Raw genomic sequence first — 72,089 nt, 5'->3', positions numbered from 1 at the left:
CTGGATCATGTTTGTTCCAAAAAGATCGCTCCCGAAGGTTTCATTCCATTTGGACTCCGTTTGATATTCCTTTTCTTCAAAACACTGAAATAGGCAAAAAAACAGCAATTCGGGCTGGGCCTCCGGTTAGTAGGTTAGTCCCAAAAATGATATAAAAGTGTAAAGTAAAGCCCATAAACATCCAAAACGGGTAATATAATAGCATGGAACAATCAAAAATTATAGATACGTTGGAGACGTATCAGAAAACATCAGTCGTTCCCAAAATTGTCTTGTGTAGGTACATCAAGAGGCATGTTAAGCACAACAGGCTAAACATCAACCAAAATTATCCATGACAGACAAAATAATCTCCAAAAGATAGCTTAAGTGTGCAGGTTTAAGCATGCTAGTAAAGCAAAACAAGTGGAAAGGTGTGTTAACTGCAACATGCTATCATTTAACAGCAAGCAAACATAGTCATTCAAACGGGTATTGTGCCGGTCTAAGTACACTGGTTATTGTTAAATAAAAATGGAAAGGCGTGTTAACTACAAGATGCAGCAACCAAATGTAGTCACTCATAGTGGTATTGTTGAAACTGGTACTGATGAAATTGAACTGCACAGTTCATACTTGCACATATAGAACATCACGTTGTGAATAACTGGAACAAACAAGGCAATACTAGGAACAACCAAAGATAGCATTTGAAACTGGACATATGCTAACTACAAACAACCGAACAATCAAAAAACTTTAAAAGAGGCATATGCTAGCTATAACAGGCTTAACAACAAGCAAATATATTCATTCCTGTCGGTATGTTTAAAACTGGATTGATGAAATGTACTACACAGTAAATAATTGCACATATAGAGCACCACATTGTGAACAACTAAAATAAACAAGGCATACTGCAAACAACCAAATATAGCAATTAAAACTGGACATATTCTCACTACACTACAAAAGGGACTCGACAAAACAAATCATGGGTTTCCCCTGTGAAGAGGCACGGTAAAATCAATCATGGGTTTCCTCACTTGTCACAGATGGGCTCCTTCCCATGGGAAGAGCACAAACCCTGGATGCGCTCCATGTTGTCGCAGATGGGCTCCTTCCCCTTTTAAGAGCACGACTATAGGGTGCCCTCCCTGATGTCGCAGACGGGCTCTTTCCCCTTGGAAGAGCAGATGGGCTCTTTCCCCTTGGAAGAGCCAGAGAGGGTGCCCTGCTCATGGCCGCCGTCGATGAGGTGTGACTTGGAAGCTGTGTATCCCAAGCCAGCGGCGCAGAACCTGTCCTTCAGAAATGACAAAAGGGGCTCGGTGGCGATGTAGGATGGAAAATTCTTGATAGCGAGACAGAGGAGATCAACGGTGGGGCCACGGATGAGATCGACGGTGGTTGAACCCGAGGGGTTGGGGGTGGCCCACTTAACCTATGACATAGCCCGCCTTAGGCTGTCGATATCGACGACCTCGATGTCGTAGTCGACGTCCGCGACATACCCGCATACTCTAGCCCGTTGATTGAGTTCCTGCGGCCAGTAATGGTCGTCAGCTTCCTCGGCGATGTCGGGCGAAGAGACCGCGATACACCTCTTTTGGGTGAGTCACTCCTCGAGCTCCACGGGAAGCATAGTCGGGCTTAGGCTGCAACACTATAGAGTGGGGGATGGGGATCTGTGGGAAAGGGGACATTTGGCAGGTGTCATGTAAGAAACTCAAGGCGGCCTGGGTATGGAGATCGGTGGGTAAGCCGCACAGGAAAACCGGCAGATGTTGATAATGGAGCCTTGCTGCGGTGGCGGCGGCGGCGGGGGGGACCTTGATAGGGTTTCAAGCGAGGGAGGGTGTGTGTTTGTGTGCGCGCACTCGAGGAGGTTTTGGTGTGTGTGTGTGTGTGTGTGTGGAGGGGGGAGGTTGACGATGCATATGTATGTTACACCACACTTCAAGCCCACGACGGGGATTCATGCATGCATGCATGCTTAGTATATGCACTCAAACTTAATTAGGTCTAAATCTCACCATGATAACATGAACCGAAGGAAGAATCAGCCATGGTAACCTATCTTGTTGTCGGTCAAGGTGATCATGGATGTCCACGAGGCCCACAAATATATAGGCTTGTCGCCTAAAACCACACGAGGGAATGTACCATTCGAAGACAACCACTACATGTTGGGAAACATAGCATGCAATTTCAAAATATTTCCTACGCTCACGCAAGATCTATCTAGGAGATACAACACAACGAGAGGGGGAGAGTGTGTCCACGTACCCTCGTAGACCGAAAGCGGAAGCGTTTGCTCAACACGGTTGATGTAGTCGAATGTCTTCTCGTTACCACCGATCGAGTACCAAACGTACGACACCTCCGAGTTCTGCACACGTTTAGCGTGATGACGTCCCTTGAGCTCTTGATCTAGTAGAGGGTCGAAGGAGTATATGAGTTTCGTCAGTACGACGGCATGGTGACGGTGATGGTGATGTGATCCGTGCAGGGCTTCGCCTAAGCACCGCGAGAATATGACCGGAGGCGTAAACTGTGGAGGGGGGCACCGCACACGGCTTGGAGCAATTAGTGTGTCTTATAGGGGCGCCCCCCCCGTATATAAAGGAGGGAGAGAGAGGAGGCCGGTCTAGGCGCGCCCCAAGTGGGGGGAGTCTCACTTGGACTCCCACTAGGACTTGGCCCCCCTTCCTTTTTCCGGAGGGGGGAAGGGGGAAGAAGTAGGAGAGAGAGAAGGAAAGGGGGGGCGCCTCAATCTGTACCTCTCGACCATTTGGAGACTCCTCGTCATGTTCGTGATCTCATCCGGGACTCTGAACAACCTTTGGTCACATAACTCATATAATACATATCGTCATCGAACGTTAAGCATGCGGACCCTACAGGTTCGAGAACTATGTAGACTTGACCGAGACACCTCTCCGGTCAATAACTAATAGCGGAACCCAGATGCTCATATTGGTTCCCACATATTCTATGAAGATCTTTATCGGTCGAACTGCAATGTCAACATACGTTATTCCCTTTGTCATCGGTATGTTGCCTGAGATTTGATCATCGGTATCTTCATACCTAGTTCAATCTCGTTACCGGCAAGTCTCTTTATTTGTTCCATAATGCATCATCTGACACCTAACTCATTAGTCACATTGCAAGCAAGGCTTCATATGATGTGCATTACTGAGAGGGCCCAGAGATACTTCTCCGATACTCGGAGTGACAAATCCTAATCTCGATCTATGCCAACCCAACAAACACCTTCGGAGATACCTGTAGAGCATCTTTGTAATCACCCAGTGACATTGTGACGTTTGATAGCACACAAGGTATTCCTCCGGTATCCGGGAGTTGCATAATCTCATAGTCGGAGGAATATATATTTGACATGAAGAAAGCAGTAGCAATAAAACTGAATGATCATTATGCTAAGCTAACGATGGGTCTTGTGATGTAGGGCGGATCCCTATGGGGCCGATCTTTCACGTTTGGAGTGGATCCTACAGGGAAACACGAAGAATGCGTGGAAGAACACAAGGGAAAACACGGTGAGAAATGAGAGAAACACTCAACCGACAAGTAATTGATCACACAAGGGCTAGATCACCAAAAGCATAAGGTAACACATGATCCAAAGTCAACAAGGGAAGATACAAGAGTAACCGTTCTTCTCCGTGAGGAGGTCTTGATTGTCTTCTCCGGATGGAGGCCTTGAATCCGAATGGATCTTCTCTGAAGAGGCACGGTCCCTCACGTGGAGTAGATCCGGTACGGATGAGCAATGCTCTATCTCAAACGAGCTATCACAATGCTAACCCTATCTAGGAGGTGGGGGAGACCTATTTATAGTAGTAGTGCAAATGGGGGTCAAAGTGAAGGGGTACAAGGGCATCAGCCTGTGGCTGCGGTCACCCAGGCGTCGGACGTCCGGAGCTTCGGGACGGTCCGGACGTCCGTAGGTCATCGGACTTCCGTAGTTTCAGCTCCGGTGCTGGTCAACCGGTCGTCCGGTGGCTTCGGTTTTCTGTTAATTTCCTCTTGGGTGCCCAGATGCCGGACGTCCGGAGGGCGTCGATCGTCCGTGGCCTGGGAGTCGTCGGACGTCCGGGATGGGCCGGTCGTCTGTGGCCTGTAGCTCTATCCTGCCTTCCTTCTCTCGGCTGTAGAATCTTCCAGGGGTCGGACGTCTGGGCCCGGCCGGTCGTCCGGTGCCTATAGCTTCCCAAATGGCTCTTCTTCTTGATGTCCATGCTTGGTGTCCTTGCCACCTTGGCCATTGGGTGTAGCTATCCTATGGCTCTCCTCCAAGTACCTGATCACACACAGAGTGTCCATATGAGGTAGTAGCCAAGTCTCGTGAGTAGAGAGAGGGAGTTCGGAGAGGAGCGAGTTCACCTTATCTTCAATAGCCTTTGCTCTAGCTCTTGTCATTGGTCCAAGTGGTGTTGAGGGAGATGTAGGTACGTCCATGGGGATGAGCGAGGGATGCTCCGCATCATCTCCCCCCCCCCTTGGGAAAGATCCGACCTCCGATCAAAAGCTTCATCTCCATGGTATGACGCGAGGTCCTTGACGTTGAAGATGTCACTCACATTGTACTTGCCTCATGGTAGGTCTATCTTGTAGGCATTGTCGTTGTAGCGTGATAGCACCTTGAAGGGTCCATCAGCTCGAGGGAGAAGTTTGGACTTGCGTTCATTGGGGAAGTGTTCCTTGCGAAGGTGTAGCCACACGAGATCGCCAATGTTGAAGATCGTGGGTTGCTTGTTGACGTTGAGCTTGGTCACTAGTCGTTGTACTTGGTGCTCAATGGTGTGCCTTGTATCCTCATGCATCTTCTTGATGTAGCTTGCTCGTGCACTCGCATCCATGTTGGTGCGCTCTTGTAGAGGAAGAGGTAGAATGTCCAATGGTGACAACGGGTTGAAGTCGTAGACGACCTCGAAAGGGGACTTGCTGGTAGTCGAATGTCTTGCACGGTTGTAGGCATATTCGGTGATGGGTAGACATGCTTCCCACTCCTTGATGTTCTTCTTGATCAATACACAAAGTAGAGTGGAGAGAGTCCGGTTCATCACCTCTGTTTGGCCGTCAGTTTGAGGATGGTATGCGGATGAGAACAAGAGATTGATTCCGAGCTTGGCGCATAGGGTCTTCCAAAAGTAACTCAAGAACTTAACGTCACGATCAGAGACGATTGTCTTTGGTACTCCACGGAGTCGCAAGATTTCCCTACAAAAGAGATTTGCAATGTGTGAAGCATCGTCTATCTTGTTGCAAGGAATGAAATGTGCCATCTTAGAAAATCGGTCCACAACAACAAACACGAAATCCTTTCCATTTTGAGTTCTAGGCAAACCAAGTACAAAATCCATGCTAATGTCTTCCCAAGGTTGATAAGGAATAGGAAGAGTCATGTAAAGACCATGAGATTGAGCTTTAGACTTAGCTTTGCGACATGTAGAGCATCGGGTGGTGAAGCGTGAGACGTCTCAAAACATCTTGGGCCAAAAGTAGTTCTTGGAGAGCGTGGCGAATGTCTTATCTCATCCAAAATGTCCCATGAGTCCGCCTCCATGAGCTTCTTGCAAAAGTAGCAAACTAAGAGAAGAATGACCATTGTCGATGAGTTGTTGTATTTGCCGTTGGATCTCCTTAGTTTCTTCGGGGTTGACACGGTATGTAGCTTTGTTTGGAAGTGGCGCTTCGTGGATGAGGTCGATTCGATGCTCAATGCCTCAAAGAGGAGGTAGACCCGGAGGTAGCTCATCGGGGAACTTGGAATTCCTGCAAAATAGATTGAAACACTAAAGGTAGCTCGTGAGAGGTGTTAGTTTTGGTTCCCCATCTTTGCACACAAGTACAAAGTGCATCACACTCGATGGGTTCTCACACACTTCTCTCATCTCACTTTTTGTGGAAAATAGTATGAGGTTTTTCTCTCTAGGCGAAGAGGCGCTCAAGTTTGGCTTGTGGCTCTCACTCACTTTTTGGTGGATCACTTTCTCACTCTTCTCTCCACGATGGGTGTCTTGCTTATCGGCTATCACTTGACTAGGAGACATAGGTCATAGCACATATTCCTTCCCTTTCATCTTGAAGCTATAGTGATTGGTGCGCCCATTGTGGATGACACCATGGTCGAATTTCCATGGTCGACCAATAAGGAGGTGGAAAACTGTCATTGGGACCACATCACACTCCAAAGTGTCCTCATACGCACCAATTTTGAAGGAGACTTGGACCATATGCTCAACTCATATAGTGCCGGAGTCACTTAGCCACTGAACCTTGTAGGGGTCCGGGTGCTTCCTCTTTACCAATTGAAGCTTGGAGCATAGTTCTTCACTTGCCAAGTTGTGACAACTACCTCCATCGATGATGACCTTGACGGACCTTCCATGGATGCCAGCCTTTGTGTGGAAGATGTGGCATCTTTGGTCTTCTTCTTGTTGTTGTTGAAGAGTCAAGACCTTGGAGACAACAAGAGCGGGGCTCGTATCTTCATCACAAAAGACTTGATCATCTTCATCCTCGTTCATGCGCCGGTGCATGGCCACTTGCTCAAGAGCTTCCATCTCCTCATCACTCATGGAGTCGTAGGTGCCATCGTCGTTGAGGATCATGGTGCGCTTGTTTGTGCATTCATAGGACTTGTGGCCTCGGCCGCCGCAAGTGAAACACTTGAAGGAGCTTGTATTGATGGTCTCATCGGCCGGAGTAGATGATGAAGCACGCGGCTTGAAGTTGCTTGCAGTAGGAGGAAGGCGACTTGAACTTGACGAAGTTTTCTTGTAACTTGGCTTGTCGTCGTTGCTTGGAGAATGTTTGGTTGAAGTAGAAGTTGGAATAGTTGTTGAAGCTTGGTTGTTGGAGAAGCCGTAGGTCTTGGACGAGTACTTGGCGTACTTGAAGTCATCTTGCACTTGACATTCTGCCTTTGTAGCTTGATGCACGATCTCAATGAGGTTGGAGTAGGGTTGGAAGTCGGCGATCTTCTTGATGGGATGATTGAGTCCATTAAAGAATCGTGCCATTGTTTGCTCATCATCTTTCGTGACATTGGCTCGAATCATGGCTATCTCCATTTCCTTGTAGTATTCTTCAACACTCTTTGTTCCTTGCTTGAGGAGTTGTAGCTTCTTGAAGAGATCGCGGTTGTAGCAGGTTGGCACAAAACATGCTCGCATGACTTCCTTCATTTGAGCCCAAGTGGTGATTGGAGGTTCACCTCTCGCTTGTCGGTGCTCAAGGACTTGTGCCCACCATATGAGCACATAGTCTTGGAACTCAAGTGATGCTATAGAGATCTTCTTCTCTTCCTTATAGTTGTGCAAATGAAATATTTTGTCGACCTTCAATGCCCATGAGAGGTATTCTTCGGGATCATTGATTCCATTGAACTTGGGCATTGTGAATTTGAGCTTGCCACATCGTTGCTCTTCATTGTGTTGTTGGCGATGGTGATGATGACGCCCTTGACATGGAGGGTAATCATCCTCATGTTGCTCTTGGTGTGGAGGAAGTCCATGATCAACTTGCTCTTGTTGAACATGAGGTTGAGGTGGAGCTTGACAAGCTTGTGAAGGAGCTTGAGGAACTTGACGTTGCACACGCGGTTGGTAGTTCCTCTCTTGGATTTCTTCTCGAAGGGCTTCCTGTTGATTGCACTGTTCGTGATTGCGGTTGGCGATGGCTCGACTTGACTCTTGAAAGGCACGTTGCGCCTCAAGATCTTGCGCTTCACGTAGTTGTTGTTGAAGACGTTGAGCCTCAGTGTCTTGTTGCTCTTGGTGTAGACGCACTCGTTCTTCTTCTTGGTGCTGTAGTCATTGTAGTTCTTGAGCTTGAGCAAAAGCGACTTGGTTTGAGTGAGGACGAGGGACTTGCTCATCGACGTGCTCTTGTGAATGCTTGTTGTGTAGCGGGTTGCGAGATGCATGACGGTCTTGACACGCGACTCGTCGAAGAGTGTTTGATGATGGTGTACTTGAGCCGGAGAAGGATTCGTCGGAGTGTCGACTTGAGTGGCTCCGTCTTGAGTATGAAGAAGTTGAAGGAGTCCGGTTCACCAACAAAGCTCGGACCTCGTCCATTCTTGCATCATTTTCTTGCTTGTGCGCGTCGAGCTTGTTGTCGAAGTAGTCTTGTGTACGTTGCTCGGAGAGTCGCAAGTCGGTGGCGAGGTTGTCGATGCGGTCGTTCATTGCTTGTTGCTCTTGATGCAACGCTCGTTGTGCACCAAAGAGGTGGCTCTTGGTGACGTATTATGACATGTCGTCGTCTTGCTCGATGAAGAGTGTGTTGGTAGAAGTACTCGGCCTATCCATCATTCCAAGCAAAATGTGAGTGGTAGAAAGAGAAGAACTTATACCAATGTACCTTGACCGATATTGACGATGAATCAAGTTCACTCAAATGCGGACAATGGAATAGCACTATTGGTACCAATCCTTGTCGGTTATCACACCTACACAAGTAAAAGCTTATGGTCGAGCTTGGTTAGGATGGTGGCACAAAATTTGATGCAATAGTAAGTGAGCTTCAATAATGTTGGAAATGATTCACAAATTTGCAAATGCAACAAGTAGACCAAGCAAATAATGGTACACGGACACACGCACGCAAATAGATAAGTGGGATTGTGCAAACTAAAATTGAGCCAAAATGTGGAGTCCACGAAAATGCTCTTGTTGCACAATATACGAGAGACGCTAGCACAATTGCACAATAGGCGGATACGGAACTTGTGCAGAACCTACTAGGCAAAAATGCAATGATCTCGATCCCAAGTATGCTATATGTATGGTATTTCGATGCTATGATCCAAGATGATCCGATATGACAATCTTAATGTAGTATAATGCTATGGTTCTTGCTCATAAGCTCTTTGCTTATCTTTCCTCTTTACTTAAAAGCTTGGGTGGCTCTTTCACTTTTGAGCTCTTTTCTTATGCAAAACTTCACGAACCAAGATAGCAATTGTGTATGCGATGACAACTTTTTGACACACAAGTTGATGCCAAGATATGCACCACTATGGTATGGTATGTATGCTATGTAGTATGATCACTAATGTGCACAAGTCACATTGCCGGCAATACTCAATGGCTAGTCTCGATGGGTAAGCTACGCGAAAGTAAGGCAATGTGGGTATCAATGCAATTGCAAGGTATGACAAAGATGTCATCGATGCTATCGTCCTTGGCGATGATGAGACCCTTGCGAAGATGAGCGCGGTGATGATCAGGTCGAACCGTACCTATATAGCCGAAACACAATAGGACACGGGAGCAACAACTCAAAATCTCAAAGATCAAAACGTGTCAAAATCGTCATAGGAGGTATTGGGGAGGATGGTGGTGTATGTGGGTTTGGAAGATGTGGTGGAAGGTGGGGTTGTGGAGGTGGCCGAACTGAACAATATTCAGTTTCGTAAGAGTTTCACGGACGTCCGGGAGGTCACAGTCGTCCGGTTGTTGGATGTCCGGCAGGGTCCGGTCGTCCGGTGCCTGGGCGAAAATCGGGCACGGGATGAACTGCGCGATTTCGGGGTGGAGGAAGATGGTGAGGTCGAAATCGAGCGGATTTGTAAATGGAAAAGGGTGGGGAGGGAGGGGAAAGCTAGATCCACACGTGGCAACACAAATCCATGGACCAAATCCAACAAAATTTCAACTCACCAACAAATCACAAAAAAAATTGGGGCTATTTTTGGTGGGGAATTTTCGGATTTAGGATGAAAACAACAAAATCAAGCTAGAAAACATTGAGTATGGGCTGCAAAAACGTGATTAGCGTGGCTCATGATACCAAGATGATGTAGGGCGGATCCCTATGGGGCCGATCTTTCACGTTTGGGGTGGATCCTACGGGTAAACACGAAGAACGTGCGAAAAAACACAGGGGAAAACACGGGGAGAAACGAGAGAAACACTCAACCGACAAGTAATTGATCACACAAGGGCTAGATCACCATAAGCATAAGATAACACATGATCCAAAGTCAACAAGGGATGATACAAGAGTAACTGTACTTCTCCGTGAGGAGGTCTTGATTGTCTTCTCCAGATGGAGGCCCTGAATCCAAATGGATCTTCTCCGAAGAGGCACGGTCTCTCACGTGGAGTAGATCCGGTACGGATGAGCAATGCTCTATCTCAAACGAGCTATCACAATGCTAACCCTAGCTAGTTTCGGCTCGTTGTCGGACTTCCGTAGTTCGGTGGTTTCGGCTCGGGTGTCTCACGTGGAGTAGAAGTCTCTCACGTTGTCGGACTTCCGTAGTTTCGGCTCGGGTGTCGTCCGATGGCTTCGGTTTTCCGTTAATTTCCTCTCGGGTGCCCAGCTCCCGGACGTCCGGAGGGCGTCGGTCGTCCGTGGCCTGGGGTTCGTCAGACGTCCGAGATGGGTCGGACGTCTGTGGCATGTAGCTCTGTCCTGCCTTCCTTCTCTCAGCTGTAGCATCTCCCAGGGGTCGGACGTCCGGGCCCGGCCGGTCGTCCGGTGCCTGTAGCTTCCCAAATGGCTCTTCTTCTTGATGTCCATGCTTGGTGTCCTTGCCACCTTGGCCATTGGGTGTAGCTTTCCCGTGGCTCTCATCCAAGTACCTGATCACACACAGAGTGTCCATATGAGGTAGTAGCCAAGTCTCATGAGTAGAGAGAGGGAGTTCAGAGAGGAGCAAGTTCACCTTATCTTCAATAGGCTTTGCTCTAGCTCTTGGTATTGGTCCAAGTGGTGTTGAGGGATATGTAGGTACGTGCATGGGGATGAGCGAGGGATGCTCCGCATCATCTTGTCCATTACATCATTCCAATAATGATGTGATCTCGTTCATCAAATGACAAGACATGTCCATGGCTAGGAAACTTAACTATTTTTGATCAATGAGCTAGTCTAGTAGAGGCATACTAGGGACACGGCGTTTTGTCTATGTATTCACACATGTATGAATTTTTCGGTTAATACAATTCGAGCATGAACAATAAACATTTATCATGAATAAGGAAATATAAAATAACAACTTTATTATTGCCTCTAGGGCATATTTCCTTCTGTCTCCCACTTGCACTAGAGTCAATAATCTAGATTACATTGTAATGAATCGAACACCCATGCAGTCTTGGTGCTGATCATGTTTTGCTCGTGGAAGAGGCTTAGTCAATGGGTCTGCCACATTCAAATCTGTATGTATTTTGCAAATCTCTATGTCTCCCTCCTTGACCAAATCTCAGATGGAGTTGAAGTGTTTCTTGATGTGTTTGGTCTTTTTCTGAAATCTGGATTCCTTCGCCAAGGAAATTGCTCCAGTATTGTCTCAAGATTTTCATTGGATTGATGCACTAGGTATGACACCTAGATCAGTTATGAAATCCTTCATCCAGACTCCTTCATTTGCTGCTTCTGAAGCAGCTATGTACTCCACTTGACGCGTAGATCCCGCCACGACGCTCTGCTTGGAACTGCACCAACTGACAGCTCCACCATTCAATAAAATTACATATCCGGTTTGTGACTTAGAGTCATCTGGATCAGTATCAAAGCTAGCGTCGACATAACCACTTACGACAAGCTCTTTGTGACCTCATAAGCGAGAAGAATATCCCTAGTCCTTTTTAGGTACTTCAAGATGTTTTTGACCACTGTCTAGTGATCCACTCCTGGATTACTTTGGTACCTCCATGCTAAACTTATAGCAAGGCACACATCAGGTCTAGTACACAGCATATCATACATGATAGAACCTATGGCTGAGGCATAGGGAATGACTTTCATTTCTGTCTATCTTCTGCAGTGGTTGGGCACTGAGTCTGACTCAACTTCACACCTTGTAACACAGGCAAGGGCCCTTTCTTTGACTGATCCATTTTGAACTTCTTAGAAACTTTGTCAAGGTATGTCCTTTGTGAAAGTCCTATCAAGCATCATGATCTATCTCTATAGATCTTGGTGCCCAATATATAAGCACCTTCACCGAAGTCTTTCATTGAAAAACTTTTATTCAAGTATCCTTTTATGCTATCCAGAAATTCTACATCATTTCCAATCAACAATATGTCATCCACATATAATATTAGAAATTCTATAGAGCTCCCACTCACTTTCTTGTAAATACAGGCTTTTCCAAAAGTCTGTATAAAACCATATGCTTTGATCACCTCATCAAAGCGTATATTCCAACTCCGAGATGCTTGCACTAGTCCATAAATGGATTGCTGGAGCTTGGACACTTTGTTAGCACCTTTAGGATCGACAAAACCTTCTGGTTGCATCATATACAACTCTTCTTTAAGAAATCGATTAAGAAATGAAGTTTTGACACCCATTTGCCATATTTCATAATCATAAAATGCGGCAATTGCTAACATGATTCAGACAGACTTAAGCATCGCTATGGGTGAGAAAGTCCCATTGTAGTCAACTCCTTGAACTTGTCGAAAACCTTTTGCAACAAGTCGAGCGTTATAGACAGTAACATTACCATCAACGTTAGTTTTCTTCTTGAAGATCCATTTATTCTCTATGGGTCGCCGATCATCGGGCAAATCCACCAAAGTCCACACTTTGTTCTCATACATGGATCCTATCTCAGATTTCATGGCTTCAAGCCATTTATCGGAATCTGGGCTCATCATAGCTTCTACATAGTTCGTAGGTTCGTCATGGTCAAGTAACATGACTTCCAGAACAGGATTACCATACCACTCTGGTGTAGATCGTGCTCTATTTGACCTACGAGGTTTTGTAGCAACTTGATCTAAAGTTTCATGATCTTTATCATTAGCTTCCTCTCCAGTTGGTGTAGGCATCACGGGAACAAATTTGTCGAATGAGCTACTTCCCAAATTGAGAGTAGGTACAATTAGCTCATCAAGTTCTACTTTCCTCCCACTCACTTCTTTCGAGAGAAACTCCTTCTCTAGAAAGCTTCCATTCTTAGAAACAAAGATCTTGCCTTAGGACTTGTGGTAGAAGGTGTACCCAATTGTTTCCTTAGGGTATCCTATGAAGATGCACTTCTCCGATTTGGGTTCGAGCTTATCAGACTGAAGCCTTGTGACATAAGCATCACATCCCCAAACTTTAAGAAACAACAACTTAGGTTTGTTGCCAAACCATAGTTCATATGGTGTCATCTCAATGGATTTTGACGGTGCCCTGTTTAACGTGAATGCAGTTGTCTCTAATGCATAACCCCAAAACGATAGTGGTAAATCGGCAAGAGACATCATATCGCACCATATCTAATAAAGTGCAGTTACGACGTTCGGACACACCATTACGCTGTGGTGTTCCAGGTGGCGTGAGCTATGAAACTATTCTACATTGTTTTAAATGAAGGCAAAACTCATAACTCAAATATTCACCTCCACGATCAGATTGTAGAAACTTTATTTTCTTGTTACGATGATTCTCCACTTCACTCTGAAATTATTTGAACTTTTCAAATGTTTCAGACTTGTGTTTCATTAAGTAGATATACCCATATCTGCTCAAATCATCTATGAAGGTCAGAAAATAATGATCCCGCCACGAGCTTCAACACTCATTAGACTGCATACATCGGTATGTATTATTTCCTATAAGTCATTAGCACGTTCCATTGTTCTGGAGAACGAAGTTTAGTCATCTTGCCCATAAGGCATGGTTCGCAAGTGTAACATCCCAAAATTCTAAATTTTGGAATGTTATAATAAATAGATAGATTTGACTGATTGTTTGATTGATTGTCTAAAAGTGAGTGAATTCGAAACTCTTTGAAAGTTAAATGAGAGGGAATAAAAGGACTTTCCCAAACTTTCATATTTGCTTTCTGATCTCCATGAATTCAAATGCTTTTCAAACACAAAACCCTAGAGAGAAGATGACATGACTTCTTCCATTTAAATTAAATGAAAAGGGTGCTTGAAAAATAATTGAATTTCAGTTGGAAATATTCCAATTCTGAAACTTTATGCGACTCAATGATTTTCATGAGAGAAGATAAAATGACTTCTTCAAATTATATGAAATATGAGTTGGGAGTTTCAAAGAATTAAATTCAAAGCTCTTTTGAACTTATTTTCAATTTGGAATGTTATGCACTAGATCATCATGCATATCTTATTGCATTTTGGTCGATCCTAGAAATTTCACGCAACTCAAGGACCTTCGGAGAGAGTTGGAGATTTTGTTATTTTCATATTTGAGTTCTCTCAAATTTTGAAAAGAGGATCATTTGATTTATTTATTTTATCTTCAATAATTTTTCCAATATCCAAAAATATGAGAGAGGGAATACTATGACTTTCCCAAATTTAGGAAAATGAAGATTTAATAAATAGATCAAATTTTGTTTGCCGGAGTTTTATTCGCATTTTATTTGGATAGGAAAAAAATGCGTGTTTTCAAAAATTGCTTTTTAGGTCCCGAGTAAAGTTCATTTTGTTCGGCTCATTTTTAGGAGTCGGGGAAAATTTACTTTATTAATTTTGGAGTCCGGTAGATTTTCTTTTCTGTATTTTTTCTCCGTGCGAGACCGTTTTAAAAAAAATCCCGCAGCGCCTTGGGCCAAAGGCCCAAGCGGCCAAGAGGCCAAGGCTAGCGCGCGCGCACAGGGAGCCAGGAGCCGCCGCTTCCTTCTTTTTGCCTAGTCCTAGTAGGACTCTTGTCCTATGTTCGTTTATTCCGTATCTATTTCTAGATCTTTTCCTCTTGTTTCCTAATCCTAGTCTATTTCTTGTCCCCTACCCCAAGCAAAACCCTCCCCTCCCCAATATAAATACCCAAGCACCCCCCCCTCTAACACATCAAACCAACACCTCTCCTCTCCTCTCCTCCGCACCACACCGCGCCGCCGCCCCACCCAGCGCCGCCGCCCCTACGACACCGCTCCACCCAGCGCCGCCGCCCCTACGACACCGCCCCACCTAGCACCGTCGCCCTACGCCGCCGCCGCCGGAGCCCCTCGCCTCTTCGAGGTACTAGCCCCGCGCTGCGTCACCTTTTCGGTTTCTGTTCCGATTTCCGTTCCAGTTTTCTAGATCGGTTCTTCGTTTCGGTTTCTTCTCTGAAAACCCTAGATCGGTTTTCATTCTTCTTTCGGACCGTTCGTCTCAACGAACGTGATCACCGATTATTCCTGGTTAACGACGCCCGTTCGTTTAACTGTTCGTCTCTTTCTTTTCGTCGGATTTATTCCGCGATCGCGATCTCAGATCCGATCTTCGTTCTAGTCTTTCTTCTCGCTCGTTTATCGGAATCAGGTGATTCAAGCGCCCGGAGTTTCGTCTTGAAACCGCCGTTCCGTCTAATCAACTTAAACAAGTTTTTGCCCCGGTAAAATTTGACCTAGTTTAAACTTGCTAGAACCGAGTTGTTTTCTTCCGCCGTTTGTTTTCCGTCGTTTGTTCGGTTCGTTCTTCCTTTGCAACCGGAGTTCTTAAGTTGAACTTTCTGGTTCATTCTCTTGTTTGAGTTTTACTTGTGCTTTAGATGAGTACTTATTGTGTGGTTACTATTGTTTGCTTACGATAGATTGACCGGAGTGTGACGAGTAGATCTATCATGAGTTTTGAGTGCGAACCATCTTCATCAACTTTGCAGGCAAGTAACACTTTGATCATACCTTTTCTACAACCCAGTTTTTATGCATTAGATCAATTCTCACACATTGCATGATTAGGATCTAATTAAATTGTGGGATGGAAGTAGATGAGGTAGTACCTATTACCTGTTTTACTTATGAAACCTTTGGGAGTTACTTCTACGTTTGCTTATTATGCCATGCTATGCTAGTAGACGTGGATTGGGTGAGTGATATCCATGACAGATGTGAGTTTGTTAATTAAAGGTTTATCTAAGGTGGCAACTTAAATACACATCTGGGTGGATTGAGGCACCTGGAGTTCCCAGGACTTGCTTGTTTTTATTGGACCGCCACCCAGGCTCAAAGGGATCATAAGATAATTCATACTAGTAACTTACGTGTGCAGCCACAAGCCATTATGGGCTCTGGCATAGTTGACTAAGTCGTGCGAACTCTTATAGTGGTGGACTAGCAGATGTAGGGGATGTAGGTGTACCGGTCCACCCATCGTAAGGTGCAAGCGCTTCTGAAAGACTGTGTCCCGGTCATCCGTTTCTCAAACACCATGTAGTGCGAGAAACCAAACGGAGGTGATCGAGTCTTGTGGGGAAAAGTGCACAAACCTCTGCAGAGTGAACAAACTAATCATGATTAGTCGTGTCCCCGGTTATGGACATCTTGAGTCTCTAGTACTTGAATATCTTTGTGAATCTCAACATGTTACTTTTAATTAATGTTGTTGGGTTTTAATTATTTTTAATTGGGATTGAGAATGCTGTCAACCATTCACAATGTTTCACAACCACCATGATAGTAATTAATCTTATTCCTTTGCAGTAGGGAAAAATTGGCTTTACGCAAAAACCTTATAACCATAGAGCTTTTCCACCAGCCATTTATGCATATAGTGATAGCCATTGTTCATTATTCTCTCTATGGTGTGAATTTGCCAGTACATTCAATGTACTGACCCGTTTCGGGCTGCAACGTCTCATGTTGCAGGATGTCTTACGACGAGTAAGTGATACGTTAGGGTTACGATTTCTACACTCAACTTTGCCGTTGGTGTTGATGGGAATCCACAACCTTGTTGCTTCCGCTATTGGATTGAGGTAATAGTATTTACGTTACTTTATACATGTGATTTACCTCTGTTATAAATCCTTCGAGTACTGTGTGTGTCAGCATACTGATCCAGGGATGACACATAAGCACAGAGACTTGACCCATTCAGGTCAGGTCGCTACAAGATGGTATCAGAGCACATGTTGACTGTAGGACGTGACCCTAGAAACTGGCAAGCCCATAGCAAAGATTTTTGCCTACAACTTTCCCTTTCAAAAGATCTTTTACCTCTCTTCTCTTCTGAGCTTATTCAAAAGATTCTTTTAGTGAGACCATACCCCTTTCCCCTTTTGACCACTCGAGGATTCGACTGATGAGACCACTCCAAGAAGTATAGGATATCAGACAAGTAAGACCATTCAGAATGAAGAGGATTTTACCATACATTATGATAATGGAAACTACAGCTGTTGAAGACTCTGAAGACAAGTAGAATTTGAAGGCTCTGAAGAATTCCCAGATTTGTATGACCTAGGAATGGCTACCCTTTTGGAACTTGGTAGACTATGGAAGTTGTCAATACCCGAGATCAAGGTTTATCGGAGAAATACTGAAACAAGGAGCATGCGAACTCGAAGTTTTGTCAAAGAAACCCTAAGGCAGGAGATATCAACTGGCAAGATAGCTCATGGCAATGACAAGGGCAGAAACACGGTTATCCGTGATGTCATCACCATTGATACTGTGGTCACCGAGCTGAGCTAAGCATGCATTCCTTCAGAAGGATTGGATGGTAGAAGGCTGATGGAGCATCTATCAGCAAAGGATGCAGTTTTAAACTTAGCTGGTGTATCACCAAGATCTGGAGTAGTACATCAAGAAGTTTAAGGTGGAGCTCCACGAAGTCGTATTAGACAAGGAAGTATTTCATGAGGAACTCAGGAACCAAAAGCTGAAAGTAGCCAAGCTGGAGGAGTTACAACCTCGAGATACCGGAGATTTGTCAGGAACTGAAGGACAGTAGACCATGGTTCATGTGAAGGATGTTGAAACCAGAAGTTTGGAATGCAACTCTGGAATATTAAAGGATGTCACGAGAGACTTCGCGTCACAAGAGATGATCTGGCAAAAGAACTTGAGAAGGACAAGCACGATGGGAAGAAGCCATCGGAGACATAAACAAGGCTTGAAGAGTTTGGCGACGTTGACCTTAGAAGACCAAACCCCTGTTATACACCTACGTTAGATGCGACGTTTGTGAGCTGTCATTTGTTTGATGTTTTTCGACAGCCACAACAAAAATCTGTCTTTTCAAAACTTTTGTTTGTATTGTGAGTATACCTCTCCCTCTCTCTTATCTCACCCCAAACCCACATGGACCCAATAGAGGATGAATGGAGATGAGCTTATATTTTCTGGACCGATGAGTCAATTGGAGACAGACCGATGGATTCAGGACATGGAGGATCATATGGACAACAACCCTATAGTTGGAAAGGATATGGCCCAGCATGCTCTTCAATGCTTTGAAAGAGGTGCTGCTACTTGGTGGAGGATGTACCAAACCATCAATGGATGGCAAGGAGTAACCACTTGGAAAGAATTTAAGTTGACTTTGCTAAAGTCTCAGTTTGTGTCCCAGAAGTTGAAGCCTTATGGAAAGGATATGAAGAAACCTTGTGCATGCAAGATTTGTGGAGAAATCGGACACACCCATAAGGAACACAAGGATGAATGCCCTAATTGTGAAGGAAGTCACCCAACTGAAGAATGCCCAACTAGACAGATTACTTGTTTCTTGTGTGAAGGAACAACCCACTACCCTGCTCAGTGTCACATTTACCCCTTGGTACAAAGAACCATCCAGCAGAAGGACGAAGTAATGAAAGGAGCCCTCATGGAAATTTTAGAAGAACCTGTGATGAAGGACGAGGTGGAGGACACACCCAAAGAGGAACCAATTAAACCGTGCACCAAGTCATGCTATTCATGTGGGGAAGAAGGTCACATCTCCCAAAATTGTATGAATGGGAATCTAGTAGAATTCCCGACAGAGGAAGTAGAATATGACCCACGGGAAATAGAAGACCTGATTAGAATGGTAAGGTCCAGGAAGAGAAGCAGATTGGATTCCAGGAAGGACCCAAGTCATATCACCTATTATAGGTGCAAGGAGTCAGGGCACTACCTCCACAGTTGCCCAAAAAGGAAGCCAAGAACCCAAGGAGGCTATATAATCACAAGGAAACCTCGAAACTAGTCAGAAGTAATATGTTTTTGTTGTAATGAAGCAGGGCACTTTGCCAGAGATTGTCCGAAGGAGAAGGAGACTTGTGATAAGTAGTTGAGTTTGTAACAGAAGAAATATAGTCATAGTAGTGAGAACATTTTCTTTTATTGAGGGGTTAAGTTGAGACATGTAATGGAAGAGTGAGATGATTGTAATAATTTAAGAATCAATAAAGTTAGCAGTGTTGGTACTGCTTTGGATTTTATGAGTTACCCTATAAGGAAAGATGTTGAACAATTCCGAGGATATGAGAAATATGGTCTATGGAATATTGGAACATTTTAAGGGTGGTAGTACCCTGTAAGAACCATTGACCCCTGGAAAAAATGAGGATACTCCACTGAGTGGATTTCGGACAAAATGAATATGAGTTTTGTCTCGATATGTGTGATACCCTAAGAGTAAGTAGGATGAAGTTGGAGACCGTCCGTTGGACCAAATGTGATCAAGGAGTCAGAAGAGAATGTTAAGTTGATTCGAGATAGACTGAAGGTAGCTTAGCCCAGGCAGAAGAGTTATGTAGACTCAAAAAAACTCAAGGAGGTAGTCTATGAAATTTGAAACAGAGCATGTCTTCGTGTGTCCCCTCTGCGAGGAGTTAAACGAATTGGAGTTAAGGGAAAGTTAGACCCGAGATTTGTAGGACCATACCGAGTTTTGGAGCGTATGAGAGAAGTAGCCAACAAGTTGGAGTTACCCGAAGGACTGTCAGGAGTTCAGGATGTGTTTCACGTTTCCCAGTTGAAGAAGTGCCATGCAGAGATGGCCAATATTCCCCTGTAAGGACGCTTGACCGCGGAAAGGATAATGATGTTTCACGAAGTGGAATATGGACTTCATAAGTATAAGTTTTTACCTCGGTATTTGGGAAATCCCACGAGGATGAAGAGATGAAGTACTATTGGATATAAAGGAGGTATGATGTTGGTAATATGGAGCAATGGCAACCCCATGACAAGTCTGAGTACTCACGTCTTGGTTTGGTGCCAATAGAAGGAAGGAAGACAGTACAATTGGATGGATTTAAGAATACTAGGAAGTTGGAACAATGATCAGTTGCCCGATGATAAGTTCGAGGACTACAAGTGATGAGATGGGCCATAACCCACAGGCCCCAGGACCTGCCAAGAAGCAAGCACATTCTTGCTGAAGGAAAAACCCTGGAAAGAAGTTACGATTTATCGACAGACGATCTTATAGGAGTTACGCAAAACCTGAGAGTTGTGAAGGAACGATAGATGGTTGTTTGGCTTGCAGAATCTATGGATTTATCCGAACTTGGTTCGTCGACAAGAGAAATTCTGCAATGCTTGTGAGGTTGAGCGAGTGTTAGAATGCGAGATTCGCTAAACCGTATACAAGGTAATGATTTGGGTGCGGGATGGATTGATCACCATACCGACTTACTCTTATTATTCGCCTTGCTATATGGAATGGTAAATCTGAGTGACTTACCTATAGTGGAGAGACGACGATCAAAACCTTGTTTAAGCCTTAGAATGGTATAGGTATTTTTTCCCTTGTACACGACAGCTATGCCAACCGTAGGTTATACGGTGAGGATCACCCAGACCCATTTCCTGCAGGAGAAACCATAAATTGCTGACCACCATGAGATATCGATAGTTGTTTAGTCTTGGCGCCAGACCGTCAGCTAAGAAGACCCAGTCTCGGAATGACCTTACCAAGATAAAAGGACATAAGAATTGAGGAAAAGGTTATGCCGTTACCGGAAGAGCTTAGAGGAAAAATTTTCTCGAGGATTTGAGGAGACCGACACTGTTAACAATGTGGATGGAGTATATGAGTATTGATGGAGCTGTAACGATGTTTCTAAGGGTGGTAGCATCCCAGACCCCGGAGACGATTGATGGATTTTGAGGAGACCCCCAAACCCTAACCTTTTCTTGCTAGCCTCTCCGAATCTCGAGGACGAGATTCATTTTAAGGGTGGTAGGTTTGTAACATCCCAAAATTCTAAATTTTGGAATGTTATAATAAATAGATAGATTTGACTGATTGTTTGATTGATTGTCTGAAAGTGAGTGAATTCGAAACTCTTTGAAAGTTAAATGAGAGGGAATAAAAGGACTTTCCCAAACTTTCATATTTGCTTTCTGATCTCCATGAATTCAAATGCTTTTCAAACACAAAACCCTAGAGAGAAGATGACATGACTTCTTCCATTTAAATAAATGAAAAGGGTGTTTGAAAAATAATTGAATTTCATTTGGAAATATTCCAATTCTGAAACTTTATGCGACTCAATGATTTTCACGAGAGAAGATAAAATGACTTCTTCAAATTATATGAAATATGAGTTGGGAGTTTCAATGAACTAAATTCAAAGCTGTTTTGAATTTATTTTCAATTTGGAATGTTATGCATAGATCATCATGCATATCTTATTTTGCATTTTGGTCGATCCTAGAAATTTCACGCAACTCAAGGACCTTCGGAGAGAGTTGGAGATTTCGTTATTTTCATATTTGAGTCCTCTCAAATTTTGAAAAGAGGATCATTTGATTTATTTATTTTATCTTCAATAATTTTTCCAATATCCAAAAATATGAGAGAGGGAATAATATGTCTTTCCCAAATTTAGGAAAATGAAGATTTAATAAATAGATCAAATTTTGTTTGCCGGAGTTTTATTCACATTTTATTTGGATAGGGAAAAAATGCGTGTTTTCAAAAATTGCTTTTTAGGTCCCGAGTAAAGTTTATTTTGTTCGGCTCATTTTTAGGAGTTGGGGAAAATTTACTTTATTAATTTTGGAGTCCGGTAGATTTTCTTTTCTGTATTTTTTCTGCGCGCGAGACCGTTTAAAAAAAAATCCCGCAGCGCCTTGGGCCAAAGGCCCAAGCGGCCAAGAGGCCAAGGCTAGCGTGCGCGCACAGGGAGCCAGGAGCCGCCGCTTCCTTCTTTTGCCTAGTCCTAGTAGGACTCTTGTCCTATGTTCGTTTATTCCGTATCTATTTCTAGATCTTTTCCTCTTGTTTCCTAATCCTAGTCTATTTCTTGTCCCCTACCCCAAGCAAAACCCTCCCCTCCCCAATATAAATACCCAAGCACCCCCCCTCTAACACATCAAACCAACACCTCTCCTCTCCTCTCCTCCGCACCACACCGCGCCGCCGCCCCACCCAGCGCCGCCGCCCCTACGACACCGCCCCACCCAGCGCCGCCGCCCCTACAACACCGCCCCACCCAGTGTCGTCGCCCTACGCCACCGCCGCCCTACGCCGCCGCCGCCGGAGCCCCTCGCCTCTTCGAGGTACTAGCCCCACGCTGCGTCACCTTTTCGGTTTCTGCTCCGATTTCCGTTCCGGTTTTCTAGATCGGTTCTTCGTTTCGGTTTCTTCTCTGAAAACCCTAGATCGGTTTTCATTCTTCTTTCGGACGGTTCATCTCAACGAACGTGATCACCGATTATTCCCGGTTAAAGACGCCCGTTCGTTTAACCGTTCGTCTCTTTCTTTTCGTCGGATTTATTCCGCGATCGCGATCTCAGATCCGATCTTCGTTCTAGTCTTTCTTCTCGCTCGTTTATCGGAATCAGGTGATTCAAGCGCCTGGAGTTTCATCTTGAAACCGCCGTTCTGTCTAATCAACTTAAACAAGTTTTTGCCCCGGTAAAATTTGACCTAGTTTCAACTTGCTAGAACCGAGTTGTTTTCTTCCGCCGTTTGTTTTCCGTCGTTTGTTCGGTTCATTCTTTCTTTGCAACAGGAGTTCTTAAGTTGAACTTTCTGGTTCGTTCTCTTGTTCGAGTTTTACTTGTGCTTTAGATGAGTACTTATTGTGTAGTTACTATTGTTTGCTTACGATAGATTGACCGGAGTGTGACGAGTAGATCTATCACGAGTTTTGAGTGCGAACCATCTTCATCAACTTTGGAGGCAAGTAACACTTTGATCATACCTTTTCTACAACCCAGTTTTTATGCATTAGATCAATCCTCACACATTGCATGATTAGGATCTAATTAAATTGTGGGATGGGAAGTAGATGAGGTAGTACCTATTACCTGTTTTACTTATGAAACCTTTGGGAGTTACTTCTACGTTTGCTTATTATGCCATGCTATGCTAGTAGACGTGGATTGGGTGAGTGATATCCATGACAGATGTGAGTTTGTTAATTAAAGGTTTATCTAAGGTGGCAACTTAAATACACATCTGGGTGGATTGAGGCACCTGGAGTTCCCAGGACTTGCCTGTTTTTATTGGACCGCCACCTAGGCTCAAAGGGATCATAAGATAATTCATACTAGTAACTTACGTGTGCAGCCACAAGCCATTATGGTCTCTGGCATAGTTGACTAAGTCGTGCGAACTCTTATAGTGGTGGACTAGCAGATGTAGGGGATGTAGGTGTAGCGGTCCACCCATCGTAAGGTGCAAGCGCTTCTGAAAGACTGTGTCTCGGTCATCCGTTTCTCAAACACCATGTAGTGCGAGAAACCAAACGGAGGCGATCGAGTCTTGTGGGGAAAAGTGCGCAAACCTCTGCAGAGTGAACAAACTAATCATGATTAGCCGTGTCCCCGGTTATGGACATCTTGAGTCTCTAGTACTTGAATATCTTTGTGAATCTCAACATGTTACTTTTAATTAATGTTGTTGGGTTTTAATTATTTTTAATTGGGATTGAGAATGCTGTTAACCATTCTCAATGTTTCACAACCACCATGATAGTAATTAATCTTATTCCTTTGAAGTAGGGAAAAATTGGCTTTACGCAAAAACCTTATAACCATAGAGCTTTTCCACCAGCCATTTATGCATATAGTGATAGCCATTGTTCATTATTCTCTCTATGGTGTGAATTTGCCAGTACATTCAATGTACTGACCCGTTTCGGGCTGCAACGTCTCATGTTGCAGGATGTCTTACGACGAGTAAGTGATACGTTAGGGTTACGATTTCTACACTCAACTTTGCCGTTGGTGTTGATGGGAATCCACAACCTTGTTGCTTCCGCTATTGGATTGAGGTAATAGTATTTACGTTACTTTATACATGTGATTTACCTCTGTTATAAATCCTTCGAGTACTGTGTGTGTCAGCATACTGATCCAGGGATGACACATAAGCACAGAGACTTGACCCATTCGGGTCGGGTCGCTACAGCAAGTATCAAATGATTCGTAATCAAGTGAATCCAAAAGTCCATCTTTATGGAGTTTCTTCATACGCTTTACACCGATATGACCCAAACGGCAGTTCCACAAATAAGTTGCACTATCATTATCAACTTTGCATCTTTTGGCATCAATATTATGAATATGTGTATCGTCATGATCGAGGTTCAACAGAAATAGACCACTCATCAAGGTTGCATGACCATAAAAGGTATTACTGATATAAATAGAACAACCATTATTCTCTGACTTAAATGAATAACCATCTCGCACTAAACAAGATCCAGATATAATGTTCATGGTCAACGCTGGCACCAAATAACAATTGTTCAGGTCTAAAACTAATCCCGAAGGTAGATGTAGAGGTAGCGTGCCGACGACGATCACATCAACCTTGGAACCATTCCCGACGCACATCATCACCTCTTCCTTAGCCAATCTTCGTTTAATCCGTAGTCCCTGTTTCAAGTTACAAATACGAGCAACCGAACCGGTATCAAATACCTAGGCACTACTACGAGAATTAGTAAGGTACACATCAATAACATGTATATCAAATATACCTTTGTGCACTTTGCCATCCTTCTTATCCGCCAAATACTTGGGGCAGTTCGGCTTCCAGTGACCAGTCCCTTTGCAATAGAAGCACTCAATTTCAAGCTTGGGTCCAGCTTTTGGTTTCTTCCTAGGAGTGATAACTTGCTTGTCATTCTTCTTGAATTTCCCTTTCTTACCCTTGCATTTCTTCTTGAAACTAGTGGTCTTGTTAACCATCTACACTTGATGCTCCTTCTTGATTTCTACCTCCGCAGCCTTTACTATTGCGAAGAGCTCGGGAATAGTCTTTTCCATCCCTTGCATATTGTAGTTCATCACGATGACTTTATAGCTTGGTGGCAGTGACTGAAGAACTCTGTCAATGACACAATCATTTGGAAGATTGACTCCGAGCTGAGTCAAGTGATTATGGTACCCAGACATTCTGAGTATGTGCTCACTAACATAACTATTCTCCTCCATCTTGCACCTATAGAACTTGTTGGAGACTTCATATCTCTCAACTCGGGCATTTGCTTGAAATATTAACTTCAACTCTTAGAAAATCTCATACGGTCCATGATGCTCAAAACGTCTTTGAAGTCCCAATTCTAAGCCGTAAAGCATGGCACACTGAACTAAGGAGTAGTCATCAACACGCGACTACCAGGCATTCACAAAGTCTGTAGTTGTTGGGATAGGTGGTACACCTAGCGATGCATCAAGGACATAATTCTTCTCTGCAGCAATGAGGATAATCCTCAAGTTACGGATCCAGTCCATGTAGTTGCTACCATCATTTTTCAACTTAGCTTTCTCTAGGAACGCACTAAAATTCAAGGGAACGGTAGCACGGGCCATTGATCTACAACATAGATATGCAAAAACTATCAGTACTAAGTACAAATTAAGTTCAATATTACTTAAGAACTCCCACTTAGATAGACATCCCTCAAGTCATCTAAATGATACGTGATCCAAATCAACTAAACCATGTCCGATCATCACGTGAGATGGAGTAGTCATGAATGGCGAACATCTCTATGTTGATCGTATCCACTATATGATTCATGTTCGACCTTTCGGTCTTCAGTGTTCCGAGGCCATATCTGTATATGCTAGGCTCATCAAGTTTAACCCGAGTATTCCGCATGTGCAGAACTGGCTTGCACCTATTGTATTTGAACGTAGAGCTTATCACACCCAATCATCACGTGGTGTCTTAACATGAAGAACTTTCACAATGGTGCATACTCGGGGAGAACACTTATACCTTGAAATTTTAGTAAGGGATCATCTTATAATGCTACCACCGTACTAAGCAAAATAAGATGCATAAAATATAAACATCACATGCAATCAAAATATTTGACATGATATGGCCATCATCATCTTGTGCTTTTGATCTCCATCACCAAAGCAATGTCATGATCTCCATCATCACCAGCTTGACACCTTGATCTCCATCGTAGCGTCGTGGTTGTCTCATCAACTATTGCTTCTACGACTATCGCTACCGCTTAGTGATAAAGTAAAGCAATTTACATGGCGTTCGTATTTTCATACAATAAAGTGACAACCATAAGGCTCCTGCCTGTTGCCGATAACTTTTACAAAACATGATCATCTCATACAACAACATATATCACATCATGTCTTGACCATATCACATCACAACATGCCCTGCAAAAACAAGTTAGACATCCTCTACTTTCTTGTTGCAAGTTTTACGTGGCTGCTACGGGCTTCAAGCAAGAACCATACTTACAATACGTCACAAAAACCACAACTGTGATTTATCAAGTTTGCTATTTTAACCTTCACAAGGACCGGCCACAGTCAAATTGATTCAACTGAAGTTGGAGAAACAGATACCCGATAGCCACCATTATGCAAAACTAGTTGCATGTCTGTAGGTGGAACCGGTCTCATGAACGTGGTCATGTAAGGTTGGTCCGGGCCGCTTCATCCAACAATACCGCCGAATCAAAATAAGACATTGGTGGTAAGCAGTATGAAGATCACCGCCCACAAATCTTTGTGTTCTACTCGTGCATATCATCTACGCACAAACCTGGCTCAGATGCCACTGTTGGGAAACGTAGCATGCAATTTCAAAAAAATTCCTACGCTCACGCAAGATCTATCTAGGATATGCATAGCAACGAGAGGGTAAGAGTGTGTCCACGTACCCTCGTAGACCGAAAGTGGAAGCATTTGCTCAACATGGTTGATGTAGTTGAACGTCTTCTCGTTCCGACCGATCGAGTACCGAACGTATGACACCTCTGAATTCTGCACACATTCAGCGCGATGACGTCCCTCGAGCTCTTGATCCAGTAGAGGGTCGAAGGGGTAGATGAGTTCCGTCAGCACGACAGCGTGGTGACGGTGATGGTGATGTGATCCGCGCAGGGCTTCGCCTAAGCACCGCGAAAATATGACTGGAGGCTTTGCTACGTCTTGAGCTTGCGTTGGTTTTCCTTGAAGAGAAAAGCATGATGCAGCAAAGTAGCGTAAGAATTTCCCTCAGTTTTTCAGAACCAAGGTATCAATCTAGTAGGAGGCTCCTCAGAAGTCCCACGCACCTACACAAACAAACAAGAACTCGCAACCAATGCAATAAAGGGGTTGTCAATCCCTTCACGGCCACTTGTGAAAGTGAGATCTGATAGAGATAATATGATAAGATAAATATTTTTGGTATTTTTATGATATAGATTGGAAAAGTAAAGATGCAAATAAAGGTAGATTGAAAGCTTATATGATAAGAGATAGACCCGAGGGCCATAGGTTTCAATAGTGGCTTCTCACAAGATAGCATAAGTATTACGGTGGGTGAACAAATTACTGTCGAGCAATTGATGGAAAAGCGAATAGTTATGAGATTATCTAGGCATGATCATGTATATAGGCATCACGTCCGTGACAAGTAGACCGACTCCTGCCTGCATCTACTACTATTACTCCACACATCGACCGCTATCCAGCATGCATCTAGAGTATTAAGTTCATAAAGAACAGAGTAACACGTTAAGAAAGATGACATGATGTAGAGGGATAAACTCATGAAATATGATATAAAACCCATCTTTTTATCCTTGATGGCAACAATATAATACATGCCTTGCTGCCCCTGCTGTCACTGGGAAAGGACACCGCAAGATTGAACCCAAAGCTAAGCACTTCTCCCATGGCAAGAAAGATCAATCTAGTAGGCCAAACCAAACTGATAATTCGAAGAGACTTGCAAAGATAACTTAATCACACATAAAAGAATTCAGAGGAGATTCAAATATTCTTATAGATAAACTTGATCATAAACCCACAATTCATCGGATCTCGACAAACACACCGCAAAAAGAGTTATGTCGAATATATCTCCAAGAAGATCGAGGAGAACTTTGTATTGAGATTCAAAGAGAGATTGAAGAAGCCATCTAGCTAATAACTATGGACCCAAAGGTCTGTGGTAAACTACTCACAACTCATCGGAAGGGCCTTGGAGATGATGTAGAGGCCCTCCATGGTCGATTCCCCCTCCGGCGGAGCACTGGTGAAGGCTCCAAGGTGGGATCTCGCGGATACAGAAGGTTACGGCGATGGAAATAGTTTTTCATGGTGCTCCTCGATGGTTTCACGATACGTGGGTATATATAGGAGGAAGAAGTAGGTCAGTGGATGCTCGAGGGGCCCACGAGGGTGGGGGGCGTGCCCACCTGTAGGGGGCGCGCTGGGCACCCACGTGGCCGCCTCCTCTGTGGCTTGACGTCCACTCCAAGTCCCCTAGATCGCGTTTGTTCCAAAAAGATCGCTCCTGAAGGTTTCATTCCGTTTGGACTCCGTTTGATATTCCTTTTCTTCGAAACACTGAAATAGGCAAAAAACAACACTTCGGGCTGGGCCTCCGGTTAGTAGGTTAGTCCCAAAAATGATATAAAAGTGTAAAGTAAAGCATATAAACATCCAAAACGGGTAATATAATAGCAAGGAACAATGAAAAATTATAGATACGATGGAGATGTATCAAGCATCCCCAAGCTTAATTCATGCTCGTCCTCGAGTAGGTAAATGATAAAAACAAATTTTTTTGATGTGGAATGCTACCTAGCATAATTCTCATTGTAATTTTCTTTATTATGGCATGAATGTTCGGATCCAAATGATTCAAAATAAAAGGTCATATTGACATAAGAAATAGTATACTTCAAGCATACTAATCAAAGCAATCATGTCTTCTCAAAATAACATGGATAAAGAAAGTCCATCCCTACAAAATCATATAGTTAGGTCATTCTTCATTTTCGTCACACAAAAATGCTCTCATCTTGCACACCCCCGATGACAAGCAAAAGCAATTGTTTCATACTTAAATAATCTCAAACGTTTTTCAACTTTCACGCAATACATGAGCGTGAGCCATGGATATATCACTATGGGTGGAATAGAATATGATGATGGAGGTTGTCGAGAGAAGAAAAAAAAGGAGAAAGTTTTGTATTGACGAGGATAATCAATGGGCTATGGAGATGCCCATCAATTGATGTCAACATGAGGAGTAGGGATTGCCATGCAATGGATGCACTAGAGCTATAAATGTATGAAAGGTCAACAAAAGAAACTAAGTGGGTGTGCATCCAACTTGCTTGCTCACGAAGACCTAGGGCATTTTGAGGAAGACCATCGTAGGAATATACAAGCCAAGTTCTATAATGAGAAATTCCCACTAGTATATAAAAGTGACAATATAAAAGACTTTCTATATGAAGAACATGGTGCTACTTTGAAGCACAAGTGTGGAAAAGGATAGTAACATTCCCCCCCTTTTTTGGGCCTTTCTTTTTTGGCCTTTCTATTTTTTTTATTTGGGGACAATGCTCTAATAATGATGATCATCACACTTCTATTTATTTACAACTCATGAATTAGAACTCAAAACTAGAACAAGATATGACTCTATATGAATGCCTCCGGCGGTGTACCGGGATGGGCAATGAATCAAGAGTGTCATGTATAAAAAATTATGCATGGTGGCTTTGCCACAAAATACGATGTCAACTACATGATCATGCAAGGCAATATGACAATGATGATGTGTGTCATGATGATGAACGAAACTGTGGAAAGTTGCATGGCAATATATCTCGGAATGGCTATGGAAATGCCATAATATGTAGGTATGGTGGCTGTTTTGAGGAAGATATAAGGAGGTTTATGTGTGATAGAGCGTATCATATCACGGGGTTTGGATGCACCGGCGAGGTTTGCACCAACTCTCAAGGTGAGAAAGGGCAATGCACGGTACCGAAGAGGCTAGCAATGATGGAAGGGTGAGAGTGCGTATAATCCATGGACTCAACATTAGTCATAAAGAACTCATATACTTATTGCAAAAGTCTACAAGTCATCAAAAACCAGCAGTACACGCATGCTCCTAGGGGGATAGATTGGTAGGAAAAGACCATCGCTCGTCCCCGACCGCCACTCATAAGGATGACAATCAAAGAACACCTCATGTTTCAAATTTGTTACACAACTTTTACTATACGTGCATGCTATGGGACTTGCCAACTTCAACACAAGCATTCTTTAAATTCATAATCACCCAACTAGCATGACTCTAATATCACCACCTCCATATCTCAAAACAATTATCAAGTATCAAATTGATCATAGCATCCAATTCACTTCCTATGATAGTTTTTATTATACCCACTTTGGATGCCCATCATTCTAGGACCAATTTTATAACCATAGCAAATACCATGCTGTTCTAAGAGAATCTCAAAATAATATAAGTGAAGCATGAGAGATTAACAATTTCTACAAACTTAAGCCACCGCCGTGCTGTAAAACGTATAAGTGAAGCACTAGAGCAAAACTATCTAGCTCAAAAGATATAAGTGAAGCAGATAGAGTATTCTAATAAATTCCAAATCAAATGGGTTTCTCCCAAAAGGTATGTACAGCAAGGATTATTGTGGTAATATAAAAAACAAAGACTAATATCATACAAGACGCTCTAAGCAAAACACATATCATGTGGCGAATAAAAATATAGCTCCAAGTAAAGTTACTGATAGACGAAGACGAAAGAGAGGATGCCTTCCAGGGCATCCCCAAGCTTAGGCTTTTGGTTATCCTTGAATATCTTGGGGTGCCATGGGCATCCCCAAGCTTAGGCTCTTGCCACTCCTTATTCCATAGTCCATCAAATCTTTACCCAAAACTTGAAAACTTCACAACACAAAACTCAACAGGAAATCTCATGAGCTCCATTAGTGCAAGAAAGAAAAACAACCACATAAGGTACTGTAATGAACTCATTCTTTATTTATATTGGTGTTAAACCTACTGTATTCCAACTTCTCTATGGTTCATACCCCTACATACTAGCCATAGATGCATCGAAATAAGCAAATAACACACGAAAAACAGAATCCGTCAAAAACAGAATGGTCTGTAGCAATCTGTAACTCTCGAATACTTCTGGAACTCTAAAAATCCTACCAAAATAGGAAGTCCTGGGAAATTTGTCTATTGATCTACAGCAAAAGGAATCGATGCAAAAGCTGAAGGAAATATGCCCTAGAGGCAATAATAAAGTTATTATTTATTTCCTTATATCATGATAAATGTTTATTATTCATGCTAGAATTGTATTAACCGGAAACATAATACATGTGTGAATACATAGACAAACATAGTGTCACTAGTATGCCTCTACTTGACTAGCTCGTTTATCAAAGATGGTTATGTTTCCTAGCCATGGACAAAAGAGTTGTCATTTGATTAACGGGATCACATCATTGGGAGAATGATGTGATTGACTTGACCCATTCCGTTAGCTTAGCACTTGATTGTTTAGTATGTTGCTATTGCTTTCTTCATGACTTACACATGTTCCTATGACTATGAGATTATGCAACTCCCGTTTACCGGAGGAACACTTTGTGTGCTACCAAACGTCACAACATAACTGGGTGATTATAAAGGAGCTCTACAGGTGTCTCCGAAGGTACATGTTGGGTTGGCGTATTTCGAGATTAGGATTTGTCACTCTGATTGTCGGAGAGGTATCTCTGGGCACTCTCAGTAATGCACATCACTATAAGCCTTGCAAGCAATGTCACTAATGAGTTAGTTGCAAGATGATGTATTATGTAACGAGTAAAGAGACTTGCCGGTAACGAGATTGAACTAGGTATTGGATACCGACGATCAAATCTCGGGCAAGTAACATGCCGATGACAAAGGGAACAACATATGTTGTTATGCGGTTTGACCGATAAAGATCTTCGTAGAATATGTGGGAGCCAATATGAGCATCCAGGTTCCCCTATTGGTTATTGACCGAGAATAGTTCTAGGTCATGTCTACATAGTTCTCCAACCCGTAGGGTCCGCACGCTTAACGTTACGATGACAGTTATATTATGAGTTTATGAGTTTTGATATACCGAAGGAGTTCGGAGTCTCGGATGAGATCGGGGACATGACGAGGAGTCTCGAAATGGTCGAGACGTAAATATCGATATATTGTACGACTATATTCGGAGTTCGGAAAGGTTCCGAGTGATTTGGGTATTTTTCGGAGTACCGGAGAGTTACGGGAATTCGCCGGGGAGTATATGGGCCTTATTGGGCTTTAGGGGAATCAGAGAGGAAAGGTTGGGCGCACCCCAAGGCCTAGTCCGAATTGGACTAGGGGGAGGGGCTGCGCCCCCTCCTTCCTTCTCTTCTCTTCCCCCTTTCCTTGACTCCTACTCCTACTACTTGGAAGGGGGGAATCCTACTTCCGGTGGGAGTAGGACTCCTCCTTGGCGCGCCCTCCTTGGCCGGCCGCCCCCTCCCCCTTGGCTCCTTTATATACGGGGGCAGGGGGGCACCCCAAGACACCCAAGTTGATCTTCGTGATCGTTCCTTAGCCGTGTGCGGTGCCCCCCTCCACCATATTCCACCTCGGTCATATCATTGCGGTACTTAGGCGAAGCCCTGCGTCGGTAGAACATCATCATCGTCACCACGCCGTCGTGCTGACGGAACTCATTCCCGACACCCTGCTGGATCAGAGTCCAAGGATCGTCATCGAGCTGAATGTGTGCTGAACTCGGAGGTGCCATACGTTCGGTGCTTGGATGGGTCGGATCGTGAAGACGTACGACTACATCAACCGCGTTGTCATAAAGCTTCCGCTTATGGTCTACGAGGGTACGTGGACAACACTCTCCCCTCTCGTTGCTATACATCACCATGATCTTGCGTGTGCGTAGGAATTTTTTTGAAATTACTACGTTCCCCAACAGTGGCATCCGAGCCTAGGTTTTATGCGTTGATGTTATTTGCACGAGTAGAACACAAGTGAGTTGTGGGCGATACAAGTCATACTGCTTACCAGCATGTCATACTTTGGTTCAGCGGTATTGTTGGATGAAGCGGCCCGGACCGACATTACGCGTACGCTTACGCGAGACTGGTTTTACCGCCGTGCTTCGCACACAGGTGACTAGCGGGTGTCTGTTTCTCCAACTTTAGTTGAACCGAGTGTGGCTATGCCCGGTCCTTGCGAAGGTTAAAACAACACTAACTTGACGAACTATCATTGTGGTTTTGATGCGTAGGTAAGAACGGTTCTTGCTCAGCCCGTAACAGCCACGTAAAATTTGCAACAACAAAGTAGAGGACGTCCAACTTCTTTTTGCAGGGCATGTTGTGATGTGATATGGTCAAGACGTGATGCTATATTTTATTGTATGAGATGATCATGTTTTGTAACCGAAGTTATCGGCAACTGGCAGGAGCCACATGGTTGTCGCTTTATTGTATGAAATGCAAACGCCCTGTAATTGCTTTACTTTATCACTAAGCGGTAGCGATAGTCGTAGAAGCAATAGATGGCGTAACGACAACGATGCTACGATGGAGATCAAGGTGTCGCGCCGGTGAAGATGGTGATCACGACGGTGCTTCGGAGATGGAGATCACAAGCACAAGATAATGATGGCCATATCATATCACTTATATTGATTGCATGTGATGTTTGTCCTTTATGCATCTTATCTTGCTTTGATTGACGGTAGCATTATAAGATGATCTCTCACTAAAAATTATCAAGAAGTGTTCTCCCTGAGTATGCACCGTTGCGAAAGTTCTTCGAGCTGAGATACCACGTGATGATCGGGTGTGATAGGCTCTACGTTCAAATACAACGGGTGCAAAACAGTTGCACACGCGGAATACTCAGGTTAAACTTGACGAGCCTAGCATATAATAGATATGGCCTCGGAACACGGAGACCGAAAGGTCGAACGTGAATCATATAGTAGATATGATCAACATAGTGATGTTCACCATTGAAACTACTCCATCTCACATGATGATCGGACATGGTTTAGTTGATTTGGATCACGTGATCACTTAGATGACTAGAGAGATGTCTGTCTAAGTGGGAGTTCTTAAGTAATATGATTAATTGAACTTAAATTTATCATGAACATAGTACCCGGTAGTATTTTGCAAATTATGTTGTAGATCAATAGCTTGTGTTGTTGCTTTCATATGTTTATTTTGATATGTTCCTAGAGAAAATTGTGTTGAAAGATGTTGGTAGCAATGATGCGGATTGGATCCGTGATCTGAGGTTTATCCTCATTGCTGCACAGAAGAATTATGTCCTTAATGCACCGCTAGGTGACAGACCTATTGCAGGAGCAGATGCAGACGTTATGAATGTTTGGCTAGCTCAATATGATGACTACTTGATAGTTTAGTGCACCATGCTTAACGGCTTAGAATCGGGACTTCAAAGACGTTTTGAACGTCATGGACCATATGAGATGTTCCAGGAGTTGAAGTTAATATTTCAAGCAAATACCCGAGTTGAGAGATATGAAGTCTCCAACAAGTTCTATGGCTAAAAGATGGAGGAGAATCGCTCAACTAGTGAGCATGTGCTCAGATTGTCTGGGTACTACAATCGCTTGAATCAAGTGGGAGTTAATCTTCCAGATAAGATAGTGATTGACAGAGTTCTCTAGTCACCATCACCAAGTTAGTAGAACTTTGTGATGAACTATAGTATGCAAGGGATGACGAAAGCGATTCTCGAGCTCTTCGTGATGTTGAAATCGACGAAGGTAGAAATCAAGAAAGAGCATCAAGTGTTGATGGTTGACAAGATCACTAGTTTCAAGAAAAGGGCAAAGGGAAAGAAAGGGGAACTTCAAGTAGAATGACAAGCAAGTTGTCACTCCCACGAAGAAGCCCAAAGTTGAACCAAAGCCTGAAACTGAGTGCTTACACTGCAAAGGAAATGGCCACTGGAAACGGAAATACCCTAAATATTTGGTGGATAAGAAGGATGGCAGAGTGAACAAGGGTATATTTGATATACAGATTATTGATGTGTACCTTACTAGTGTTTATAGTAGCCCCTGAGTATTTGATACTTGTTCGGTTGCTAAAAATTAGTAACTCAAAACAGGAGTTACAGAATAAACATAGACTAGTTGAGGGTGAACTGACGATGTGTGTTGGAAGTGGTTCCAAGATAGATATGATCATCATCGCACACTCCCTATACTTTCGGGATTAGTGTTAAACCTAAATAAATGTTATTTGGCGTTTGCGTTGAGCATGAATATGATTTGATCATGTTTATTGCAATACAGTTATTCATTTAAAGTCAGAGAATAATTGTTGTTCTATTTACATGAATAAAACCTTTGATGGTCATACACCCAATGAAAATAGTTTGTTGGATCTCGATCATAGTGATACACATATTCATAATATTGATGCCAAAAGATGCAAAGTTAATAATGATAGTGCAACTTATTTGTGGCACTGCCGTTTGGGTCATATCGGTGTAAAGCGCATGAAGAAACTCCATAAAAATGGATTTTCGGAATCGCTTGGTTATGAATCATTTGATGCTTGCGAACCGTGCCTTTTGGGCAAGATGACTAAAACTCCGTTCTCCGGAACAATGGAACGAGCTAGTGACTTATTGGAAATAATACATACCGATGTATGCGATCCGATGAGTGTTAAGGCTTGTGGCATGTATCGTTATTTTCTGGCCTTCATAGATGTTTTGAGCAGATATGTGTATATCTACTTGATGAAACATAAGTCTGAAACATTTGAAAAGTTCAAACAATTTCAGAGTGAAGTGGAAAATCATCGTAACAAGAAAATAAAGTTTCTACGATCTGATCGTGGAGAAGAATATTTGAGTTACAAGTTTGGTCTTCAATTAAAACAATGTGGAATAGTTTCACAAACTCATGCCACCTGGAACACCACAGCTTAATGGTGTGTCCGAACGTCATAACCGTACTTTATTGGATATAGTGCGATCTATGATGTCTCTTATCGATTTACCACTATCGTTTTGGGGTTATGCATTAGAGACAACTGCATTCACTTTAAATAGGGCACCATCAAAATCCGTTGAGACGACGCCTTATGAATTGTGGTTTGGCAAGAAACCAAAGTTGTCATTTCTTAAAGTTTGGGGCTGCGATGCTTATGTGAAAAAGTTTCAACCTAATAAGCTCAAACCCAAATCGGAGAAGTGCATCTTCATAGAATACCCAAAAGTAACTATTGGGTACACCTTCTATCACAGATCCTAAGGCAAGTTATTCGCTGCTAAGATGATTCCTTTCTAGAGAAGAAGTTTCTCTCGAAAGAAGTGAGTGGGAGGAAAGTAGAACTTGATGAGGTAATTGTACTTTCTCCCTTATTGGAAAGTAATTCATCACAGAAATCAGTTCCAGTGATTCCTACACCAATTAGTGAGGAAGTTAATGATGATGATCATGAAACTTCAGATCAAGTTGCTAACAAACCTCGTAGGTCTTCCAGAGTAAGATCTGCACCAGAGTGGTACGGTAATCCAGTTCGGGAAGTCATGTTACTAGACCATGATGAACCTATGAACTATGAGGAAGCGATGATGAGCCCAGATTCCGCGAAATGGCTTGAGGCCATAAAATCTGAGATATGATCCATATATGAGAACCAAGTATGGACTTTGATTGACTTGCTCGATGATCAACAAGCCATGTTAAATAAATGGATCTTCAAGAGGAAGACGGACACTGATAGTAGTGTTACTATCTACTAAGCTCGACTTGTTGCGAAAGGTTTTCAACAAGTTCAAAGTGTTGAATACGATGAGATTTTCTCACTCGTATCGATGCTTAAGTCTGTCCGAATCATGTTCGCAATTACCACATTTTAGGAAATCTGGCAAATGGATGTCAAAACTGTATTCCTTAATGGGTTTATTAAAGAAGAGCTGTATATGATGCAACCAGAAGGTTTTGTCAATCCTAAAGGTGCTAACAAAGTGTGCAAGCTCCAGCGATCCATTTATGGACTGGTGCAAGCCTCTCGGAGTTGGAATATACGCTTTGATGAGTTGATCAAAGCATATGGTTTTATACAGACTTTTTGAGAAGCCTGTATTTACAAGAAAGTGAGTGGGAGCTCTGTAGCATTTCTAATACTATATGTGGATGACATATTGTTGATTGGAAATGATATAGAAATTCTGGATAGCATGAAAGGATACTTGAATAAGAGTTTTTCAAAGCAAGACCTTGGTGAAGCTCCTTACACATTGAGCATCAAGATCTATATAGATAGATCAAGACGCTTGATAAGATTTTTTCAATGAGTACATACCTTGATAAATTTTTGAAATAGTTCAAAATGGAACAGTCAAAGAAGGAGTTCTTGCCTGTGATGCAAAGGTGTGAAGTTGAGTAAGACTCAAGACCCGACCATGGCAGAAAATTGAAAGAGAATGAAAAGTCATTCCCTATGCCTCAGTCATAGGTTCTATAAAGTATGCTATGATGTATACCAGACCTATTGTATACCTTGCTCTGAGTTTGGCAAAGGAATACAATTTTGATCTAAGAGTAGATCACTTGACAGCGGTCAAGAATATCCTTAGTGAGAACTAAGGAGATGTTTCTCGATTATGGAGGTGATAAAAGAGTTCATTGTAAAAGTTACATCGATACAAACTTTTACACTGATCCAGATGACTCTAAGTCTCGATCTGGATACATATTGAAAGTGGGAGCAATTAGCTAGAGTCGCTCCGTGCAGAGCATTGTAGACATAGAATATTTGCAAAATACATACGGCTCTGAATGTGACAGACCCGTTGACTAAACTCCTCTCACGAGCAAAACATGATCATACCCTAATACTCTTTTGGGTGTTAATCACATAGCGATGTGAACTAGATTATTGACTCTAGTAAACCCTTTGAGTGTTAATCACATGACAATGTGAACTATGGGTGTTAATCACATACAGATGTGAATATTGGTGTTGAATCACATGATGATGTGAACTAGATTATTGACTCTAGTGCAAGTGGGAGACAGAAGGAAATATGCCCTAGAGGCAATAATAAAGTTATTATTTATTTCCTTATATCATGATAAATGTTTATTATTCATGCTAGAATTGTATTAACCGGAAACATAATACATGTGTGAATACATAGACAAACATAGTGTCACTAGTATGCCTCTACTTGACTAGCTCGTTTATCAAAGATGGTTATGTTTCCTAGCCATGGACAAAAGAGTTGTCATTTGATTAATGGGATCACATCATTGGGAGAATGATGTGATTGACTTGACCCATTCCGTTAGCTTAGCACTTGATCGTTTAGTATGTTGCTATTGCTTTCTTCATGACTTATACATGTTCCTATGACTATGAGATTATGCAACTCCCGTTTACCGGAGGAACACTTTGTGTGCTACCAAACATCAGAACATAACTGGGTGATTATAAAGGAGCTCTACAGGTGTCTCCGAAGGTACATGTTGGGTTGGCGTATTTCGAGATTAGGATTTGTCACTCCGATTGTCGGAGAGGTATCTCTGGGCCCTCTCGGTAATGCACATCACTATAAGCCTTGCAAGCAATGTGACTAATGAGTTAGTTGCAAGATGATGTATTATGTAACGAGTAAAGAGACTTGCCGGTAACGAGATTGAACTAGGTATTGGATACCGACGATCGAATCTCGGGCAAGTATCATGCCGATGACAAAGGGAACAACGTATGTTGTTATGCGGTTTGACCAATCAAGATCTGCGTAGAATATGTGGGAGCCAATATGAGCATCCAGGTTCCGCTATTGTTTATTGACCGAGAATAGTTCTAGGTCATGTCTACATAGTTCTCGAACCCGTAGGGTCCGCACGCTTAACGTTACGATGACAGTTATATTATGAGTTTATGAGTTTTGATATACCGAAGGAGTTCGGAGTCCCGGATGAGATCGGGGACATGACGAGGAGTCTCTAAATGGTCGAGATGTAAAGATCGATATATTGGACGACTATATTCGGAGTTTGGAAAGGTTCCGAGTCATTCGGGTATTTTTCGGAGTACCGGAGAGTTACGGGAATTCGCCGGGGAGTATATGGGCCTTATTGGGCTTTAGGGGAAAGAGAGAGGAAAGATTGGGCGCCCCCCCCCCCAAGGCCTAGTCCGAATTGGACTAGGGGGAGGGGCTGGGCCCCCTCCTTCCTTCTCTTCTCTTCCCCCTTTCCTTGACTCCTACTCCTACTACTTGGAAGGGGGGAATCCTACTCCCGGTGGGAGTAGGACTCCTCCTTGGCGCGCCCTCCTTGGCCGGCCGCCCCCTCCCCCTTGGCTCCTTTATATACGGGGGCAGGGGGGCACCCCAAGACACACAAGTTAATCTTCGTGATCGTTCCTTAGCCGTGTGCGGTGCCCCCCTCCACCATATTCCACCTCGGTCATATCGTTGCGGTGCTTAGGCGAAGCCCTGCGTCGGTAGAACATCATCATCGTCACCACGCCGTCGTGCTGACGGAACTCATCCCCGACACCCTGCTGGATCGGAGTCCGGGGATCGTTATCGAGCTGAACGTGTGCTGAACTCGGAGGTGCCGTACATTCGGTGCTTGGATCGGTTGGATCGTGAAGACGTACGACTACATCAACCGCGTTGTCATAACGCTTCCGCTTATGGTCTACGAGGGTACATGGACAACACTCTCCCCTCTCGTTGCTATACATCACCATGATCTTGCGTGTGCATAGGAAATTATTTGAAATTACTACGTTCCCCAACAAAAGCACATTTCTGTGAATTACTAAAATTATTTTCGTGCGTGCAAAGTTTCTGTTTTTCAGCAGAATCAAATTAACTATTACCATAGGTTATCCTATAGGTTCTACACGGCACAAACACTGATTAAAACATGAAAACACATCTAAACAGAAGCTAGATGAAATATTTATTACTAAACAAAAGCAAAAATAAAAAATAAAAAATAAAATTGAGTTGCCTCCCAACTAGCGCTATTGTTTAACGCCCCAAGCTAGGCATAAAAGCAAGGATAGATCTAAGTAGTGCCATCTTTGGCTCTCAATTCATAAGTAGCTCGCATGATAGATTCATAAGGTAATTTGACTTTCTTTCTTGGAAAGTGCTCGTGCCTTTCCTTAATGGAAATTTGAATCTAATATTCCCTTCCTTCATATCAATAATTGCACCAATCGTTCTAAGGAAAGCTCTACCAAGAATAATAGGACAAGAAAGATTACAATCTATATCAAGAACGATAAAATCTACGGGCACATAATTCCTATTTGCAACAATAAGAACATCATTGATCCTTCCCATAGGTTTCTTAATGGCGGAATCTGAAGGTGCAAATTTAAAGAGCAATCATCAAGATCATGGAAACCTAGAATATCACATAAAGTTTTCGGAATCGTGGAAACACTAGCACCCAAATCACACAAAGCATAGCACTCATGATCTTTAATTTTAATCTTTATAGTAGGTTCCCACTCATCACAAAGTTTTCTAGGTATAGAAACTTCCAAATTAAGTGTTTCCTCATAAGATTGCATCAAGGCATCAACAATATGTTTGGTAAAAGCTTTATTTTGACTATAAGCATGAGGAGAATTCAACACAGATTGCAACAAGGAAATACAATCTACTAAAGAACAATTATCATAATTAAATTCCTTGAAATCCAAGATAGTGGGTTCAATGCTATTTAAAGTCTTGACCTCTCCAATCCCATTTTTACCAAATTTAGCATCAAGATCTAAAAAATCTGAATCATTGGGACGCATTTTAACTAAAGTTGACTCATCTCCAGTCCCATCATTATTAAGATTCATATTGCAAAACAAAGATTTAATAGGGGACACATCAATAACTTTTAGATCTTCATCATTATTTTCATGGAAACTAGAAGAACACACTTTTACAAAGCAATCTTTCTTAGAACGCAATCTAGCGGTTCTTTCTTTGCACTCATCAATCTAGCGGTTCTTTCTTTGCACTCATCTTCCTGCCTATTGCTACGTCTTGAGCTTGCGTTGGTTTTCCCTGAAAAGGAAAGGGTGATGCAGCAAAGTAGCGTAAGTATTTCCCTCAGTTTTTGAGAACCAAGGTATCAATCCAGTAGGAGGCTCCTCAAAAGTCCCATGCACCTACACAAACAAACAAGAACCTCGCAACCAACGCAATAAAGGGGTTGTCAATCCCTTCATGGCCACTTGCGAAAGTGAGATCTAATAGAGATAATATGATAAGATAAATATTTTTGGTATTTTTATGATATAGATTGGAAAAGTAAAGATGCAAATAAAGGTAGATTGAAAGCTTATATGATAAGCGATAGACCCGGGGGCCATAGATTTCACTAGTGGCTTCTCTCAAGATAGCATAAGTATTACAGTGGGTGAACAAATTACTGTCGAGCAATTGATAGAAAAGCGAATAATTATGAGATTATCCAGGCATGATCATGTATATAGGCATCACGTCTGTGACAAATAGACCGACTCCTGCCTGCATCTACTACTATTACTCCACACATCGACCGCTATCCAGCATGCATCTAGAGTATTAAGTTCATAAAGAATAGAGTAACACGTTAAGAAAGATGACATGATGTAGAGGGATAAACTCATGCAATATGATATAAACCCCATCTTTTTATCCTCGATCACAACAATACAATACGTGCCTTGCTTCCCCTGCTGTCACTGGAAAAGGACACCACAAGATTGAACCCAAAGCTAAGCACTTCTCCCATGGCAAGAAAGATCAATCTAGTAGGCCAAACCAAACTGATAATTCGAAGAGACTTAGAAAGATAACTTAGTCTTACATAAAAGAATTCAGAGGAGATTCAAATATTTCTCATAGATAAACTTGATCATAAACCCACTTCATCGTATCTCGACAAACACACCGCAAAAGGAGTTACATCGAATAGATCTCCAAGAAGATCGAGGAGAACTTTGTATTGAGATTCAAAGAGAGAGAAGCAGCCATCTAGCTAATAACTATGGACCCGAAGGTCTGTGGTAAACTACTCACAACTCATCGGAAGGGCCTTGGAGATGATGTAGAGGCCCTCCGTGGTCGATTCCCCCTCCGACAGAGCGCTGACAAAGGCTCTGATGTCTACTACACAACCTTCTTCTTGTAGACGTTGTTGGGCCTGCAAGTGCACAGGTTTGTAGGATAGTAGCAAATTTCCCTCAAGTGGATGACCTAAGGTTTATGAATCCGTAGGAGGAGTAGGATGAAGATGGTCTCTTTCAAACTAACCTACAACCAAATAACAAATAGTCTCTTGTGTCCCCAACACACCCAATACAATGGTAAATTGTATAGGTGCACTAGTTCGGCTAAGAGATGAAGATACAAGTGCAAAATAGATAGTAGACAAAGGTAATTGTAATCTGAAATTATAAAAACAGCAAGGTAGCAAGCAATAAAAGTGAAAGTAAACGATATTGCAACGATAGGAAACAAGCCCTAGGGTTCATACTTTCACTAGTGCAAGTTCTCTCAACAATAATAACATAGATGGATCATATAACAAGCCCTCAACATGCAACAAAGCGTCACTCCAAAGCCACTAATAGCGGATAACAAACGTAGAGATTATGGTAGGGTATGAAACCACCTCAAAGTTATCCTTTATGTTCTATCTATTCAAGAGTTCGTAGTAAAATCACATAAAGATATTCTTTCCGCTCAATCCATCATAGAGTTCATACTAGAATAACACCTTAAGACACAAATCAACCAAAACCCTAATGTCACCTAGATACTCCATTGTCACCTCAAGTATCCGTGGGCATGATTATACGATATGCGTCACACAATCTAAAATTCATCCAACCAACATAAAAGTACTTCAAAGAGTGCCCCAAAGATACTACCGGAGAGTCCAGAACGTGTGCCAACCCCTATGCATAGGTTCCCACTATCGCGAAACCCGCAAGTTGATCATCAAAACATACATCAAGTGGCACATGATATCCCATTGTCACCACAGATAATCACAGCAAGACATACATCAAGTGTTGTCATAAAAGACTCAATCCAATAAGATAACTTCAAAGGGGAAACTCAATTCATCACAAGAGAGTAGAGGGGGAGAAACATCATAAGATCCAACTACAATAGCAAAGCACAAGATACATCAAGATCGTGCCATAGAGGAACACGAGAGAGAACCCAAGAGAGAGATCAAACACATAGCTACTGGTACATACCCTTAGCCTCGAGGGTGAACTACTCCCTCCTCGTCATGGAGAGCGCCGGGATGATGAAGATGGCCTCCGGTGAAGGGATCCCCCTCCGGCAGGGTACCGGAACAGGGTCCCGATTGGTTTTTGGTGGCTACAGAGGCTTGCGGTGGCGGAACTCCCGATCTAGGTTCTGTTCTAGAAGTTTTAGGGTACGTAGGTATATATGGGTGCAGGGGGTACGTCGGTGGACCTCTAAGGTGCTCACGAGGCAGGGGGCGCGCCCAGGGGGCGCCCACTACCCTCGTGGGCAGCTCGGGACTCCCCTGACGTGCACTTCAAGCCCATCAGGTTGGTTTCCTTCCAAAATTAACTTCTCTAGTTGATTTCGTTCCGTTTTGACTCCGTCTGATACTCCTTTTCCTCGAAACACTGAAATAGGCATAAAACAACAAATCTGGGCTAGGCCTCCGGTTAATAGGTTAGTCCCAAAAATAATATAAAAGTGGATAATAAATCCCAATATTGCCTAAAACAGTAGATAAAGTAGCATGGAGCAATCAAAAATTATAGATACGTTGGAGACGTATCAAGCATCCCCAAGCTTAATTCCTGCTCGTCCTCGAGTAGGTAAATGATAAAAAGAGAATTTTTGAAGCGGAGTGATACTTTGGCATAATTTCAATGTAAATCTTCTTAATTGTGGTATGAATATTCAGATCCATAAGATTCAAGACAAAAGCTCATATTGACCTAAATGTAATAATACTTCAAGCATACTAATAAAGCAATTATGTCTTCTCAAAACAACATGGCAAAAGAAAGTTCATCCCTACAAAATCATATAGTTAGGCTATGCTTCATTTTCGTCACACAAAGATGTTCCCAACTTCTATACCCCCAATGACAAGCCAAGCAATTGTTCATACTTATATAATCTCAAACTTTTACAACCTTCATGCAATACATGAGCGTGAGCCATGGATATAGCACTATGGGTGGAATAGAATATGATGATGGGGATTGTCTCGAGAAGACAAAAAGGAGAAAGTCTCACATTGACGAGGATAATCAATGGGCTATGGAGATGCCCATCAATTGATGTCAACATGAGGAGTAGGGATTGCCATGCAACGGATGCACTAGAGCTATGAATGCTCAACAAAAGAAAACTAGTGGGTGTGCATCCAACTCGCTTGCTCATGAAGACCTAGGGCATTTGAGGAAGCCCATCGTAGGAATATACAAGCCAAGTTCTATAATGAAAGATTCCCACTAGTATAAAAAGGCAACTCATGAGACTCACTACATGAAGAACAAGGTGCTAGTTTGAAGCACAATATATGAACAAGGAACAAGGTGCTACTTTGAAGCACAAGTGTGGAAAAATAGATAGTAGCATTGCCCTTTTTTCTTTTCTTTTTTTTCTTTTTTGTTTGGCCTTTTTTTGGCCTTTCTTCTTTTTTTTCTTTTTTTCTTTTGGGCAATGCTCTAATAATGATGATCATCACACTTCTATTGATTACAACATAAGGATTACAACTCGAAACTTAGAACAAGATATGACTCTATATGAATGCCTCCGGCAGTGTACCGGGATGGTGCAATGAATCAAGAGTGACATGTATAAAAAATAATGCAATGGTGGCCTTGCCACAAATACGATGTCAACTACATGATCATGCAATGGCAATATGACAAAAGTAACGTATGTCATGATGATGATGGTGGAAGTTGCATGGCAATATATCTCGGAATGGCTATGGAAATGCCATAATAGGTAGGTATGGTGGCTGTTTTGAGGAAGATATAAGGAGATTTATGTGTGATAGAGCGTATTGTATCACGGGGTTTGGATGCACCGGCGAAGTTTGCGCCAACTCTCAAGGTGAGAAAGGGCAATGCACGGTACCGAAGAGGCTAGCAAAGGCGGAAAGGTGAGAGTGCGTATAATCCATGGACTCAACATTAGTCAAAAGAACTCATATACTTATTGCAAAGATTTAGAAGTCATCAAAAATCAAGTACTATGCGCATGCTCCTAGGGGGATAGATTGGTAGGAAAAGACCATCGCTCGTCCCCGACCGCCACTCATAAGGATGCACAAGCCAAGTACACTTCATGTTTCAAATTTGTTACACAACTTTAACCATACGTGCATGCTACGGGACTTGCAAACTTCAACACAAGCATTTCTCAAATTCATAATCACCCAACTAGCATGACTTTGATATTATCACCTCCATATCTCAAAACAATTATCAAGCATCAAACTTATCTTAGTATTCAACGCACTCAAAAGAAAGTTTCACATATCTTGAATACCAAGTATATTAATATTAAGCAATTACCATGCTATTAACGACTCTCAAAATAATCTAAGTGAAGCATGAGATATCAATAGTTTCTTTAAAACAAATCCACCGCCGTGGTCTAAAAGATATAAGTGAAGCACTAGAGCAAAAATTATCAAGCTCAAAAGATATAAGTGAAGCACATAGAGTATTCTAGCAAATTCCAATTTTTGTATGGCTTTCTCTCATTAATGAATTTCAGATCTTGATACTTATTCAAACATCAAGCAAAGCTAAAGAAAACTACAATGCAAGGATAGCACAACTCATGTGAAGAAGCAAAAACTTAGGCTCAACCGATACTAACCGATAGTTGTTGAAGAAGAAAGGTAGGATGCCTACTGGGGCATCCCCAAGCTTAGATGCTTGAGACTTCTTGAAATATTATCTTGGGGTGCCTTGGGAATCCCCAAGCTTGAACTTTTGTGTCTCCTTAATTCCTCTCATATCATGGTTTCTCTTTTTATCAAAAGCTTCATTCACAACAAACTCAACAAGAACTCGTGAGATAGGTTAATATAAACCAATGCAAAACCTTATCATTTCCTACTGTAACAAATCACTAAAATTATTATTCAACATTGAATACTAAATGTATCTGCATAATTAATACTCCTATTCTCAAATAGAATCATTAAACAAGCAAACATATGCAAACGATGCAAATATAACAGCAATCTGCTAAAACAGTACAGTCTGTAAAGCATGCAAGAGTAACAATACTTCCCTGACTCCAAAAATTATGAACTAAAATTCCCACTGTAATGTATTTATCAGAGCTTAATATGCAAAAAGATTCAACGTTAGACCATGCTCTGAATTTTCTAGGGATTTTTTGCAACAGCGGTAAACTTTCTGTTTTCAAACAGCAACATGCAAACTAGCAAAATAAGCATGGCAAAGGCTATCCTTGGCTTTTTTATTGAAACTAAAGATGCAAAACATTATTATAACTAACAGCAAGCAAAAACTAACAAAATAAAATGACTCTCCAAGCAAAATACATATCATGTGGTGAATAAAAATATAGCTCCAAGTAAAGTTACCGATGAACGAAGACAAAAGAGGGGATGCCTTCCAGGGCATCCCCAAGCTTAGTTGCTTGGTTGTCCTTGAATATTACCTTGGGGTGCCTTGGTCATCCCCAAGCTTAGGCTCTTTCCACTCCTTATTCCATAGTCCATCGAATCTTTACCCAAAACTTGAAAACCTCAACCACACAAAACTCAAAACAAAACTCGTAAGCTCCGTTAGTATAAGAAAATTAAACCACCACTTAGGTATTGTAATGAACTCATTATAAATTCATATTGGTATAATATATAATGTATTCTAACATCTCTATGGTTCATACCACTTAATACTAGCCATAGATGCATCAAAATAAGCAAACAACACATAGAAAACAAAATCTGTCAAAAACAGAACAGTCTGTAGTAATCTGTATAAAACGTATACTTCTGGAACCCCAAAAATATGAAATAAATTGACGGACTTGAGTAATTTGTCCATTAATAAGCTGAAAAAATAATCAACCTAAAATCACTCTCCAGTAAAAAATGGCATCCATTCTCGTGAGCGCAAAAGTTTCTGTTTTCTACAGCAAGATCATATATACTTCACCCAAGTCTTCCCAAAGGTTCTACTTGGCACTTTATTGAAACAAAAGCTATAAAACATGATTACTACAGTAGCATAATCATGTGGACACACAAAAACAGTAAGGATAAATATTGGGTTGTCTCCCAACAAGAGCTTTTCTTTAATGCATTTCTAGCTAGGCATGATGATGATAATGATGCTCACATAAAAGATAAGAATTGAAACATAACGGGAGCATCATGAAGAATATGACTAGCACATTTAAGTGTAACCCACTTCCTATGCGTAGGGATTTTTTGATCAAACAACTTATGGGAACAATAATCAACTAGCATAGGAAGGTAACACAAGCATAGCTTCAAGAATTTAAGCACATAGAGAGGAAACTTGACATTATTGCAATTCCTACAAGCATATGTTCCTCCCTCATAATAATTTTCAGTAGCATCATGAATGAATTCAACAATATAACAAGCACCTAAAGCATTCTTTTCATGATCTACTTGCATAGAAAATTTACTACTCTCAACATAAGCAAATTTCTTCTCATGAATAGTAGTGGGAGCAAACTCAACAAAATAACTATCATGTGATTGAAAATTAAGATCAAGATGACACATTTCATGGTTATCATTATTCTTTAAAGCATACGTGTCATCACAATAATCATCATAGATAGTAGGCATGCTTTCATCATAGTAAATTTTCTCATCAAAGCTTGGGGGACAAAAAATATCATCTCCATCAAACATAGCTTCCCCAAGCTTGTGGCTTTGCATATAATTAGCATCATGGATATTCAAAGAATTCGTACTAACAACATGGCAACCATGGTCATCATTCACATATTTTATGCCAAGAATTCTATGTAATTATTCTTCTAGCACTGGAGCACAATTTTCCTTTCCATCATTCTCACGAAAGATATTAAAAAGATGAAGCGTATGAGACAAACTCAATTCCATTTTTTTGTAATTTTCTTTTATAAACTAAACAAGTGCTAAAACAAGAAACAAAAAGATTTGATTGCAAGATCTAAAGATATACCTTCAAGTGCTAACCTCCCCGGCAACGGCCCCAGAAAATAGCTTGATTTCTACTACACAACATTCTTCTTGTAAACGTTGTTGGGCCTGCAAGTGCACAAGTTTGTAGGACAGTAGCAAATTTCCCTCAAGTGGATGACCTAAGGTTTATCAATCCGTAGGAGGCGTAGGATGAAGATGGTCTCTCTCAAACAACCCTGCAACCAAATAACAAAGAGTCTCTTGTGTCCCCAACACACCCAATACAATGGTAAATTGTATAGGTGCACTAGTTCGGCGAAGAGATGAAGATACTAGTGCAAAATAGATAGTAGATAAAGGTAATTGTAATCTGAAATTATAAAAACAGCAAGGTAGCGAGCGATAAAAGTGAGCATAAACGGTATTGCAACGATAGGAAACAAGGGCTAGGGTTCATACTTTCACTAGTGTAAGTTCTCTCAACAATAATAACATAGATAGATCATATAACAAGCCCTCAACATGCAACAAAGAGTCACTCCAAAGCCACTAATAGTGGAGAACAAACGTAGAGTTTATGGTAGGGTACAAAACCACCTCAAACTTATCCTTTCTGTTCTATCTATTCAAGAGTTCGTAGTAAAATAACATAAAACTATTCTTTCTGCTCAATCCATCATAGAGTTCTTACTAGAATAACACCTTAAGACACAAATCAACCAAAACCCTAATGTCACCTACATACTCCATTGTCACCTCAAGTATCCGTGGGCATGATTATACGATATGCGTCACACAATCTCAGATTCATCCAACCAACATAAAAGTACTTCAAAGAGTGCCCCAAAGCTACTACCGGAGAGTCAAGAACGTGTGCCAACCCCTATGCATAGGTTCCCACTGTCACGAAACCCGCAAGTTGATCACCAAAACATACATCAAGTGGCACATGATATCCCATTGTCACCACAGATAATCACGGAAAGACATACATCAAGTGTTCTCATAAAAGACTCAATCCGATAAGATAACTTCAAAGGGGAAACTCAATTCATCACAAGAGAGTAGAGGGGGAGAAACATTATAAGATCCAACTACAATAGCAAAGCTCGGGATACATCAAGATTGTGCCATAGAGGAACACGAGAGAGAACACGGGAGGGAGATCAAACACATAGCTACTGGTACATACCCTCAACCTCGAGGGTGAAGTACTCCCTCCTCGTCATGGAGAGCGCCGGGATGATGAAGATGGTCTCCGGTGATTGGATCCCCCTCCGGCAGGGTGCCGGAACAGGGTCCCGATTGGTTTTTGGTGGCTACAGAGGCTTGCGGTGGCGGAACTCCCGATTTAGGTTCTGTTCTGGAAGTTTTAGGGTACGTAGGTATATATGGGTGCAGGGGGTACGTCGGTGGACCTCCGGGGTGCTCACGAGGCAGGGGGCGCACCCAGGGGGGCGCCCCCCACCCTCGTGGGAAGCCCGGGACTCCCCTGACGTGCACTCCAAGCCCATCAGGTTGGTTTCCTTCCAAAATTAACGTCTCCAGTTGATTTCGTTTCGTTTTGACTCCGTCTGATATTCCTTTTCCTCGAAACACTGAAATAGGCATAAAACAGCAAATCTGGGCTGGGCCTCCGGTTAATAGGTTAGTCCCAAAAATAATATAAAAGTGGATAATAAAGCCCAATATTGCCTAAAACAGTAGATAAAGTAGCATGGAGCAATCAAAAATTATAGATACGTTGGAGACGTATCAAGCATCCCCAAGCTTAATTCCTGCTCGTCCTCGAGTAAGTAAATGATAAAAAGAGAATTTTTGATGCGGAGTGATACTTTGGCATAATTTCAATGTAAATCTTCTTAATTGAGGTATGACTATTCAGATCCATAAGATTCAAGACAAAAGTTCATATTGACATAAAAGTAATAATACTTCAAGCATACTAATAAAGCAATTATGTCTTCTCAAAATAACATGGCAAAAGAAAGTTCATCCCTACAAAATCATATAGTTAGGCTATGCTTCATTTTCGTCACACAAAGATGTTCCCAACTTCTATACCCCCGATGACAAGCCAAGCAATTGTTTCATACTTAAATAATCTCAAACTTTTTCAACCTTCACGCAATACATGATTGTGAGCCATGGATATAGCACTTTGGGTGGAATAGAATATGATGATGGGGATTGTGTGGAGAAGACAAAAAGGAGAAAGTCTCACATTGACGAGGATAATCAACGGGCTATGGAGATGCCCATCAATTGATGTCAACATGAGGAGTAGGGATTGCCATGCAACGGATGCACTAGAGCTATGAATGCTCAACAAAAGAAAACTAGTGGGTGTGCATCCAACTCGCTTGCTCATGAAGACCTAGGGCATTTGAGGAAGCCCACCGTAGGAATATACAAGCCAAGTTCTATAATGAAAGATTCCCACTAATATAAAAAGACAAATTATGAGACTCACTACATGAAGAACAAGGTGCTAGTTTGAAGCACAATATATGAGACTCACTACACGAAGAACAAGGTGCTACTTTGAAGCACAAGTGTGGAAAAAGAGATAGTAGCATTGCCCTTTTTTCTTTTCTTTTTTTTTCTTTTTTGGGCGTTTTTTTGGCCTTTCTTCTTTTTTTTCTTTTTTTCTTTTGGGCAATGCTCTAATAATGATGATCATCACACTTCTATTGATTACAACATAAGGATTACAACTTGAAACTTAGAACAAGATATGACTCTATATGAATGCCTCCGGCGGTGTACCAGGATGGTGCAATGAATCAAGAGTGACATGTATAAAAAATAATGCAATGATGGCCTTGCCACAAATATGATGTCAACTACATGATCATGCAATGGCAATATGACAAAAGTAACGTATGTCACGATGATGATGGTGGAAGTTGCATGGGAATATATCTCGGAATGGCTATAGAAATGCCATAATAGGTAGGTATGGTGGCTGTTTTGAGGAATATATAAGGAGGTTTATGTGTGATAGAGCATATCGTATCACGGGGTTTGGATGCACCGGCGAAGTTTGCGCCAACTCTCAAGGTGAGAAAGGGCAATGCACGGTACCGAAGAGGCTAGCAAAGGCGGAAAGGTGAGAGTGCGTATAATCCATGGACTCAACATTAGTCAAAAGAACTCATATACTTATTGCAAAGATTTATAAGTCATTAAAAATCAAGTACTACGCGCATGCTCCTAGTGGGATAGATTGGTAGGAAAAGACCATCGCTCGTCCCCGACCGCCACTCATAAGGATGCATAAGCCAGGTACACTTCATGTTTCAAATTTGTTACACAACTTTAACCATACGTGCATGCTACGGGACTTGCAAACTTCAACACAAGCATTTCTCAAATTCATAATCACCCAACTAGCACAACTTTGATATTATCACCTTCATATCTCAAAACAATTATCAAGCATCAAACTTATCTTAGTATTCAACGCACTCAAAAGAAAGTTTCACATATCTTGAATACCAAGTATATTAACATTAAGCAATTACCATGCTATTAACGACTCTCAAAATAATCTAAGTCAAGCATGAGAGATCAATAGTTTCTTTAAAACAAATCCACACCGTGCTCTAAAAGATATAAGTGAAGCACTAGAGCAAAAATTATCAAGCTCAAAAGATATAAGTGAAGCACATAGAGTATTCTAGTAAATTCCAATTTGTCTATGGCTCTCTCTCATTAAAGAATTTCAGATCTTGATACTTACTCAAACAGAAATAAAAGCTAAAGGAAACTACATAGCAAGGATAGCACAACTCATGTGAAGAAGCAAAAACTTAGGCTCAACCCATACTAACTAATAGTTGTTGAAGAAGAAAGGTGGGATGCCTACTAGGGCATCCCCAAGCTTAGATGCTTGAGACTTCTTGAAATATTATCTTGGGGTGCCTTGGGCATCCCCAAGCTTGAACTTTTGTGCCTCCTTAATTCCTCTCATATCATGGTTTCTCTTTTTAAGCTTCATTCACAACAAACTCAACAAGAACTCGTGAGATAGGTTAGTATAAACCAATGCAAAACCTTATCATTTCCTACTGTAACAAATCACTAAAATTATTATTCAACATTGAATACTAAATGTCTCTGCATAATTAATACTCCTATCCTCAAATAGAATCATTAAACAAGCAAACATATGCAAACGATGAAAACATAACAGCAATCTGCCAAAACAGTACAGTCTGTAAAGAATGCAAGAGTAACAATATTTCCCTGACTCCAAAAATTATGAACTAAAATTCCCACTGTAATACATTTATCAGAGCTTAATATGGAAAACGATTCAACATTAGACCATGCTCTGACTTTTCTAGGGAATTTGTGCAACAGCGGTAAACTTTCTGTTTTCAAACAGCAACATGCAAACTAGCAAAATAAGCATGGCAAAGGCTATCCTTGGCTTTTTTATTGAAACTAAAGATGCAAAAAATTATTCTAACTAACAGAAAGAAAAAACTAACAAAATAAAATGACGATCCAAGCAAAACACATATCATGTGGTGAATAAAAATATAGCTCCAAGTAAAGTTACCGATGAACGAAGACAAAAGAGGGGATGCCTTCCAGGGCATCCCCAAGCTTAGTTGCTTGGTTGTCCTTGAATATTACATTGGGGTGCCTTGGGCATCCCCAAGCTTAGGCTCTTTCCACTCCTTATTCTATATTCCATTGAATATTTACCCAAAACTTGAAAACTTCAACCACACAAAACTCAAAACAAAACTCGTAAGCTCCGTTAGTATAAGAAAATTAAACCACCACTTAGGTACTGTAATGAGCTCATTCTAAATTCATATTGGTGTAATATATACTGTATTCTAACATCCCTATGGTTCATACCACTTAATACTAGCCATAGATGCATCAAAATAAGCAAACAACACATAGAAAACAGAATCTGTCAAAAACAGAACAGTCTATAGTAATCTGTATAAAACGTATACTTCTGGAACCCCAAAAATTATGAAATAAATTGCTGGACTTGAGTAATTTGTCTATTAACCATCTGAAAAAAAGAATCAACCTAAAAGAACTCTCCAGTAAAAATGGCAGCCATTCTCGTGAGCACAAAAGTTTCTGTTTTCTACCGCAAGATCATATAAACTTCACCCAAGTCTTCCCAAAGGTTCTACTTGGCACTTTATTGAAACAAAAGCTATAAAACATGATTACTACGGTAGCATAATCATGTGGACACACAAAAACAGTAAGGATAAATATTGGGTTGTCTCCCAACAACAGCTTTTCTTTAATGCCTTTCTAGCTAGGCATGATGATGACAATGATGCTCACATAAAAGATAAGAATTGAAACATAACGGGAGCATCATGAAGAATATGACTAGCACATTTAAGTCTAACCCACTTCCTATGCATAGGCATTTTGTGAGCAAACAACTTATGGGAACAACAATCAACTAGCATAGGAAGGTAACACAAGCATAGCTTCAAGAATTTAAGCACATAGAGAGGAAACTTGACATTATTGCAATTCCTACAAGCATATGTTCCTCCCTCATAATAATTTTCAGTAGCATCATGAATGAATTAAACAATATAACCAACACCTAAAGCATTCTTTTCATGATCTACTTGCATAGAAAATTTACTACTCTCAACATAAGCAAATTTCTTCTCATGAATAGTAGTGGGAGCAAACTCAAGAAAATAACTATCATGTGATTGAAAATTAAAATCAAGATGACACGTTTCATGGTTATCATTATTCTCTAAAGCATACGTGTCATCACAATAATCATCATAGATAGGAGGCATGCTTTCATCATAGTAAATTTTCTCATCAAAGCTTGGGGGACAAAAAATATCATCTCCATCAAACATAGCTTCCCCAAGCTTGTGGCTTTGCATATCATTAGCATCATGGATATTCAAAGAATTCGTACTAACAACATTGCAATCATGCTCATCATTCACATATTTTATGCCAAGAATTCTATGTAATTCTTCTTCTAGCACTTGAGCACAATTTTCCTTTCCATCATTCTCACGAAAGATATTAAAAATATGAAGCATATGAGACAAACTCAATTCCATTTTTTTTGTAATTTTCTTTTATAAACTAAACTAGTGCTAAAACAAGAAACAAAAAGATTTGATTGCAAGATCTAAAGATATACTTTCAAGCGCTAACCTCCCCGGCAACGGCGCCAGAAAAGAGCTTGATGTCTACTACACAACCTTGTTCTTGTAGACGTTGTTGGGCCTGCAAGTGCACAGGTTTGTAGGACAGTAGCAAATTTCCCTCAAGTGGATGACCTAAGGTTTATCAATCCGTAGGAGGCATAGGATGAAGATGGTCTCTCGCAAACAACCCTGCAACCAAATAATGAAGAGTCTCTTGTGTCCCCAACACACCCAATACAATGGTAAATTGTATAGGTGCACTAATTCGGCGAAGAGATGAAGATACAGGTGCAAAATAGATAGTAGATAAAGGTAATTGTAATCTGAAATTATAAAAACAGCAAGGTAGCGAGCAACAAAAGTGAGCGTAAACGGTATTGCAACGATAGGAAACAAGGCCTAGGGTTCATACTTTCACTAGTGCAAGTTCTCTCTACAATAATAACATAGATAGATCATATAACAAGCCCTCAACATGCAACAAAGAGTCACTCCAAAGCTACTAATAGCGGAGAACAAACGTAGAGATTATGGTAGGGTACGAAACCACCTCAAAGTTATCCTTTCTGTTCTATCTATTCAAGAGTTCGTAGTAAAATAACATAAAACTATTCTTTCCGCTCAATCCATCATAGAGTTCATACTAGAATAACACCTTAAGATACAAATCAACCAAAACCCTAATGCCACCTAGATACTCCATTGTCACCTCAAGTATCCGTGGGCATGATTATACGATATGCGTCACACAATCTCAGATTCATCCAACCAACATAAAAGTACTTCAAAGAGTGCCCCAAAGCTTCTACCAGAGAGTCAAGAACGTGTGCCAACCCCTATGCATAGGTTCCCACTGTCACGAAACCCGCAAGTTGATCACCAAAACATACATCAAGTGGCACATGATATCCCATTGTCACCACATATAATCACGGCAAGACATACATCAAGTGTTCTCATAAAAGACTCAATCCGATAAGATAACTTCAAAGGGGAAACTCAATTCATCACAAGAGAGTAGAGGGGGAGAAACATCATAAGATCCAACTACAATAGCAAAGCTCGGGATACATCAAGATCGTGCCATAGAGGAACATGAGCGAGAACACGAGAGAGAGATCAAACACATAGCTACTGGTACATACCCTCAGCCTCGAGGGTGAACTACTCCCTCCTCGTCATGGAGAGCGCCGGGATGATGAAGATGGCCTCCGGTGATGGGATCCCCCTCCGGCAGGGTGCCGGAACAAGGTCCCGATTGGTTTTTGGTGGCTACAGAGGCTTGCGGCGGCGTAACTCCCGATCTAGGATCTGTTCTGGAAGTTTTAGGGTACGTAGGTATATATGGGTGCAGGGGGTACGTCGGTGGACCTCTGGGGTGCTCACGAGGTAGGGGGCGCGCCCAGAGGGACGCCCCCCACTCTCGTGGGCATCCCGGGACTCCTCGGACGTGCACTCCAAGCCCATCAGGTTGGTTTCCTTCCAAAATTAACTTCTCTAGTTGATTTTGTTCCGTTTTGACTCCGTCTGATATTCCTTTTCCTCGAAACACTGAAATAGGCATAAAACAGCAAATCTGGGCTGGGCCTCCAGTTAATAGGTTAGTCCCAAAAATAATATAAAAGTGGATAATAAAGCCCAATATTGGCTAAAACAGTATATAAAGTAGCATGGAGCAATCAAAAATTATAGATACGTTGGAGACGTATCAGGCTCCAAGACGGGATCTCGCGGATACAGAAGATTATGGTGGTGGAAATAGTTTTTCGTGGTGCTCCTCGATGGTTTCAGGGTACGTGGGTATATATAGGAGGAAGAAGTAGGTCGGTGGATGCTCGAGGGGCCCACGAGGGTGGGGGCGCGCCCACCTGTAGGGGGCACGCCGGGCACCCTCGTGGCCGCCTCCTATGTGGCTTGACGTCCACTCCAAGTCCCCTGGATCGCGTTTGTTCCAAAAAGATCGCTCCCGAAGGTTTCATTACGTTTGGACTTCATTTGATATTCCTTTTCTTCGAAACACTGAAATAGACAAAAAATAGCAATTCGGGCTGAGCCTCCGGTTAGTAGGTTAGTCCCAAAAATGATATAAAAGTGTAAAGTAAAACCCATAAACATCCAAAACGGGTAATATAATAGCATGGAACAATCAAAAGTTATAGATACATTGGAGACGTATCGGGCGTAAACTGTGGAGGGGGGCGCCGCACACGGCTTGGAGCAATTGGTGTGTCTTATAGGAGCACCCCCCGTATATAAAGGAGGGAGGGAGAGGAGGCCAGCCTAGGCGCGCCCCAAGTGGGGGGGAGTCCCACTTGGACTCCCACTAGGATTCGGCCCCCCTTCCTTTTTTCAGAGAGGGAAAGGGGGAACGAGTAAGAGAGGGAGAAGGAAAGGGGGGTGCCGCCCCCACCCCTTGTCCAATTCGGTTTCCCCCTGGTGGGGGACGTGCAGCCCCTTGTGGGCTGGCATGCCTCCCTCCTATGGCCCATATCTTCCACGGGGGGGGGGGGGGGTTCGGTAACCCCTCCGGTACCCCGGTATGTACCCGATACACTCCGGAACCCTTCCGGTGTCCGAATACCACCTTCCAATATATCAATCTTTACCTCTCGACCATTTCGAGACTCCTTGTCATGTCCATGATCTCATCTGGGACACCAAATAACCTTTGGTCACATAACTCATATAATACATATCGTCCTCGAACGTTAAGCGTGCGGACCCTACGGGTTCGAGAACTATGTAGACATGACCGAGATACCTCTCCGGTCAATAACCAATAGTGGAACCTGGATGCTCATATTGGTTCCCACATATTCTACGATGATCTTTATCGGCCGAACAGCAATGTCAACATACGTTATTCCCTTTGTCATTGGTATGTTACTTGCCCAAGATTCGATCGTCGGTATCTTCATACCTAGTTCAATCTCATTACCAGCAAGTCTCTTTACTCATTCTGTGATGCATCATACCACAACTAACTCATTAGTCACATTTCTTGCAAGGCTTTATATGATGTGCATTACCGAGAGGCCCCAGAGATATCTCTCCGATACTCGGAGTGCCAAAGCCTAATCTCGATCTATGCAACCCAACAAACACCTTCGAAGATACCTGTAGAGCATCTTTATAATCACCCAGTTACGTTCTGACGTTTGATAGCACATAAGGTATTCCTCCAGTATCCGGGAGTTGCATAATCTCATAGTCAGAGGAATATATATTTGACATGAAGAAAGCAGTAGCAATAAAACTGAACGGTCATTTCCTAAGCTAACGGCTGGGTCCTGTCCATCACATCATTCCACTAATGATGTGATCCCGTTCATCAAATGACAACACATGTCCATGGCTAGGAAACTTAATCATTTTTATCAATGAGCTAGTCTAGTAGAGGCATACTAGGGACACTGTCTTTGTTCTATGTATTCACACATGTATCAAGTTTCCGGTTAATAATTCTAGTATGAATAATAAACATTTATCATAAATAAGGAAATATAAAATAACAACTTTATTATTGCCTTTAGGGCATATTTCCTTCACTACATGGATATGTATGGAGGTGATGCATGCATGCATGTTTGAATACCATTTCACAACATTGATGTGGTGTGTGCGTCGAAAATCGTAAAGTCCCCACACAGAGCGAGATCGGTTCATGACGTATCATTGTACTAGCCACTTTGACTCGATGGGAGGGATTCATACGTACACATGCATGTGTGTGTGCTAAACTGTATCATGTCATCCTAGAGCATGACCTATATATATACACACACACACTATATTACAAGCAAAAAAATAATCCCCTCCTAAGTCAAATTAACCTCTCTCATTGTCAGGCAAAAAGTAGTGATGGACCAAGCGGGCCATAAATGGAAAGCATCGATATTGCTGATAACCGCTTAAGTGGGTGTGAGAGGACAACCACCATGGCTTTGCATGTGGGCCAAACATATGTTGAATACCCAAAATGCACAACTTTCATGTGCCACATGCCTCAAAAACCGTAAACCCCCCACACAGAGCGAGGTTCATGAAGCGTACTAAAAATAATGGTCCCCTTCCCCCTCTTCGACGCATACTAGATGCTCCTACCGTAATACAACCCAAAAAGAATCCTCCTCTGTGGTGAAATTAATTAACCTCTCCCGATGTAGGTCAAAGTGATGCATGCATCAGCGATGGCTCATGGGCCCACAGATGGAAGCATCACACGTGAGTGTCCTAGCTAGGATAACCACCGCCTGCATGCATGTGGCCCAAAGAGGTGTTGTGTGATGTTTGAATAGCCAATTTCAGAACTTTGATGTGGCACGTACCTCAGAAACCGAAAAGTCCCGACTCTGAGTGAGGTGTACTTGTTCACGGACGCGTGCGTATAGTATATATGCTATTCCCCTCCCACCTCTTCGACGTGTACTATATACCACCATAACACAAACAAAAAAGATTCTACCTTGCTGATCAAATTAACCTCACTGTCAGTTGTTCGTCAAAGTGATGGACGACGATCTCGCGGGCCCACAGAAAGCGTCACACGCGAGTATCGAGTGTCGTGTAGGACAACCATCGACTGCATGTGGCCAAAATATGTATGTATGAAAGGATTGTGTAATGTTTTAAACAACGAATTCACGACTCTAATGTGGCACCTACCTAACAAAACGGCCAACCCACACGGTGGCTCATAACTCGTAGTGTACTGCGAGCCACCCGCCACCCCCAGACGCACACACCCACACACACACATCGGGAATCCACCGCAACTATGATGCATGTTAAATTAACCCGCGGTGAACATATATTACCAGAAGAGGGACGTTCTAATTTAAAAACAAACATATATCATTAAAACGTTTTAGTACATTAATTGATTGATTTTCTATGGGTATAATGTGCGAAAATCAAATTTGAGCTACATGAAAACGTGACAGGCACCTAAATGGATTGCAAAAACACATGTGCCTCACTGGGTGCATGTTTACTCCCCGTGCAAGAAATTTCAAACAATGAGAATCTTGATTTTTAAATTCTAGTACATCCAAAACTTATTTGAAGTTCATGAAACTTATCGTGTTGTCATATGGACACAAATACAAAGTGGCATTGTACTTTTTTTTGTCAAATTTGAGACCAGTTTTGATGTAATCTTTATCTAATTACAAACGGGAGATTATTAATAATAGGGAACCAATACCCCAAACGGAGTATTTATTCGAACCGTGAGCGTTAGACCAACAATGGATACGTGTCATGCTTCGGTTAAGCAATAAAGCGGCAATATTAATAATCCAAATAGAAAAACAATATACATGTCGCCACGCGACCCGTGTGCCGTGCGAGTAGGCGTGAGTTGACGAGACACATGCAAGAAGTCGGCCGCACAGGCATACGGGAGGCGTATGTCTAGGTGCGTGAATTGACGGAGGTGTGCTTGCTGCGCAGTGTCATCGAGAGGTGTGCGATTAGTTGTGTGAAATGACGGTAGGCATGCCAGCAGTCCGGTGCACAGGCTCATCGGGGGGCGAGCCAACGGTTTGACCGCCGCCCGCCTCTCTCCCACTACTCTCACTACTCCATATTAATGGTGCGCCTGTCGTGGTTTGGTCACGGCAGATGTCCTGGTGAAAGGACTTAGGTGTGAAGCCATCACAATTGGGTTAGCTTGAAAGGGGTTGAACGGGACAAAGGACACAAGGAGTTTACCCAGGTTCGGCCCCTCTCAGTGGAGGTAAAAGCCTACTCCTGCTTCTAGTTGTATTGCTTGGGTTTTGATTACAAGGGAGCTAATACGCTTGAACTAGTTCTCGACTGCTTGTTTCTTGAGTTAACCCGCCGCCGGGTCTCACCTTTATATACACAGGTTGGGACCAGGCAGCTTACAGAGTCCTGGGCGGCTCACACACCGTGGGCAGCTCGGTTTCTAACTAATCCTTGCCTTACACGACAAATTATCATATGGTGGTTCATAGGCCCCGGTTCTGGGCCTTCTCTAGGCCTGCCTCCATGAGCCGCGATCTTCACACCTTGGGCTTCCTTGAACTTTTTCACACTGAACCGCCAATGTCATAACCCGACCGCTCCTGGACGGGTCATACCTCGGATTTATATCTCCAACGTTAGGCCCCAGGTTGACTTGAACTTGTTCACATCAATCTTCACTGTCTTAACTTGAACAGAACTGTACTCCAGTGTTGAACCTCATTCACACCACTGTAATCCGCCATAACGTAACACCAGTAAATCTTTGTAACCCGCCATGACATCATGCACATTGATTTTGCACAAAATTGAGGATATCTAAAGGATCCTTCTCTTTAATAGCCTTCCTGAAAAACGAGGCGCCCTTATTGTGAACATAATCATTTCATCTCCTAGATTTCCATGCATGACATCTCATCACTTCCTTATCAATAGGGACAGGGGCCCCCGTTTTCACTTTTTACCCCTGCCTCTGCTTCTTCTTCTTCTTCTTCCTCGCGACTCCACTGCGACTCGAGCTCCACCGCCATTGTCCTCCTCCAACGGAGTCAACCCCGACCACTGCATCAACCTGAGTGAACCAGAAAAATGGCAGCGCTCCTCCTCTGTTCATCAGCCTCAATGAGTGTTCATCTCCCTTCATATCCAATCTGCACTAGGGTTTCGGTGTTCGTCGATGTTCTTCACCGTTCCTTGCAATCCCCTCTAAGATGCCTAGTTTGATATGAAAACAATACCGAAGTCGCGCGGAAACAGTTTAGCAATGCCTTCAAACCACAGATATACCCCCGCTAATCATGATTCTATCTCAACTCGCAAGTTCCTCCGCTCCCGTAGCCTTGGGTTTACGAATTGTTCTTATTTTTTGAACTGATGTAGATCCAAAATCATATGTAGAGTTTGCAAAACCTTTTTATCCAGCACTTAGTGAAATTCTACTCCAGATTCGTAGATAACCAATTCGCCACTGGCATAGGGCGGCTTAACTCAGATTTTGTAACCCGCCAAAGACCGCCAGCTTAGCTCTGAACTTTTTTAAACCGCCAGTACTTCTCTGTAGCTGATATTATCGTTATGAATTTAACGCGCCAATATTTCCTTCTTAGGCCTTTTGTAACAAACATGACTAAGATCGTTACTTCATGCAACTAGGTCCCTTTAATTGTTAAAGAACAAATGCTCGATGAGTATGTTCAAACGGGTGTTTTAGCAGCAAAAAACATCATCCACTGGCGGGTTCCAGGACCAGATGAAGCTAGACCTTAGCCAAAGGAGAACGAATAGACCTTAGCCAAAGGAGAACGAACTTATAGTTTTTGCTGATCACATAAATCGGGGCTTCTCACCACCCGGGTCAAAGTTTTTCCATGAAGTACTGCACTTCTTTCAGCTCCACCCTCGAGACATCGGACCCAGTTCCATTTCTAACATTTGCAACTTCCAAGTATTTTGCGAAGTATATCTTCAGGAAGAACCCAATGTTGATCTTTTCAGAGAGTAATATTATTTGAACCGCCAGACTGAATTCACAAACAGACCCAGCCTAGAGGTTGGTGAAATTTCAATCCAACATCGAAGAGATGGTATCTTCCCCTCTACCGCACTTCCCAGTCACCCTAAAGACTGGAATCAGACTTGGTTCTACTGCAAAGACACGTCTCCATCTGATGAGAATCCTCTGCTGGGTTTCTGCGACCACCGGCTTAACCCAAAACACCCTCTTCTAGATCGGCTTACTACGGCTGAACAAGCTAAGTACATGCCCACCTTTTCAAAGGTAAGGGCTTTGCTACCTAATGGATTAACCGTTGTTGACCTGGTCTTTTCGTGGGTTGCTTGGAGGGTTATACCTTTGAGCCGCCGGCCCGGTTTAATGTGTACATACACTGGCGATGTCAAAGATCCTCAGCGCCACTGCCAAGTACGTTTGAATGAGAAAGTGATCAACGGCATGACTTAATTCCTGATTGGGAAAAGTTTAGAGAGCTGCAGCAAGGCGGGGTTGAATCCCTTCTGCGCTCTTAACCCACCACCAGATGTAAGCATTCCAATTCATTCACTTTTCTCGCCGTTTATACAAACTGCATATCCCTTATATTCTTTTGATTTATGCAGGCCGACTCTGCCTTCTGGAACAAGAAGTAACAAGAGTAGGAGAAGGTGGCCAAAAAACCCAGAGCCAAGACCAAGGCCTCCAAGAAGAACAAGAAGAAATCAGACACCTCAAAACTTTTTGCCTTGGAGAATGAGTCAGAGGTAGAACTTGAATCTCTTGGTTCATTTTTATGCATCTTATTGATGTTGACTCCCCTCAAGATGATGCGGAAACCAGCCAAGAAGACATTGAAGAGGTAACTATTGTTTCCTCCGACTCAGAGCCTTTGCCGAGACATAAGGTTCGACAAGTGAACCGGAAAGTAAGATTTTCTCATCCTTTAGCTTACTTGGATCCAAACTTTCTTTTGAAGCAACAACAACATGAGACCCGACGCAGAACCTAGAATAGTGGAGGTGGAGAACTTTCCTCCGGATTACCCAACACACCAGCCCCTCGCAAACGTCAGAAAGAGGCGCCTCAGAATTCAATCCCTTTTTATCCAAAGGCGGGTCTTATTCGTTAACCACTTAATCCTTCTGACTCAATTATCAGGGAACTTCTCATTCTTCATCTGGCGACTCTTCGTAGACCCAAATGCCTGCCTTCAAAGTTGCCCTTGGGTAATGGCATTTTACTTTGTCATTTAACATATGTAAATTGATATACTTATATCCTTATTTCTTATTTTTAGCATTATAGCAAAGCCAGCAAGAAATTGAAGACAAATAAGCCGGCCAAAGACCCCAAAGTCCATGAGCCGGAGAAGCAACATCAGCATTTGAGTCCTCAACGCAGAATCCTGAAGACATTGCTAATGACCCGCCACCAGAAACTCTTGACACTCCTGTGGATCCAATGATCGCTAACCCATCAAGCACTAAGCCGCCAAGCCCTGCCAAGCCCGCTGAGGAAAGCACTGAAGACGTCTTGATTACATGTATTGGCTATGTAGAACCAGGGAATCCCACGATTTTGGCCAAGCATTCTGCCAAGGAGGAACTTATTGAAAAGAGCAAGTCCAAGTTTGACATTGCCAGCTATCAAAACCTGGATGTCAATGAACTATATTCCGGCTATCTGAGCCACCTTCATACTGGTCGTGATCTAGAAGCTGACATAGTCAAGAGAATGCGATAGAAATATGAGGTATGAACATCTGTTTCCTCTGCCTATATAATCATCCAGCCCCCAAGTCTTAGCCATAGGAAAAGATTTGTTGAGTATGGCGAAGACTTCATCCAATATGTTATAATAAATTCTGAGCCATAGCCCCCATGACCCATCTTGTCTCGATAAAGATGAGCCGGATCATTTTTATTATCCTTAGGAAGAGAAGTTCACCGCATAGCCCTCACAGGCCGATTTATCTGTGACAGATGAGCCGGGTCTCCTGTAACTTAATTTGAAAAGAGCTTTCTCACAAATTAGCCCCCAAGTGCCGAGTGCTTTGCTTGCAAAGGGCTTGGGACTTTGTATATGTACCGCATCCTGTCAAATTTGTTTATTGATTGTTTTAACTCTTACTTGCAGGAGGCTTTAAACTTGGCCGAGTCCCAATTGACAGATGTGAAGACCAGGCTTGAACACCAAGAATTGGAGACTTGCAAGGCTGACTCCAAGTTCAAGTTTAGCCTGGATGAAAACGGGAAGCTAAAACCGGATTTGCTACTGAGAGATCCAGCAGGGATGAAGAGAGAACCGCCTTGATACAAAGAGCAGAGACTGTCGAATCTTCCTTAAAAGAGGCCACTATAGAATTGACCGGCTTAAAACGCCATATTTCTCACATGACTGCTGCCATATTTGGTAAGTAATCCAAGATGTTTTAACTATTTCCAATGTTTTACCTTGTAACCTCCTGGCGACTCATTTGCTCGTTTTATTTAACAGGCCCCAGGAGTGCCAACCTTGGCCAAGATATGCTGGTGAAGCTAAAGGCGGTTTACACTTTGGTGGAGCAACTATACACAGGTGCTCAGTGTACCATAGCCGCCATCTCTCACACCAAACAACCACCTTCACTTCTCAGGGAGGTTTTGGACAAACTCTCTATCCTGCCCCAAAGAATTGAAGAGGTAAAGCAATCATCCGCCAGAGCTGGTGCTATTACTGCCTTGAGCCGGGCGAAAGCGTGACAGGCAGAACTAGACCCAGAGGAGTTGGCCACTGGCTGCCCAAGTCTGAAAGAAGACAGGTATCCCTTTGACCAAGTTGACTTTGCCGCTTGTGTGAAGGAGATGCGCCCACTAGCAAGAAAGCTAGCCGAAGAAACCGATCTATCCAGATATCAGGCGGCTTATACAGTGCAAAATTCAAAAGTGAGGGCGTCGACTTATGAAGTTGTTGATCTCATCCCTCCAACGCGCAAGCACACCTTTGCTCTTGAAGTTGATCCGTCCACACTTATAGATGATGAAGCTGAATTTCAAGCCTTAATCGACATTGACTTGGCATCACCTAACCTCCAAACGACGGACGAAGAAGAAGAGCCGGAGCAGGTTAACCCGGAGTCTTCAACTCATCAAGAGCAAAACAACAGATCCAAAGGGCGGCTCTCTCAGACCACGGCGTAGCGTTTCTTATGAAAAACTTTGAATCATTGGGCTTTGTGAAAGCCTTGTAATAGGCTAGTTTGAAACAATGATCTCCCATGCCATTGTGCATGTTTATTTTCTGAATATTTAAACCGTCGATCTGATGTTGAAGATCCGTCGTTTGAACTTATGATATTATCAATCATGTGGGTCATATTATCATATTCCCCGCACACAAATCAATAACATGTGCACTGACGGCTTAAACCATGACGGGTCACAAATATCTTTGAACAACCCTGAAAATAATTCTTTGATAGACTTAAAGCTAGTTAAACCGGAAACATGCCAGCAACTTAGAGCCGAAAACCAGGGCGGTTTACCAAGACCCTCAATATTTATAACAATATGTACAATCATACCTGTAGATCATAATACCTTCTTTTGACAAAAAGAAGCCGTATACATGAAATATCATGATGTTGGTTGCCCAAGGCAATTTTCCTGGCGGCTTATAATCCGCTGTCAGGGCGGGTTATTAACGAGAGAGGATGTTTGGCTCCTGGGAGCCATGGAGGCCTTTTTTTGAAAACAAACCAACATTCAAACTTTTTGGTTTCAAAAAAATCTGAAAAAAATTGTGCAAGTAAACAAGTATGTTATGTATATGTGTGTAAAATTTCAGAATGAAAAACGTTGAAATGTGACTTGTACAAAAAAGACTAATTCATGGCCTGAGAGGATGAATAGTATCATGTGTTAAGAAGCCCCAGATTTGTCTTTTTTGCATAGACCTCATTTCAACTTATTTTGCCCTAAAACTTTACACACATGTGTGTTATGCCTTCATGTATATGCGTGATTTTTTTCAGGATTTTTTGAAATGTAGAAAATATGAAATTTGACAAAATTCAATATTTTCAAAACCGAGCTCCATGGAGCTCGACCTCCAAAGACAATATCCGGTTATGAACCCAATATGCTCAATTATAAGTCATATAGTTAAGGCTACATGGCCTGAATTCTGAAAATCATACGATAACATAGAAGAAGGATATGAATCCAAAAAAATTCAGAACAACAGAAATCCAGAAAAACAAGGCTTTCATAGTCCACCAAGCCTAAAACTTCAAGTACTTTCATGGGCCGCTGATACGTCTCCAATGTATCTATAATTTTTGATTACTCCATGCTACTTTTTCTACTGTTTTGGACTATACTGGGCTTTATTTTCCTATTTTATATTATTTTTGGGACTAACCTATTAACCGGAGGCCCAGTCCAGAATTGTTGTTCTTTGCCTATTTTAGTATTTCGAAGAAACAGAATATCAAACGGAGTCCAAACGGAATAAAACCTTCGGGAACGTGATTTACTCAACGAACGTGATCCAGGAGACTTGGACCCTACTCCAAGAAGTGCCAGAGGCGGTCACGAGGGTGGAGGGCGCCCCCCCCCCCTGGGCGCGCCCCCTGCCTCGTGGGCCCCCTGTTGCTCCACCGACGTACTCCTTCCTCCTATATATACCTACGTACCCCCGTCAGATCAGAAGAGGAGCCAAAAACCTAATTTCACCGCCGCAACCTTCTGTATCCGCGAGATCCCATCTTGGGGCCTATTCCGGAGCTCCGCCGGAGAGGGCATCTACCACGGAAGGCTTCTACATCAACACCATAGCCTCTCCGATGAAGTGTGAGTAGTTTACTTCAGACCTTCGGGTCCATAGTTAGTAGCTAGATGGCTTCTTCTCTCTTTTTGGATCTCAATACAATGTTCTCCCCCTCTCTTGTGGAGATCTATTCGATGTAATCTTGTTTTTGCGGTGTGTTTGTTGAGACCGATGAATTGTGGGTTTATGATCCAGCTTATCTATGAACAATATTTGATTCTTCTTTGAATTCTTTTATTTATGATTGAGTTATCTTTACAAGTCTCTTCGAATTATCCGTTTGGTTTGGCCAGCTAGATTGGTAGTTCTTGCTATGGGAGAAGTGTTTAGCTTTGGGTTCAATCTTGCGGTGTCCTTACCCAGTGACAGAAAGGGTTGCAAGGCACGTATTGTATTGTTGCCATCGAGGATAACAAGATGGGTTTTTTATCATATTGCATGAATTTATCCCTCTACATCATGTCATCTTGCTTAAGGCGTTACTCTGTTTTACTTAATAGTCTAGATGCATGTTGGATAGCGGTCGATGAGTGGAGTAATAGTAGTAGATGCAGAATCGTTTCGATCTACTTGTCTTGGACGTGATGGCTATATACATGATCATACCTGGATAATCACATAATTATTCGCTTTTCTATCAATTGCTCAACAGTAATTTGTTCACCCACCGTAGAATACTTATGCTCTTGAGAGAAGCCACTAGTGAAACCTATGGCCCCCGGGTCTATTCTCATCATATCAATATCCATTACTTTATTTACTTGCTTTGTTTTTTACTTTGCCTTTTACTTTTTACTTTGCATCTCTATATCAAAATACCAAAAATATTATAAATCATCTCTATCAGATCTCACCCTCGTAAGTGACCGTGAAGGGATTGACAACCCCTAATCACGTTGGTTGCGAGTAGCTATCGTTTTGTGTAGGTACAAGGGACTAGTGCGTGATCTCCTACTGGATTGATACCTTGGTTCTCAAAAACTAAGGGAAATACTTACGCTACTTTACTGCATTATCCTCTCCTCTTCGGGGAAATCCAACACAGTGCTCAAGAGGTAGCAAGAAGAATTTCTGGCGCCGTTGCCGGGGAGTTTGCGCAAAAGTCAACCATACCAAGTACCCATCACAATCCCTATCTCTCGCATTACATTATTTGCCTCTCGTTTTCCTCTCCCCCACTTCACCCTTGCCGTTTTATTCGCCCTCTCTTTCCCAATCTCCTGCTCTCTTTCTCTTTTGCCTTTTTCTCGTTTGTTTGCTCGTGTGTTAGTCTGCTTACTTGTTGCAATGGCTCTCCCTAAATTTGGTGATCTTCACCTTAAAAGGCTAGAAGAGATCGAAAGTAATGTCAGAAAGTTTATGGTTTTGCAATTTGAGCATAATAATTTCTTTAGAAACGAGCTTAAGGAACAAAAAAGTTTTATGAGTTTTATGAATAAAGAACACGATGATGTGTCTAAAGAATTCAATGCTATAAGAGCTCAAATTACTCGTCTTGAAAAAATGACAGCTGAAATTTCGGATATGCAAGCTACCTTAGTTAATAAGATGGCCGCTAAACCCGATTCCTATAAAAATCAAGATGAAGATCTAAAAGTTATTGATGTGTCCCCTATTAAATCCTTGTTTTGCAATATGAATCTTGATGAAACTGAATATGATCTTCCTTTACCTAGAAGGCGCCCTAAGAATTATGAGTTTCTAGATCTTGATGATGAAATTGATGAAAGTGGGATTGAAAGAAATAAAAATCTTGATGTTGGATCTCAAGGAATTTAATTATGAAAATTGCTCTTTGATTGGTTGTATTTCCTTGTTGCAATCCGTGCTAGATTCTCCTCATGCTTATAGTCAAAATAAGGCCTTTACTGAACACATTGTTGATGCCTTGATGCAATCTTATGAAGAAAAAGTTGAGTTGAAAGTTTCTATCCCTAGAAAACTCTATGATGAGTGGGAACCTACTATCAAAATTAAAATTAAAGATTATGAGTTTCATGCCTTGTGTGATTTGGGTGCTAGTGTCTCCACTATTCGCAAAACTTTGTGTGATTTGCTAGATTTCCGTGACTTTGAAGATTGCTCTCTAAACTTGCATCTTGCGGATTCCACTATTAAAAAGCCTATGGGAATAATTAATGATGTTCTTATTGTTGCCAATAGAAATTATGTGCCCGTTGATTTTATCGTTCTTGATATAGATTGCAATCCTTCATGTCCTATTATTCTTGGTAGACCTTTCCTTGTGCGATTATTGACATGAAGGAAGGGAATATTAGATTCCAATTTCCCTTGAGAAAGGGTATGGAACACTTCCCTAGAAATAAAATAAAACTACCATATGAATCTATCATGAGAGCCACTTATGGATTGCCTACCAAAGACGGCAATACTTAGATCTATCTTCGCTTTTATGCCTAGCTAGGGGCGTTAAACGATAGCGCTTGTTGGGAGGCAACCCAATTTTGTTTTGTGTTCTTTGTTTGTGTTCCTGTTTAGTGTTAAATTTTGTTTCTACTTTCTGTTTAGATGTGGTTTTATGTTTTAGTTAGTGTTTGTGCCAAGTAGAACCGATAGGATAAGCTATGATAATAGTTGATTTGATTCTGCTAAAAAACAGAAACTTTGCGCTCACGGTAAAAAATTCAATAAATCACAGGAACGTGATTTTGCATTGATTCTTTTTTATTCTGATCAATAAACAAATTTTACAGTACTTCCTATTTTGGTAGAGGTTTTAGAGTTCCACAAGTTTGCGTTAGTTACATATTGCTACAGACTGTTCTGTTTTTGACAGATTATGTTTTTCGTGTGTTGTTTGCTTATTTCAATGCATCTATGGCTAATAAATTAGTTTATAAACCATAAGGAAGTTGGAATGCAGTAGGTTTAACACCTATATAAATAAAGAATGAGTTCATTACAGTACCTTGAAGTAGTCTTTTGTTTTCTTTCACTAACGGAGCTCACGAGATTTCTATTGAGTTTTGTGTTGTGAAGTTTTCAAGTTTTGGGTGAATTCTTTTGATGGATTATGGAAAAAAGAGTGGCAAGAGCCTAAGCTTGGGGATGCCCATGGCACCCCCAAGATAATCCAAGGACACCAAAAAGTCAAAGCTTGGGGATGCCCCGGAAGGCATCCCCTCTTTTGTCTACTTCCATCGGTAATTTACTTGGAGCTATATTTTTATTCACCACATGATATGTGTTTTGCTTGGAGCGTCTTTATTATTTGTGTCTTTGCTTCTTAGTTTGCCACAATCATCCTTGCTGTACACACCTTTTTGAGAGAGTCATACATGATTTAGAATTTGCTAGAATACTCATTGTGCTTCACTTATATCTTTTGAGCTTGATAGTTTTGCTCATTGTGCTTCACTTATATCTTTTGAGCGTAATAATTTTTGCTCTAGTGCTTCACTTAGATCTTTTAGAGCACGGTGGTGGATTAGTTTTAAAGAAACAATTGATCTCTCATGATTCACTTAGATTATTTTGAGAGTCGTTAATAGCATGGTAATTGATTAATGTTAGTATACTTGGTATTCAAGATATGTGAAACTTTCTTTTGAGTGCGTTGAATACTAGGATAAGTTTGATACTTGATAATTGTTTTGAGATATGGAGGTGATAATATGAAAGTCGTGCTAGTTGGGTGATTATGAATTTGAGAAATGCTTGTGTTGAAGTTTGCAAGTCCCGTAGCATGCACGTATGGTTAAAGTTGTGTAACAAATTTGAAACATGAAGTGTACCTGGCTTGTGCATCCTTATGAGTGGCGGTCGGGGACGAGCGATGGTCTTTTCCTACCAATCTATCCCCCTAGGAGCATGCGCGTAGTACTTGATTTTTGATGACTTCTAAATCTTTGCAATAAGTATATAAGTTCTTTTGACTAATGTTGAGTCCATGGATTATACGCACTCTCACCTTTCCGCCTTTGCTAGCCTCTTCGGTACCGTGCATTTCCCTTTCTCACCTTGAGAGTTGGCGCAAACTTCGCCGGTGAATCCAAACCCCGTGATATGATACGCTCTATCACACATAAACCTCCTTATATCTTCCTCAAAACAGCCACCATACCTACCTATTATGGCATTTCCATAGCCATTCCGAGATATATTGCCATGCAACTTCCACCATCATCATCATGACATACGTTACTTTTGTCATATTGCCATTGCATGATCATGTAGTTGACATCGTATTTGTGGCAAGGCCACCATTGCATTATTTTTTATACATGTCACTCTTGATTCGTTGCACCATCCCGGTACACCGCCGGAGGCATTCATATAGAGTCATATGTTGTTCTAAGTTTCGAGTTGTAATCCTTATGTTGTAATCAATAGAAGTGTGATGATCATCATTATTAGAGCATTGCCCAAAAAAAAGAAGAAAGGCCAAAAAAAGAAAGGCCCAAAAAAAAGAAAAGAAAAGAAAAAAGGGCAATGCTACTATCTCTTTTTCCACACTTGTGCTTCAAAATAGCACCTTGTTCTTCATGTAGTGAGTCTCATATATTGTGCTTCAAAGTAGCACCTTTTTCTTCATGTAGTGAGTCTCATATATTGTGCTTCAAAGTAGGACCTTGTTTCTCATGTAGTGAGCCTCATAAGTTGTTGTTTTTATATAATAGTGGGAATCTTTCATTATAGAACTTGGCTTGTACATTCCTACGATGGGCTTCCTCAAATGCCCTAGGTCTTCATGAGCAAGCAAGTTGGATGCACACCCACTAGTTTTCTTTTGTTGAGCATTCATAGCTCTAGTGCATCCGTTGCATGGCAATCCCTACTCCTCATGTTGACATCAATTGATGGGCATCTCCATAGCCCGTTGATTATCCTCGTCAATGTGAGACTTTCTCCTTTTTTGTCTTCTCCACACAATCCCCATCATCATATTCTATTCCACCCATAGTGCTATATCCATGGCTCACGCTCATGTATTGCGTGAAGGTTGAAAAAGTTTGAGATTATTTAAGTATGAAACAATTGCTTGGCTTGTCATCGGGGGTATAGAAATTGGGAACATCTTTGTGTGACGAAAATGAAGCATAGCCTAACTATATGATTTTGTAGGGAGGAACTTTCTTTTACCATGTTATTTTGAGAAGACATGATTGCTTTGATTAGTATGCTTGAAGTATTATTATTTTTGTGTCAATATGAACTTTTGTCTTGAATCTTTCAGATCTGAATATTCATATCACAATCAAGAAGATTTACATTGAAATTATGCCAAAGTAACACTCCGCATCAAAAATTCTTTTTTATCATTTACCTACTCGAGGACGAGCAGGAATTAAGCTTGGGGATGCTTGATACGTCTCCAACGTATCTATAATTTTTGATTACTCCATGCTACTTTGTCTACTGTTTTGGACTATATTGGGCTTTATTTTTCACTTTTATATTATTTTTGGGACTAACCTATTAACCGGAGGCCCAACCCAG

Source organism: Triticum aestivum, chromosome 7B (genome assembly GCF_018294505.1).
Source record: "Triticum aestivum cultivar Chinese Spring chromosome 7B, IWGSC CS RefSeq v2.1, whole genome shotgun sequence".
Lineage (NCBI taxonomy): Eukaryota > Viridiplantae > Streptophyta > Magnoliopsida > Poales > Poaceae > Triticum > Triticum aestivum.
Note: the sequence above shows the minus strand (reverse complement) of the source record.